This window comes from Xenopus laevis, chromosome 9_10S (genome assembly GCF_017654675.1).
Source record: "Xenopus laevis strain J_2021 chromosome 9_10S, Xenopus_laevis_v10.1, whole genome shotgun sequence".
Taxonomy (NCBI): Eukaryota; Metazoa; Chordata; class Amphibia; order Anura; family Pipidae; genus Xenopus; species Xenopus laevis.
In genome coordinates, this window is record NC_054388.1 from 12,926,955 (window position 1) to 12,999,043 (window position 72,089).

Below are 72,089 nucleotides of genomic sequence, written 5' to 3' on the forward strand. Positions count from 1 at the left end.
ACCGTTACAAACTAGGGTGCAAACCCTACTGGTTTAATTTTTTCTGGCCTCTGTGCTTCAGTGGCTGCGACCAAAAAAATGCCTATTTTCTGCATTTATATGACATAATTTTTCTGGCCTCTGTGCTTCAGTGGCTGCAACCAAAAAAATTTATATTTTCAGCATTTATATGGCATAATTTTTCTGTCAACTGTGCTTCAGTGGCTGCGACCAAACAAATGCATATTTTCTGCATTTATATGGCATAATTTTTCTGGCCTCTGTGCTTCAGTGGCTGCAACCAAAAAAATTACTATTTTCAGCATTTATATGGCATATTTTTTCTGGCAACTGTGCTTCAGTGGCTGCGACCAAAAAAATGCATATTTTCTGCATTTATATGGCATAATTTTTCTGGCCTCTGTGCTTCAGTGGCTGCAACCAAAAAAATTTATATTTTCAGCATTTATATGGCATAATTTTTCTGTCAACTGTGCTTCAGTGGCTGCGACCAAAAAAATGCATATTTTCTGCATTTATATGGCATAATTTTTCTGGCCTCTGTGCTTCAGTGGCTGCAACCAAAAAAATTTATATTTTCAGCATTTATATGGCATAATTTTTCTGGCAACTGTGCTTCAGTGGCTGCGACCAAAAAAATGACTATTTTCAGCATTTATATGGCATATTTTTTCTGGCCTCTGTGCTTCAGTGGCTGTGGCCAAAAAAACTGGGCAAACAATGCCTACAAGGTCAACGACGTTGACCTTGTAGGCATTGTTTGCCCAGTTTTTTTGGCCACAGCCACTGAAGCACAGAGGCCAGAAAAAATATGCCATATAAATGCTGAAAATAGTCATTTTTTGCCATACGTTGACTCAACGTATATGGCAAAAAATGACTATTTTCAGCATTTATGTGGCATATTTTTTCTGGCAACTGTGCTTCAGTGGCTGCAACCAAAAAAACTGGGCAAACAATGTCTACAAGGTCAACGTATGGCGAAAAATTACTATTTTCAGCATTTATATGGCATATTTTTTCTGGCAACTGTGCTTCAGTGGCTGCGTCCAAAAAAACTGGGCAAACAATGTCTACAAGGTCAACGTATGGCGAAAAATGACTATTTTCAGCATTTATATGGCATATTTTTTCTGGCAACTGTGCTTCAGTGGCTGCGTCCAAAAAAACTGGGCAAACAATGCCTACAAGGTCAACGTATGGCAGTTGTTTAAAGAGAACAGTAGATTACTAGCCAGCAAAGCTACCTAAGCTAAAATGTCCCTCAAATCCCTGCAGACTTCTGTCCCTCCAATACAGAGCAGTATCAAGCAGATTACTAGCCAGCAAACTTACTATCATCTGTCCCTGAAATCACTAACAGCTCTCCCCCTACACTATCTCTTCCAAGCACACACAGGCAGATTTTTCAGATACATTTTTGCCCTTGATCCCCCTCTGGCATGCCACTGTCCAGGTCGTTGCACCCTTTAAACAACTTTAAAATCATTTTTCTGGCCAGAAATGTCTTTTCTAGATGTTAAAGTTCGCCTTCCCATTGAAGTCTATGGGGTTCGCGAACCGTTCGCGAACCGCTCGCATTTTTGCGCAAGTTCGCGAATATGTTCGCGAACTTTTTTTCCGACGTTCGCTACATCCCTAGTAATACATGACAATGGTTATGCTGTCTTAGTTTTATAGCCTATCTCTGTACAGTCTATGATTAAACTTATGAGGATGTCCCTGCTGAATTGTGCTTAGTACATGGGACTATGTATGCTGCCATAGTTTTATGTTATCTCTCTGTATAGACTATGAGCAAACTAAGGGGACTGTTCCTGCTGAATTGTGCTTAGTACATGGGACTATGTATGCTGCCATAGTTTTATGTTATCTCTCTGTATAGACTATGAGCAAACTTAGGGGACTGTCCCTGCTGAATTGTGCTAAATACAGGGGAATACCTATGCTGCCATAGTTTTATGGGATCTCTCTGTACAGACTATGAGCAAACTTAGGGGCTGTTCCTGCTGAATTGTACTTAGTACAGGGAATACTTATGCTGCCATAGTTTTATGGGATCTCTCTGTACAGACTATGAACAAACATGGAGTGCAGATCCCCATCCAGATGATGAGTTAGAAAAGAAACAAGTTCTACTTATTACTAAGTGGTGGACTCAGTGTTTGGTATTGGTGCTGAGCTGCAATGAGCAATTGAAGGATTTGCTTCTAGGGGGGATGATTTACAGTAAAAATGTAAAGGAACAGAGAGAGAGGGAGTTGTGGATAGGGGTGAGGGAGTGTAACTGGGGAGAGGATTAAGGAGTGGGAGGACATTGTGGCACAGAGACACCGCACTGATGAGAAATTGCTGAACAGAGTCAGCACCGGGGGCTGGAAGAAGAATATATAAGTGACTATAATATTTAATGACCTGACACATTCTTATACTGCTTAAAATTTCAGGCACTTTCAGGTGTGTTATATTAAACTCTATATGGTAACGCAGTTATCGTTAATTCTCTACCCTTCTACAGTCCCTTTCCCATTGGGATTTCAAAACCGCTCCCTGGTTGCTGGGGTAATTAACCTCCTAGCAACCAGATAACAATTGCAGTTGCAAGCATGGGAGCCTCCGAACAAACAACTTAAAGAATACATAGGGAATAAAGATGAAGAGCAATTGCAACTCGTCTGTCTACACTTCTAAAAGAGACCAAAAGCATTCAGCATCCTAGTAGCCTAAGGCTAGAATAGGGAAACAACTAGAGGAAGATTGGATATGATACAATCTGTCTGCCCTCCAGTTTAGGGAATGTGGTTAACCCCTTTGTTGCTGCTTAAAGCCACTTATTATGGCAATGACTAGCAGCAACTGTGGCCTGTAATGCTGCATTATAAGTCTAAATCTATGAATCTCAGTTCAAAAAGTAGCAGAGACTTCTAATAACTGCAAATGAAGCCCCAGCTGAATCACTTTCTCAGCTTTAGTGTTTCCAGCAGGTTCGGTCCAATCCTCACGGACGGTTCAGCCTGACCCAATCTGGTCCTTTGGGCCTGTGGCCTGTGTTATGGCAGTAGACAAACACCCCTGTCCATTTGTCATTTCTTCAAATACTATTCATTATCTTCTCGTAGGGAATTTTAAATTAAATTAAAGGGGAATCAAAGTCTAAACTAGAATAAGGCTTTTGTATACTGAACATAAACGTGAGCTTACTGCACCACAAGCCTAATCAAACAAATGATTTATGCTTTCAAAGTTGGCCACAGGGGGTCACCATCTTGTAACTTTCTTAAACATCTTTGCAAGACCAAGACTGTGCACATGCTCAGTGTGGTCTGGGCTGCTTAGGGATCGTCATAAATTATCAAAACAGCACAAGTCAAATAATATCTGCCAGAAGCCGATAGAACAGAATATGCAGACTGCACTGGGTCCTGTGTTGTCATGTAATCTAATGTGGATTTTATAGTTTTTGTATTGTTTCATACAAACTTTCTCCAACTCTGCAGAAGCAGTGGCTGCAGCAAAATAATCCTCCAAATAGAATCCCAGTTTATCTGTTTAAATCTGCCTCCATGATCTTTTTCCCTGCAGCTGGAGTTGGAAACAGTAAAGGGGATGTAAACGCAAAAATAAAATCCAATACAAATCTCTACACAGTCGCCGACTGCTCTACAGGGAAACAAACAAAGCTGCTTGAGTTCTGCATGGCTGGGATGTAAGGCGGGGGCTCCCCCTTCTGTTCATAAGTATGATTGTTTCCCTGCAGAGCAGTTAGGGACCGTCTGACAATTCCTATCCACAGCAGTAAATGAAGGGATAATTTCACTGCATACAGTCAGGTTTCTTATAAAGACGGTACACATTTTTTAATTAAAGTTTATTGGAGATAAGTTTCTTTTTCATTAAAGAAAGTAAAAATGGGATTTTTTTTTTTTTTGCCTTTACATACCCTTTAAGAAGTATTAGGAGAGGTAATAGGAGGACAGCAGTGATTAGACTTGGTCAGATCTGAATATGCAAATAATGGAGGTTGGTACCTGTCCATAACTTTTTGTGGAATATTTCGGAAAACCTTGTCCACAATGTCATATGCATACAGGTGCATCTGTTAAAGGGAAGGATTGCAAACCAGCTGGATATACTGAAAGTACCCACAACTCCCAGGTATTGCTCATGCCATATCCATAAGGATAAACTGATCTAAGGCATACAGTATCTCGAAAGATGGTCTCTTCAGCTGGTCTATGGAGTCCAGGGTGATGATGATAAGAGCTCTCAGTCTCTGATCAGGCAACACAGTACAAGCTGTTCAACAGCTACAGAGTAATGTGATTTATATCTCCCTCTCTCCGCTCCCAGAGAACTAGAAAAGCCAGAGATGAATCCCTTTAGCTTTAGTGCGACACGTTTAATTGAATGTAATTCTTGCATTGCCTTGTTTTGTCTGTTGTGCTTGGGAAAACGAAGGCTGATGTTTAGCCGTTGCTATGGATCTTGGAGGCGGCAGGTATAAGGCGGACAGGCAATCTTACACGGGGCAAGATAAACTGTACAAGTTATATAAACCTTTCTCCATCTCAGTAGGATTTGATGCCTGCCGCCCCCCCAGCTCTACACAAAGGTTTAGTAGCAGATTCCCGGCAGGGTTTATAATCCTATATTCAGAGTGTAGGATTTCGGATCCGTCTGCCGCCCTTGTTTCACGCCTCTGACGTGTCTATCCAGAAACAGGCTGTGTGCTACTGATTTATTTATACCCCCCATTCAAAATAAAGTGTTAATGGTTATTGTATTTGACATGTGTACCCCCGATAATGGAATTGTGAGTTACAGACAATGGCAATGCAACTTTCCATACAAACAGAGGCCAATAGGATTTCAGGCCTCCAGGAACTCTCCAGGGTCCTGCAAACATTTCCAAATCTTAAGAGGTGTAGCCTTGGTCAATATAAACAGAGCCTGGGTCCCCAACTGTTTGTATCCATGATTTGAATTCAAATGAAGAAAAGTCCTGAGGAGCCAAAAGGTTTCCCAACTCTTTATTTAAAGGATAAGTAAACCTTTAAAATAAGTGAATGTAAAATTGATGAGAGTACTTTTCTAAGAAATTTTGCATTCATTATTTATTCTTTTTTCATTCCAAGATATTAAAGGGGAATTCAACCCTAAAGTTAAAAAAAACCCTACCCCCTACCCTACATAGACCCCATTCTCCCCCCCAGCCTAAGTGTTACCCAGGGCAAATGCCTGGGGCAAAGCACAGTTGGAGCATGCGAAGTTGGAGCAATTTTCTGTTTCGCGACAAATGTGCATGCGCACAACTCACAAAGCGGTGGTCTCATTATGAAGATTACTGAAGTGGCTGAAGATGGCGCCGTGAACTCCTATGCCTGAATATGCACAAGGGGTAAGTAAAACGTTAGGGGCATTTGCCGGGGGTAACACTTAGGCTGGGGAGAGGATTGAGGGGGATCTATGTAGGGATCTATGTAGGGTAGTGGGGTAGGATTTTTTTTTTCAACTTTAGGGTTGAATTCTTCTTTAAGGTATACATATACTGTTAATATGAATGAATTTTGTTTCAACAGCGCCACCTGCTAGTTAGTTTCCTTGACCACCAAGTAGTCAAGGAAGTTGTCAGGAGAAAGAAAGAGGCTGCTCTGATGTTCTTCTGCTTAGGAAATAATTAGAAAACTTTCTCAAATCTTTCATAAGCAGATGAACATCAGAAAAGCCTCTTTTTTTTTGTCTGACAACTTCCTTGACTACTTGGTGGTTAGAATCAGGGCAGCCATCAGGGGGGGACAGGGGGGAGAGTTGTAGGGGGCCCCGAGGGTAAGGGGGGCCTTACCACGTCACACTTTCTTGATTAGCGGGCCCCCCTGCTTTTTTGAGAGCTGCTGACTTCGGGAAGGCAGGACAGGAGCACAAGGGGAGGCATCTTCTGTCCATTACTTCCCCTTATTGGTCACTGAGTTTAAGTCCCGGTTGAGCTGCTCAGGGATTGGATAACTGAGGTTTGAACTTTTCCTCCAGCTCATACAATCACCATGCAGCTTTACCAGGACTTTAAATTCTATGACCAATAAGGGAAGAAAATGTTGTCACTGGAAGTAGATGCAGCCACCTGTGCTCCCCTCCTCCCATCTGCAGCTCACTGACAGCAGGTGGGCCACACTAATGAAGTAATTGTAACATGGCAGGGCCCCCCTAAAGGTAACCCTTTGTGGTCCCTGTTGTGTGGTGGGGCCCTGGGCACCATATTTTTTTTAAACTTCTGGGGGTGCAAGTTTTTTTTACATGGACGTTTAAGGGGGGGCCCTGGCCACCATTTTTTTCCCCATGTGGGGTCCAAGCCATCAATCTTTTTTAATGGGGGGCCCTGACCACAAACGTTTTTTTTTAATTGGGGGGCCCTGACCACAAATGTTTTTTTCAATGGGGGGCCCTGACCACCAATATTTTTTTATTAACATGTGGGAACCATAGCCACCAATGTAGTTGTTTTTTAGTGTGTGGTGGGGGGTGGGGAGGGCAGACCTGTAGGCGGGGCTTGTGGTGGGCGCAGCCCAGGGGACCCAGGAAATTTTTTTACATATGGGGCCCTGCGATTTCTGATGGCGGCCCTGGTTAGAATGGTTGGAAACTGACCAGCAGGTGGTGCTGTTGTTACAAAATCTATTCATATTAACAGTACAGATTTCCCTGAATATCTTGAAATAATTAATAAATAAATAATGAATGTAAATTTAAAAAGTGCTTAGAATAGCACGCTCATCCATTTTAGAGTTGCTTATTTAAAAGGTTTACTTATCCCTTAAATGTCAGTCATAGGTATAAAAGATTGCCAACCTCTATATTGGAGCAAAGTTCTTCTGAAATCCATCAAACCAGCTTACCCTTCCTGTTGACTTCTGTAACTCAGCAGCCTGTGTTTGGAAGCTTCATCTACTCTACGACAAAATATCATTTACCCAAAATGAAGGTCTGGATCTTTATCAGACACTAGATTTCATCTTTCATCTAAATAAACTCTGGACATTTAGCCAATCCCTGCACCAACTCATTATTTCCCCAATCTGTCAATATTCTGCAATATTCTGCACTCAAAAGGATACTGTCACGGGAAAAGTCTGCTCCAGTACTGAAATCCATTTCTCAAAAGAGCAAACAGATATCTGTATATTTCATTTTGAAATCTGACATGGGGCTAGACATATTGTCAGTTTCCCAGCTGCCCCCAGTCATGTGACTGATAAACTTCAGTCACTCTTTACTGCTGTACTGCAAGTTGGAGGGATATCACCCCTCCCTTCCCCCCCCCAGCAACCTAACAACAGAACAATGAGAAGGTAACCAGATAGCAGCTCCCTAACACAAGATAACAGCTACCTGGTAGATCTAAGAACAGCACTCAATAGTAAAATCCAAGTCCCACTGAGACACATTCAGTTACATTGAGTAGGAGAAACAACAGCCTGCCAGAAAGCAGTTCCATCCTAAAGTGCTGGCTCTTTCTGAAAGCACATGACCAGGCAACATGACCTGAGATGCACCTACACACCAATATTACAACTAAAAAAATAAATACAGTTGTTGGTTCAGGAATTAAATTTTATATTGTAGAATGAATTATTTGCAGTGTTAACAGTGTAATTTAGAAGTAAAAACTACACCATAAAAATCATGACAGAATCCCTTTAAGATCCAGACCATGATCCTGACTTTTATCCATAATAATTCTACTCAAAGTCAGCCATTTTTATTTGAATACCCATTTCTTCAGATGCCTGTTCAGGATATATAGCACCAAGTAAAGGCCTAATTAAAAGTAGGAACAAACTCTGAGTTCCTGATCTCCTGCCACGTTCCATCACCAATTAATAAACACTAATCTTCCCACATGTATAGAAAGGATAATGTTAGACATCTGTCTGTCTGAGCTCCTAGCACATAAAGTTGTGGTGGTCAGCCGCACGCGTGGATGTGGTGTACCCACAGCTATTTATTGTTTAGCCTCAGTTAACTGGTATTTAGTTAAGAAAAGTGAGTGCCTGAAAGGTTTCATTTTCTGTAATTATCCAGTACAAAATAAGGGAATGATTTATTCTGCAAAATAAGCATTATGTATCTGCATACTACATATGTCTCTATTTGGGGCAGGTGCTATATATATGAGCTGTGGGAAAGATGGGGGTATATCTGTGTCTATATATTATACAGTTACATTATGTGCATATATGATATGGGGGTTACACTGTGAAAGTGGTTGGGGGAAAGATGGGGGTATATCTGTGCCTATATATTATACAGTTACATTATGTGCATATATGATATGGGGGTTACACTGTGACAGTGGTTGGAGGAAAGATGGGGGTATATCTGTGCCTATATATTATACAGTTACATTATGTGCATATATGATATGGGGGTTACACTGTGACAGTGGTTGGAGGAAAGATGGGGGTATATCTGTGCCTATATATTATACAGTTACATTATGTGCATATATGATATGGGGGTTACACTGTGACAGTGGTTGGAGGAAAGATGGGGGTATATCTGTGCCTATATATTATACAGTTACATTATGTGCAGATATGATATGGGGGTTACACTGTGACAGTGGTTGGGGAAAGATGGGGGTATATCTGTGCCTATATATTATACAGTTACATTATGTGCATATATGATATGGGGGTTACACTGTGACAGTGGTTGGAGGAAAGATGGGGGTATATCTGTGCCTATATATTATACAGTTACATTATGTGCTTATATGATATGGGGGTTACACTGTGACAGTGGTTAGAGGAAAGATGGGGGTATATCTGTGCCTATATATTATACAGTTACATTATGTGCTTATATGATATGGGGGTTACACTGTGACAGTGGTTAGAGGAAAGATGGGGGTATATCTGTGCCTATATATTATACAGTTACATTATGTGCATATATGATATGGGGGTTACACTGTGACAGTGGTTGGGGGAAAGATGGGGGTATATCTGTGCCTATATATTATACAGTTACATTATGTGCTTATATGATATGGGGGTTACACTGTGACAGTGGTTAGAGGAAAGATGGGGGTATATCTGTGCCTATATATTATACAGTTACATTATGTGCTTATATGATATGGGGGTTACACTGTGACAGTGGTTGGAGGAAAGATGGGGGTATATCTGTGCCTATATATTATACAGTTACATTATGTGCATATATGATATGGGGGTTACACTGTGACAGTGGTTGGAGGAAAGATGGGGGTATATCTGTGCCTATATATTATACAGTTACATTATGTGCATATATGATATGGGGGTTACACTGTGACAGTGGTTAGAGGAAAGATGGGGGTATATCTGTGCCTATATATTATACAGTTACATTATGTGCATATATGATATGGGGGTTACACTGTGACAGTGGTTGGGGGAAAGATGGGGGTATATCTGTGCCTATATATTATACAGTTACAGGGAAGAAAGAGCACGTAATGCTGATTGGCAAGCAAGTCAATTGTCAGAGAAGGAGAGACATCCAGCATTCACCCCCCTGTCCCTCCCGCTGGAATCATGCGATAAGTCGCCGCGCCGTTTTTCTTCCAGCCAATCTGCTGCTTATGTGCTGTCTCGCTGCAAATTTTAAGTAAATGACATCTCCTAATCTTCCAGGCAGGCGAGGGAGAGACGGGTTTATTTGCTCTCGCTTTTTAAATAATTTTGTGTCTGAAAATGATTTCAGCGTCTAGACTGGATGAATCACCTGCCTCATTGCCTGCCGAAAATATTCAACTGTTACAGCACATTCGACTGCTGCTGCCTCGCTGGTAAACACACAGGCTCCGCTTGTATCAAACCCTCTACCTAAGCAATGGGTTTATTGTTTAATCTGGAGATCTCCATTTCAGGGTTCAGGGAGTAGGGGCACATGGAGAGCGAGATGAATTTTCTCCCCGCTGACTCGGGTTGTTTAACCCTCAAAACCCTGCTCTGTCCTTTCTCTGTAGTCAATTGACCTGCGCTTACCCAATCTGCTAGTTTATTTGAGAGGTCAGACCCTGATCATCAAGTAAAGCCGCTTCCAAGCGAGTTGCAGCTTCAGCCGCTCAACAAGAGGCTCCTCTGGGACTTCAGCAGATTTGTTAAGCCCCCTGTAATGTCTTAACAGCAACAGCTGAGATCTCATGTCTGTCTCCAATAAATGGATTGCATGGGAATATGACTTTAATACACTGTATCCTAATTCTATCAGAGAAATATACTAATGAATTTCTTTTAGTGGCTCATTCCACTACTTCCTATTGGCAGTATTGAAGTGGACCAGCACCTCCTTAGGTAGACGGACCCTCTGATTTATTATATAATGTCCTTGGAACAGCCCAAAAAGAATCATATCATGGCATATTAAAGGAGTTGTTCACCTTTAAATTAACTCTTAGTATGATGTAGAGATTGATTTCTGAGAATCTGAAATTGGTTTTCATTTTTTTTATTATTTGTGATTTTATTTTTAGTTAGCTTTTTATTCAGCAGCTCTCCAGCTTTGCCATTTCAGCAATTTGGTTGCTAGGGTTCAAATTAACTTGGCAACCATGCATTGATTTGGATAAGAGACTGGAATATGAATAGTGAAGAGCCTGAATAGAAAGATGGGTAATAAAAAGTAGCAATAACAAATGTGTAGGCTTACAGAGCATTTGTGTTTTAGATGGGGTCAGTGACCCCCGTTTGAAAGCTGGCAAAAAATTCGAAAACTATAAAAAAAGAAAATGAAGGCCAATTGAAAAGTTGCTTAGTATAAGCCATTGTACAACATACTAAAAGTTAACTGAAAAGTGAACCACACAAAGCCGTACAAAAAACAGAACAACATCTTATGCCTTTTTATTGTTTGAGAAAAGCAGCAGGTATACAGCATATAATAGTTGTTGAGTTGTACTTGGCTTTTTGTGGGGATCTTTCTAAAGCCGGCGCTGTGCTTCACTCTCTCTCTCAATAAATGAGCAGCAGTGAGTGCACTTTCAATCATGTTTATCTTCTATAGGGAAACTCATAAACATATTTGTTATGGAATATAATGGAATCACTTTTAATTGCCTTTTAAGCTAAATTTGTCTTTTGTGTCTCTCTTCCCCGACAGAGCCGCCATCTGTAGCTGTTCGGTGATAAGACTCGGCAGCTCACCCCTCCTTTATTGTCTGCCTTCTCTCTCTCTCTGTTTCTGGTTTATCAGACTCTGGACTCCCCTGTAGCTTTGAGCAGCTACACCAATCATCTCTCTCTCTCTCTCTCTCTCTCTCTCTCTCTCTATAGATATATATATATATATATATATATATATATATATATATATATATATATATATACCACCAACATATTCCCCAGTGCTTCTGTGGAGCTTACAATCTAAGAGCCCTATCACATGTACACACACTAGGGGCAGTTTTATGAGGAGCCAATTACCCTGCCTGTATATTTAGAGTATGGGAGGAACCCCAAGTACCCAGAGAAAACCCACACATCCATGGGGAGAACATACAAATAGTGCCCTGGCTGGGATCAAACCTAGGACTCCAGCTCTGCAAGGCAGCAATGCCACATACTATGCCACTTTGCTATCCCTTCTGTTCTATGAGAGAGTGAAAGAGTTGGGAAGAGTAGTGCAACGGATAATAACACTTATTTTGAACGTTACTGAGAATATTGGTGATGTCATCAGTGTGTATGACATCATTAGTGTTGGTGAGCTCACGGTACATGGATGCCAGAGAGGCGAGAAAACTGCCATACAGCTGGTTGAGATTGGGGTTAGCGACTGTGGCAGGGGATAACCAAAAACTTTTTTTTTTAGGAGAGGATCATTATGCTACTATGGTAGCATAGTAGCATAGAACTTGAATAGTGATCAGTCAGGTGTTTGCCTTTGTACAACAGTGCAGTAAATGCTACCAGCTGATTGGTTGCTATGGGTTACCAGACCTGGGGTGAATTCTGCGCCTCTCATTACCTCCTTTGCCTTCAAGTTTAAGAAAGATTTTTGTTTTGTATCCATTGATGTAACTGTTAAGATCTTTCTGGAGGCGACTTCCAAATCACAGGTGCATAATAATCAGAAATGGGGGATGTTCCCAGTGCTTCCCAGGGGTGCAATGCAGAATCTTGAGTAGAGAGGGGTCCCATTCAATTGAGGTAAGAGTAATGGATATCAGGGAAACTAGAGACCCTGTGATTGCTGTGGGGCCCTAGAGATATAGGGGCGCCAGTGAGATATGTACCTATGATTAAGGGATTTACTCCCGAAACGCGTAAGGTTCTACAGCAGTAACCCCAATAAAACCCTTTCCAGAAGTGCCATCTGCTTGTTTCGAGTCCAGTGAGATATGGACAGGCAGTTTCAGTAGGCTTAATAAAAATGTCTTATTCCTTTTGGGATAGGGGGGTTCAAACGATGCACTTGTAGTTACCTCTCTGGGGTTGTGTTATTAAACCTGACTGCAGTACTTACCTACCTTTGTGTCAATATCCCCAAACTGTCGCCTGGTTCTGACCTGAGATCCACCCTATCACAGAAGACTGGACCACTTGTCTAGCTTCTGATTTTTTTTGTTTAGCAGGCACAAGGTTACACAGAATCCCCTACTGGGCAACACAGCAGCTGCAAATAACAACATGGTAACATACCACCCCCTATTAATCCCAAATTCTTGCCTGATACCATTGCCTTACTAGGCACAATCACTGTATAGATTAAAGGGCATGTAAAGGCAAAAAATTAAAATCCCAGTTTTACTTTCTTTAATGAAAAAGAAACCTATCTCCAATATACTTTAATTAAAAAATGTGTACCGTTTTTATAAGAAACCTGACTGTATGCAGTGAAATTCTCCATTCATTTACTGCTTTTGTTTGATTAGGCTTGTGGTGCAGTAAGTTCATGTTTATGTTTAGTATACAAAATACAGCATTTCTAGCCTTATTCTATCTTTACTTCCCCTTTAAGGACTTTAAAAAAAACATGTTGGTCCCCCACATTGCTCCCAAATTGGACACAAAGACCACTAAAAATAAACTCCGTCCGAATCCCTGAGCAGAACAGTCAGTGTGTTATTTTATTGCGGGGAGAAGTTGTTGGCATAAGAGGAACAGATGAGGGCACTCACACAGTCGTATCCTCCACAGATTTATTAGTCTCCAATAAAGAATATAAATGGAACCCGAGTGTGAGATGTGATGAATATTCATGTTACAGTTAATCAGGACACATCGCACTTTGGGTTTATTTTTATACGCTCTATTTGAGACTAATACATCTTTTGAGGATGTGACTGTTTGAGTGCCCTCGTTTGCTCGGCCCACTCCTCGCTGCTTCTAGACCAAACTTGTTTCAGGGAAGCACGAACCCCGGCTGGTGGTACAGACCTATCTAACTTACAGCTTGTATTGGCCTCTGGCAGCCAAATAAAATCCGATTTTATATTGGTATATATTGGCATTTGGGTATCAGTGTGCCTGTATTTGGGGACCAAAGGAATAGTTCTTCTGCTGCCATGAAACTATAACCAGCAGTTATAAAGGGGAACTGTTATAGCAAACTACCTCGCCGGTCATTTTTCCAAATTCAGTTTTTGAGTTATTAAATAATCTACAGGTTATCTATCTATAAATCATCTATCTGTCTGTCTGTCTGTTTTTCTCATCTATCTATCTATCTATCTATCTATCTATCATCTATCTATCTATCTATTTATTCTTTATCTGTCTATCGATCATCTAGCATCACCTCTCTATCTATCTATCTATCTATCTATCTATCTATCATCTATCTATCTATCTATCTATCATCTATCTATCTATCTATCTATCTATTGATCTATCATATTGCTGCTTTGGCACTTAGATAGATAGATAGATAGATAGATAGATAGATAGATAGATAGATAGATAGATAGATAGATAGATAGATAGATAGATAGATAGATAGAGTAGATAGATAGATAGATAGATAGATAGATAGATAGATAGATAGATAGATAGATAGATAGATAGATAGATAGATAAACTTTTTCTGCCAGCCAACTGGAATGTCTAAGTGCCAAAGCAGCAATATGATAGATCGATAGATAGATAGATAGATAGATAGATAGATAGATAGATAGATAGATAGAGAGGTGATGCTAGATGATCGATAGACAGATAGACAGATAAAGAATAAATAGGTAGATAGATAGATAGATGATAGATAGATAGATAGATAAACTTTTTCTGCCAGCCAACTGGAATGTCTATCTATCATCTATCTATCTATCTATCTATCATCTATCTATCTATCTATCTATCTATCTATCTATCTATCTATCTATCTATCTATCGATCTATCATATTGCTGCTTTGGCACTTAGATAGATAGATAGATAGATAGATAGATAGATAGATAGATAGATAGATAGATAAATAAACTTTTTCTGCCAGCCAACTGGAATGTCTAAGTGCCAAAGCAGCAATATGATAGATCGATAGATAGATAGATAGATAGAGAGGTGATGCTAGATGATCGATAGACAGATAGACAGATAGACAGATAAAGAATAAATATGTAGATAGATAGATAGATGATAGATAGATAAACTTTTTCTGCCAGCCAACTGGAATGTCTATCTATCATCTATCTATCTATCTATCTATCTATCTATCTATCTATCTATCTATCTATCTATCCATCTCTCTATCTATCTATCTATCATATTGCTGCTTTGGCACTGAGACATTCCAGTTGGCTGCCTGAAAAAGTTTGTTCTGTCAGGGGCTTATGAATCCACAACCTTATAACTGTCACCTGGTAAAACTAATGGTCCCTAACTGTCAGCCTCTGACTCACAGCATGAATGACTTGCTTGCAGAAGGAAAATGTTGAGGATTAATGCCCATGGGATCCCCTCTACAAGCATTGATGTAAATGCTGAGGACAAGTAATCTGAAACAGAGGATGTGAGCTGGGGAGGCAGAGGGTCCTTCCTAGATCCCCTTTGGCTGCAGGGCGCCCACATTCGTGGGGTATTTTTCCTTGATAGTTATGCCACCAGGTAAGAAACTCACAAATACATAACTTATTAAATCTAGTCATATAGGATTGGTTGTGGAAGGTACAGAGTGCAGAGCTGTAGGGATCCCCAGCACTTTGAAGCCCCCTGTGCTCCCTCACTGAATGACTCCCTATTTTGTATTTCGCATAAGGTGCGGCTTATTTCTTTTCAATCTAAGAGCAGAAAGTGCTGAGCTTCTGGGCAAAAACAGCAGGCAAGTTGCAGAAAATAGGGTAACTATGAGTGTTTTTGCACTTTGCCCCATTCTTGATAGACGTAGGCTGAATTAAACCTCCACTATAGCTTGGTCTGTTAATTATTATTGATAATATTTTCCCTATAGGTTGGACATGGCTTTATAGGTGGAAATTCAAGATACTGACTACAGTTTGGAGATTGTGTACGTCCCTTAGCTTACATAGTATTATACAACAGTCGGATATTTACAGTTACAGTATTTAAAGTGTCTGTTTGTTTAAGCCCCAGCCCCAAAATTAATTCCATAGGGCAGAATAGGAGAGTGCTCCCGGCACAGCTCCAAGCCGCGTTCCTTCTGACTGATGTCTGCGGAGGCTTTGACTCTTCTCACCTCCTTGACAGGACTTGCCAAAAAAGGCAGGCGGCATTATGGATGGGTTCCTAATGTGCAGCGACAGCCCGGGCACCATGCTCCTCTTCAAGGTGTGATTGGGCTGCTGACTATTTTTAATAGGAATGACATATTCTGCGCTATAATGATGCCTTCACTCAGCCCGTGTCAAACTGAGTTACCTGATCGGCCCGCCGCATGCCAATGGAATATGAAAAATGTCCTCACTCAAAGTTCAGGAACATTTTTTTTTTCTGCATCTCCTCCTCCTCTTGATTGCAGTGTATCAGGAGGATTTTCTTTCAGCCTAGCATCCCAGCCAAGATAATAGCAGCGTCTTAAAGGAGAACTAAAGAAGTAGCTAGAAATGTGGTACATTATGTTTTGGGTTTATGTACCAGCCCAAGGCAACCACAGCCCTTTAGCAGTAAAGATCTGTGTCTTCAAAGATGCCCCAGTAGCTCCCCATCTTCTTTTCAGCTGATTCACAGATGCTCTGTGCTGCTGTCACTTACTGAGCTTAGGGAGCCACTCACAATATACAGTACACATAGAATAGAAATGTCACAATATAAGGCTGATTAGTAATTAATACAGATAATTACTACATGGCAGCACAGAAACCAGTGCAATTAGCATCAGAATTTAATAATCAGCAAACCTGTAGCATCAGCTTATATTACAGACCAACCTCATTTTCTGCTGGATAATTAGTGACGAGTAGGGATGTAACGAACCGCCGCCGATGTGTTCGCGAACGCCGTTCGCGAACACCGGCAAAATTTGCGAACAGTTCGCGAACTGTTCGCGAACTTCGATCATCCGAAAATCGTTCGATTCGAACGATCGAAGGATTGTAATCGTTCGATCGAACGATTTTCGTTCGAGTCGAACGATCGAAGCCATTGGATCGAATGATTTCATTCGATCCAATGCTTCGATCGTTCGATTCGAACGAAAATCCTTCGATTTTAGCGCTCGAATGGTCGAATGGTCGAACGATTTTGACGCGAACGCCTATTGGCGAACGTCGCGCGACGTTCGCGAACTTGCGGCGGACGCGAACAGCCGATGTTCGCGCGAACAAGTTCGCCGCCGAACAGTCCGCGACATCCCTAGTGACGAGCCCTAAGCTTAGTGGGGTTTAACCCAACCTGCATATCACTACCAGGTACATTTAGACCTGAGCTTTATGGGCAACTGATCACAATGTTATAGCCTAGGGGAGCCTGGACATTATTCTGCCCCTGTTTGAAAGGTAGAGAATGTTGCTCTGCATCCAACCTTCTATCTACTTAGCCTCTTTGTTAGAAGCAGGAGGGACTTTTTTTTCTGGTATCCCAGTCGGCCAGTCCAAGTCTGGGAAGAATAGAGTAAGATAAGGGGAGCCCATGCTGACTCAGGGAACTTCAAACTTAATTCAAAGTCCTGTGAAAGGGTTAAACTGTGATTAGTTTCTAAAGACACACAAGTGAACATTCTTAGCAAGCAGGAGAGATAACCCCTAGTAAAGTCAGCTCATAAAAAGGGGCTTATTAAGCTGTCTGGCCTGTGCCAACTTCTCCTCTCCTGATGAGGTGATAAAGGGGGAAATCCAGCAATGACATAAGTGAAACTGGGAGGGAGGGGAGCGTAGGGATTCACTCTGCCAAAATATTTTGCTTCACCACCCTGTCCAACTCTCCCTCCCTTAATGGCTTTTACATCTGCTCCCCATTTTGGTTGGGTGGAGTATGTGGACCTTGGCCCAAAACTGCTTTCTCGGTCTCTGGATAAATTGTGTTTTGTTTTAGGTGAAGACATCCAGGCCTCCTTTCTCTAATATGTGGGAGTTTTACCTCTGTAGCTGTATGATGTACCCACCCTTTGCTAAGTGTTCTGGACTGCATTTCCCACAAGTCCCTGTTACTTCCCTCAAATCTTTCTCTCTAGTTCAGTCCTAAAAGCAAGGCGCATGTTTTACATGGAGCTCATATATCACTCGTGTATAATAAGGGATAATGTACCCCCTGCTGTAAATGATAAGGATATTAATAGTCACGGAGGGGTTCTGTGACCATATAAAGGCACAAGGCTGCAGGCTGAGTTATACAGGAAGTCTGAATATCACTCATGTATTATAAAGGATAATGTACCCCCTACTGTAAATGATAAGGATATTAGAAGTCACTGAGGGGTTCTGTGACCATATAAAGGCACAAGGCTGCAGGCTGAGTTATACAGGGAACTCTGAGTATCACTCATGTATTATAAGGGATAATGTACCCCCCTATGCTTGTATTATCCCTTTAAGTAAATAAACTATTTTCTAAAGGGGTGCTACGTTAATAAAAGTACACATTGCATCCCATTAAATTCTCAGTCTCTGCCCTTAGAACAGATCTGTCAGGTATAAAATCACTTTAGCTCCCCGTTCTGTGCTCTGCTTTGATTCCCATTAATCCTGCGCTGTGCTCCCGTAAGTGTTGACATTGTCTATAAATCTCCCTTTATGAAATGTACCCAAAGTGCAGGCTGGAAAAGAAAGAAAAAATCATTTCACAGAAATACCCTGTTTAATAAACCTGTGGGGGAATTTGGCCCATCGAGTGCCATTCAGGAAATCGAACATTGGAAACAGATTAAAAAGAAGCGACTTTTGTGTTGGTGTCGAGGGCGGCGGAGCTGACAGTTACATAACGAGCGAGAGGAACCGGCAAGAGAAATAACTGTGTTTGTTTAATCAAAATTGAATTACGGAGGCGCTGGAAACACTCTGGCCTTTAGTGCTAACCAGCTTTTTTGGGAGGAAAGTGAGCAGTTTTTAGCAAACTGAACATCTGTTCTTTTTTATCATTTTTTTTTATTCTATAAAATTTTTATTCAATAAGCAATTCCTTTTAAATCACTGAGACTCAACATTTCTCCATCAATTTGCTTGAAGTATCTGCCGGTGCCTCTATAGGTTTCATATTCTTGTTTCTCAGCTGTACTTGCAATCATAGGGAAAGTATGTGCCCAGAACATTCCTTCTCTGTGTATTTTTATTTATATATATTAGGGATGCACCGAATCCACTATTTTGGATTCGGCCGAACCCCCGAATCCTTTGTGAAAGATTCAGCCGAATACCGAACCGAATCCGAACCCTAATTTCATTATGCAAATTAGTGGTGGGAAGGGGGAAAAAAATTTACTTCCTTGTTTTGTGACGAAAAGTCACGTGATTTCCCTCCCCATCCCTAATTTGCATATGCAAATTAGGATTTGGATTCGGTTCGGCCGGGCAGAAGGATTCGGCCGAATCCGAATCCTGCTGAAAAAGGCCGAATCTTGGCCGAATCCCGAACCGAATCCTGGATTCGGTGCATCCCTAATATATATTGGAAGGAGGTGCCATATTGTTTCCCTTAGACAGTACAGTATGAGGGTATAGCTTATTGTGTGCCCAGAACATTCCTTCTCTGTATATTTGTATTTATACATATGGGAAGGAGGTGCCATATTGTTTCCCTTAGACAGTACAGTATGAGGATATAGCTTATTGTGTGCCCAGAACATTCCTTCTCTGTATATTTGTATTTATACATATGGGAAGGAGGTACCATATTGTTTCCCTTAGACAGTACAGTATGAGGGTATAGCTTATTGTGTGCCCAGAACATTCCTTCTCTGTATATTTGTATTTATACATATGGGAAGGAGGTGCCATATTGTTTCCCTTAGACAGTACTGTATGAGGGTATAGCTTATTGTGTGCCCAGAACATTCCTTCTCTGTATATTTGTATTTATACATATGGGAAGGAGGTGCCATATTGTTTCCCTTAGACAGTACAGTATGAGGGTATAGCTTATTGTGTGCCCAGAACATTCCTTCTCTGTATATTTGTATTTATACATATGGGAAGGAGGTGCCATATTGTTTCCCTTAGACAGTACAGTATGAGGGTTTAGCTTATTGTGTGCCCAGAACATTCCTTCCAGGGGCGTAACTATAGAGGAAGCAGACACTGTGGCTGCAGGGGGGCCCAGGAGGTATAGGGGCCCCACGAGGCCCTAATTCATATACAATTTCAATAAATATTGGAGAAACAAGTCAACCTCTAAACATTTTGGGGGCCTGAAAAATAATTTGCTGTGGGGCCCAGTAATATCTAGTTACGCCACTGATTCCTTCTCTGTATATTTGTATTTATACATATGGGAAGGAGGTGCCATATTGTTTACCTTAGACAGTACAGTATGAGGGTATAGCTTATTGTGTGCCCAGAACATTCCTTCTCTGTATATTTGTATTTATACATATGGAAAGGAGGTGCCATATTGTTTCCCTTAGACAGTACAGTATGAGGGTATAGCTTATTGTGTTCCCAGAACATTCCTTCTCTGTATATTTGTATTGTACATATGGGAGGGAGGTGCCATACTAAAATAAGATGTAATAAAATAGGGATGTAAAGAGAAGATAATGGGAACTAACCCTGCAGTAATACCAAAGCATGAAATGAAGGCAGGGATTCCAGGGCAAAGGTGGGGTCCCGGTGTAAAGTTTGTCCTGTAAGTGCCCTTTCCCCAAGGCCAGTCCTCTCTTTGTCCCTTAATTCCAATATTGATATAAAGAGGGGGAAGGGTTTATTCCCCTCGAGTGATTGTGCTACACGGAAAGAGAAATAGCAGAATTTGTTTCCAGATGGGTTGTTGCTGTGTTGGGGAACTGGTGACAGCTCTTGGAATAAGGTCAGAAAACTGAGAATGTGTCAGGATTTGGGGATAGGAAAATGTTAACAAGAAAGAAAGCTGAATTAAAGGGCAAAAAATTAAAGAGATGGTTAACAACATATTCACATCAGTAATAGAGATGAAACAGATGTATATGCACATTACTGTGTGCCATGCATTATTTGTCTTACTACCCACAAACTAGATTTTATGATTTCCAAGCAAGAGCAGCAGCCATTTTTATGTAACAAACTGTAATGCTCTCATTCTCCAGTAGGTGGAACATCTATTCCTTTATATTATCACTAACTGTTACTGCAGCCTGTGTTGTATATTATGTGCATATATGATATGGGGGTTACACTGTGACAGTGGTTGGGGGAAAGATGGGGGTATATCTGTGCCTATATATTATACAGTTACATTATGTGCATATATGATATGGGGGTTACACTGTGACAGTGGTTGGAGGAAAGATGGGGGTATATCTGTGCCTATATATTATACAGTTACATTATGTGCATATATGATATGGGGGTTACACTGTGACAGTGGTTGGAGGAAAGATGGGGGTATATCTGTGCCTATATATTATACAGTTACATTATGTGCATATATGATATGGGGGTTACACTGTGACAGTGGTTGGGGGAAAGATGGGGGTATATCTGTGCCTATATATTATACAGTTACATTATGTGCATATATGATATGGGGGTTACACTGTGACAGTGGTTGGGGGAAAGATGGGGGTATATCTGTGCCTATATATTATACAGTTACATTATGTGCATATATGATATGGGGGTTACACTGTGACAGTGTTTGGGGGAAAGATGGGGGTATATCTGTGCCTATATATTATACAGTTACATTATGTGCATATATGATATGGGGGTTACACTGTGACAGTGGTTGGAGGAAAGATGGGGGTATATCTGTGCCTATATATTATACAGTTACATTATGTGCATATATGATATGGGGGTTACACTGTGACAGTGGTTGGGGGAAAGATGGGGGTATATCTGTGCCTATATATTATACAGTTACATTATGTGCATATATGATATGGGGGTTACACTGTGACAGTGGTTGGGGGAAAGATGGGGGTATATCTGTGCCTATATATTATACAGTTACATTATGTGCATATATGATATGGGGGTTACACTGTGACAGTGTTTGGGGGAAAGATGGGGGTATATCTGTGCCTATATATTATACAGTTACATTATGTGCATATATGATGCGGGGGTTACACTGTGACAGTGGTTGGGGAAAGATGGGGGTATATCTGTGCCTATATATTATACAGTTACATTATGTGCATATATGATATGGGGGTTACACTGTGACAGTGGTTGGGGGAAAGATGGGGGTATATCTGTGCCTATATATTATACAGTTACATTATGTGCATATATAAGTGTATTTATCCATGAACTGTTCCCCCTACTCATTACTTTGCTGGACCACCTCTGCTGGAAATGTTCTGTAAGAAATCCTTTCAGTGAAATAATATTGTTATATGATTCTCTCCAGTCTCCCACCCTAGAAATTTACAGCATGATTGTTTTGTCATGACCAGCGTCAATATTTCCACAGCTGGCCTTTTATTTTCACTTTAACATCTGTATGCCTTTGGTGTTCTTTACTTGACAAAACAGTTGAAATATGTTACTTTTGTACCTAATATTGTTTTGGCCATTCCTGCTGAATTGTGCTTAGTACAGGGGAATACCTATGCTGCCATAATATATTGTTTCTCTCTTTACAGACTATGAACAAACTTAGGGGACTGTTCCTGCTGAATTGTGCTTAGTACAGGGGAATACCTATGCTGCCATAGTTTGGTGTTTGTGGATGGGCCCTTCATTGAAACTAGGGATGGAAAACAGTGAAAGAGAAATAATTACACCATCTTGTTGTTAATGATTCTAAGAGACAACTACAAATGGAATATAAAGACAGCGAGGTACTGTTGCCCTTTAAACCTGAGCGCATCTCCTGTTGAGCAGGACCAGCAAGTGCAGGTGAATGGAATCCTATTAGGGGAGCGCATTAGCTGCAGGTTGTCAAGACAAACAAACAGCCAGACGGGCCCCCAGCCCCTGCACTCGGATAATCAATACCAGTTCTCTGTTACCCCAACAACAACTCCCTTCAACTCCCCGCTGAAGACGTCTCTGCTTCCCTCGCGCGCTGCAGGAGGCTACACAAACAAACTCTGCCCAACGCCGCAGCCTCGAAATCTAACGTTTGACAGTTTTTTGGAATCGGCGTCCGGATCTGAACCCTCGGCTGAAAGCTACAAAGGAAACTTTCTACAGTGGGGGTAGCGAGATTAAAGGGGAAGGCATCTCAAATATTCAATTTTCCACATATTATTATGATCAATTTTCCTATATAAATGAAAAATTTTTCCAGTGGTTTTAAAGTGGTTTTCAAATGTAAATACTACTGAAAGGAGTTCCGACCCTTTGTTATTCCTTGCACTTTTGGTTCTAAATACAAATACCAATGAGACAATGGGGCAAATTTACTAAAGGGCAAGTGACTAACGCTAGATAAAATTCGCCAGCGTGACTTCATTTTGGTACTTTGCCGATTTACTAATGGTCGTCGGCATAACTTCGCTGGTGAAGGAGATTGACTCTAGTGGTGCTTCACTCCCTAATGCCTGCCGAATTTGCACTCTAGCGAATGGACGTAACTACGCAAATATGTTGATTTTACTGAACATTACCTCTTGCGCCAGACTTGCCCTCGCCACCTCAGACCAGGCGAAGTGCAATAGAGTAGATCGGAGCTCCTCCAAGAATAGTTGAAAATGTCCCAAAAAACGCTGGCGACTTTTCATTTTTCAGGGTGATAGGCTGCAAAAGAGCGTACATTTTTTCTGGCGTACCCGGCTTCCCCCCTACATTTCCTTACATATGGCACCTAAACTATACACTGGGCTCATGTGTAGGGAAATATAACAACTTTATCTTATTAAGGTTTCCTGGGCTTGTGTAGTGTAATGTATTTGCTGCAACATATACGTCCATTCAACTTTAACTTCCTGTCGTATGCAAATGAGGCAACGTTAGCGCAACTTCGCTTTGCTTGCCGAATTAACGCTAGTGCAACATTTCCAGCATTCGGCTCTGTGGATGCAACTTGGGATTTTAGTGAATTAGTGTTGTCCTGGCAAATCTACACCTGGCGAAGTGTTGCGATGTGAGCGAAGCCGTCGCTGGCGAATTTTCGGAGGTTGGTGAGATGGGAACAGCTTGACTGTACAGAGATCTGACCAACTGAACCCCTGTGGGATGAATTGGAACCCCAGCTGTGGGCCTGATCCCCAACATCACTGCCCAACCTCTCTATTGCTCTTGTGGCTGAATGGAGGCAACTCCCAGCAACAATATTCCAACATCTAGTGGGAACCTTCCCAGAAGAGCAGGGGCTGTTATAGCAGCAAAGGAAGGTGTAACTTCATATTAATCTTACTTGGCTTAAGTATGCGATGTTGGGGGGCAGGTTCCATTCTCCGAAGTCACTTGTCTTCCTCTTTATCTTCTAATTTCCCTATTAATCCATTACCATTCCCTGTACCCCTGTGCTGGGGGTTGTTGCCATAGAGTGAATACTTCGGCTTTTAATGTTATTTATTCAGTAACGACCGCGGCATAAACTTTATTGGGCTGAAATGTATTTGTGCAAATGTCAGCTCCCCAGTAAAACAGCGTAATCAATGGTTTTAATCTCTCGCTGTTTCTCCTGCGCATGGAAATGCTGTCCTCAGGCTAAAATGTTATAACGGTGTGAGGAGTTTACTGCAGTGGAACAGATCAGGGTGCCCTTTTCCAGTATGACAGAAGGGGTGTGTGAGGGACGATATAATTGGTGGGAGGGTTAAAAAAGGTGTTTGGGGCAGGTAACGCCTGTTGGCGATGAGTGATATGGGCACTCTAGTTCCTCATGCCCCATTTCCCTGCCAACATGGACTCATCTAACCTCTCATCTCGCTCTGTGTCAGCCCAGACGGGCAGTCTTATTTCCCAGCATGCATTGTCTGCCGTTCTAACTGCCACATCTTCATAAAGCTGGAGCTTAAAGCTAAAATGGGATACTGTCATTGGAATTTTTTTAATCAGTTAATCGTGCTGCTCTAGCAGAATTCTGCAATGAAATCCATTTCTGAAAAGAGCAAACAGATTGTTTTATATTTAATTTTGAAATCTGACATGAGGCTAGACATATTGTGAGTTTCCCAGCTGCCCCCAGTCACGTGACTTGTGCTCTGATAAACTTCAGTCACTCTTTACTGCTTTACTGCAAGTTGGAGTGATATCACCCCCCTCCCTTTCCCCCCAGCAGCCTAACAACAGAACAATGGGAAGGTAACCAGATAGCATCTCCCTAACACAAGATAACAGCCCCCTGGTAGATCAGCACAGCACTCAATAGTAAAATCCAGGTCCCACTGAGACACATTCAGTTACATTGAGTACGAGAAACAACAGCCTGCCAGAAAGCAGTTCCATCCTAAAGTGCTGGCTCTTTCTGAAAGCACATGACCAGGCAAAATGACCTGAGATGCACCTACACACCAATATTACAACAACAAAAAAATACACTTGTTGGTTCAGGAATGAAAGGTTATATTGTAGAGGGAATTATTTGCAGCGTAAACAGTGTCATTTAGTAATAAAAACTACATAATCGTGACGGAATCCATTTAAAGTGACTGTGTGAGGCGCAATATTTAGCTTATTACCCACAATTACATATAACCATACAGCATGGTCATTTTCAGCCTTACGTGGCTGAACCTTGTTCCCTGTAGGGACATAGTATTTCCTATCTCTGACTTGGAGTTCTGATTGTTTTGGCACTAGCCTACCCAGGCCTGGCTTGTAATGGTGCTACCAACTGTCTTGGCACAAATCAGTGGAACAATAAACTCCCTTCACTGGCCTCATCCTTCGGCCGAAGCAAATCCGAATAATAGGGCATGGCACTGGGAGATGAGTCACTTTAATACGTGTTTATAAAAGCTGTCCTTACAGTCTGACACCCAGCACTTATTAATTTCCAAAGAGCTTTCCAGATGGTTCAAAAGCCAAAATAAATCATTTCACAACAGCACACACGTATGTAACGCGGGATCCACGCAATTAAACAGTGAAGGTTTATTTCAAAGTACACAACTCATGTACACAGGCTATGATGTGCACACAGACATACAGCAAATTATAATATATTAAGGGAGTGAAAGTTATAACAGTGCCAGTCTGTGTAAAGCAAGGCAAGTAACTGCAAATAAACTGAATAGGAAACTCCATTCATTCTCATCCATGTGTTTTTTCCCCCATCAGTTCCCCATGTCAAATCTCTAACACAAACCGACAATAGGATTTGGGTTAATGAAAGAAGAAAATTGGGGAAACATTTGCTCCTAGGCTGCTGATTTACTGCTGTCAATAGATAATGTCTCTTTCAATATAAACAGTATGAGGGCTCCCACTTGTAGGAATGTACACATGTGGATTAAAGGAGACTTTCCTCATGGCAATTAATTGTTCCAGTGTTTATTGCTGTGTGTTGTCACAGCTGTCATCGTTGCAGGGAGTTGTACTTCACAATTGAAAAACGGCTTGTTAAGGAACACTTATATAAAGTTCTTCTGTCTCCATCTTGTCCTACTGTCTCCATGTTGTTCCACTGTTTGCATTTTGCCTTGCTTTCTGGATCTTGCCTTACATCTTCATTTGCCTTCTGTATCTTGCCCTACCATCTACATCTTGCCCTACTGTCTCCTTCTTGCCCTACTGTCTCCATCTTGCCCTACTGTCTTCATCTTGCCCTACTGTCTCCATCTTGCCCTACTGTCTCCATCTTGCCCTACTGTATCCATCTTGCCCTACTGTCTCCTTCTTGTCCTACTGTCTCCATCTTGCCCTACTGTCTCCATCTTGCCCTACTGTCTTCATCTTGTCCTACTGTCTCCATCTTGTCCTACTGTCTCCATCTTGCCCTACTTTCTCCATCTTGCCCTACTGTCTCCATCTTGCCCTACTGTATCCATCTTGCCCTACTGTCTCCTTCTTGTCCTACTGTCTCCATCTTGCCCCTACTGTCTCCATCTTGCCCTACTGTCTGTATCTTGACCATATTTCGTTACCGTCTGCATCTTGCCTTACTTTCCGTATCTTACCCTACCATCTACTTTTTCTGTCTTGCTCTATCGTCTCCAACGTTCCTTACGGTCTCCATCTTGCTTTACTTTCTGTATCTTGTCCTACCATATCCATCATTACTTACCATCTGCACCTTGCCTTACCTTCTCTGTCTTGCCCTATTGTCCCCATGTTTCCTTACTGTCTCCATCTTTCCTTACCATCTTTATCTTGCCTTAAGGTGGCCATACATACACCTTGAGGTGGGCAAAACCGAGTTGAACTGATCGTTGGCCCTATCACCCCATGATCGAATCACAACAAATAGAATACGGCGGTCAGACCGAGGACTGCATCAACTAACAGACATGGTCCTCTATCCAACAGCATTTCTAACCTGCCTGAAAACATTTGACCGACTTTCCACTAAGATGTTGACTTAATCTGTTGGCAGCTTATATTGGCCCGTGTATGGGGACCTTTACTTTCTCTTTACTGTCTCCATCTTTTCTTTCAGTCTCCATCTTGCCCATCTATAGTGCTTTACCCCCACTAATAACAGTTCTTCCACTCCATGGGGGTTATGCTTTTGCTCTTTTTTTTTGCTCATTTTGATTATGAAATTATTTCCTGCTATCACCATCTACTGGTCACCTGCTCAGGTTTTGTATCAGTTTGGCTTTTGGTACAGAATATTGAGGCATTTCCCAGCATCCTCCCCTTGGAATTTTTGGAAGTGCTTTTCTTTCTGTTTCTCTCCCGTGCCGCAAGACTCTTTGTCAGCATTTGGAAGAGAAATATCAGAGCCTGCGAGCGCCAATCCGGGCAGCTGGATTTTATTAGCCCCAAGCTTCTGCTGGTTGGATTGGCTCAGACACCGTTTGTCCTTCCAGAGAAACTTCAAGCAAATCTTCAGCAGCAACTCCACCCCCAATGGCTCCATCTTATTTCTAATGAATTCCATGAACTTCCCATCCTGTTTAACAAGTATAAAAAAAATTCAGCCATAAAAAGACTTTGCAGGGAAGGAAATGTTCGTGGTTAGAAAGTGAGTTTTATGTAGATTTGTATTTATTTAGCAGCAAAAAGTTTATGTTGCCTTTTACAAGGCAGGAAATGTATTATTAGGGAAACATGCCAAGGTGTTAGAGCCCACACATCCAACACACACTTGCCCCATGCCCTCTCATAGTAATCAGTGTGCTGCTCTGTGAGATAATAGTCAGATCCTTGTATTCTTGCCCAGAATTCCTCTTAGTATTGGAAAGACTGTGGGATTGGGATATCGTTTATTACCCAGCATTCGAAGCTTCCCCTAGAAGGTAGGATTTCTGTGCCCATATAAAGGCTGAGTTATACAGGGAATTCTGAGTATCACTCATGTATTATAAGGAATAATGTACCCCTACTGTAAATGATAAGGATATTAGAAGTCACTGAGGGGTTGTTCTGTGACCATATAAAGGCACAAGGCTGCAGGCTGAGTTATACAGGGAACTCTGAGTATCACTCATGTATTATAAGGGATAATGTACCCCCTACTGTAAATGATAAGGATATGAGAAGTCACTGAGGGGTTCTGTGACCATATAAAGGCACAAGGCTGCAGGTGGAGTTATACAGGGAACTCTGAGTATCACTTATGTATTATAAGGGATAATGTACCCCCTACCATAAATGATAAGGATATTAGAAGTCACTGAGGGGTTCTGTAACCATATAAAGGTACAAGGCTGCAGGCTGAGTTATACAGGGAACTCTGAGTATCACTCATGTATTATAAGGGATAATGTACCCCCAACAGTTAATGATATAGTAAATAAAATAACCCCCATTGTAAAATAATTAGGATATTATAAGTCACTGAGGAGTTCCATGACCATATAAAAGCACGAGGCCGAAGGCCAAGTTGTAGGAGTCATGTGACAAAAATGACATCACTACTCACCGTTCATAACTGATGGCATCACTAGTCACCATTTATAAGGATATAATTTACAGATTATTCATGGCTTCTGTGTATTATAAGGATATTAAATGTCACTGAGGGGTTGTTCTGTGACCATATAAAGGCACAAGGCTGCAGGCTGAGTTATACAGGACAGGTTATTTACATCAGAGATTACCATTTATGATTCTGCAGGCATGTATGTCTCACTATAATATATATATATATATATATATATATATATATATATATATATATATATACTGTAGCTTCTCACTCATTTACTCCTGCGTCCATTTGAGGATCTGGCTTGGATCCGAAGCCATCTGTCTGACTTAATATCTGCCAAAGAGGATACAATTAGAATTTTTTTCTATTTCCTTCATGTCCCAGTGGCTATATAATTACCCTCTGCCGGAAATCATTTTTCCTCTTATAAGTTTCCCCTTAACCCTGTCATGCTAAAGCAACATTGTAAGCACATTTTGGGGGAAATTCTGTGTTATATAACAATAAAATAGTTAAATAGCCGAATCATTGTTTTTAAAGGACTCTTTAACCATTGTTTTTTTTTCCACAAAATATCAGAGGATGGAAAACCAAATGCATGTGATTTTTTCCTGCCCTTACACAGAAGCATACATATTTATTGTAAGCTGCAACAGAAGAGAAAAAACGAAGGGTTGTAATGTGAGTTTCTTTTTGGCATGCACAGCTTCCTAAATCATGTCTTATTAGGTGACTGACTTCCCCTCTCCCAGGATTGAAGGGAACCCGGGAGACATTCAGGAATCGGGCAGGTTCCCTTTCACTCAGAGTCAGAAGCCAAGTCAACTGTCAGAATAGAATTATCCCAAGAAAAACATTTTCTCTCAATTTATATATCATCCACAACATGGATTTACCCTCTAGGTTTCAGGAATAGCATACCTCCCAACTGTCCCTTTTTAGGAGGGACAGTCCCTCTTTTGACAACTCAACCCGCAGTCCCTCATTTGTACTGGATTTGTCCCTCTTTTCTCTGCACTGAACAGCCAGAAAAAGAAACAAAGTTTCTCACTTAATTGGCTTTTAGCAGAGAGCCCAGAACAGCTAACAGGTGCAAATAAGATACTTTGTAACAATTTTGAGACACAAAAACACAGTTTAGATAAGGAGAAATATTTTCAAACTTTCATAACCTGCCAAATTTTGTAAAATAAACATGGTAATTAGGGGGTGTGGCCACAGAAAGGGGTGTGGTCAAAAAATTGCTGCGCTACATGCGGAAAAAAATTTTTTGTCCCTCTTTTTACTTCCAAAATGTTGGGAGGTATGTAGTTGAATCTGAATTGGATTTGAATTCTGTGTTTCTAGGTTTTTTTGTAATCTGAAACCGGGGAATCGTGTTGTCTTCCACCCAAAAAATCCTGGATGTTAACTTACACTAAGTTAACTTACACTAAGACAGAATGTTCTGTTATACAGATAGCTAGAATCTCAGCCTTAAAGCAGGACAGGACTGCTGCTTACAATGGGGATCAGATAGGATCTGTGCAGCCACTGGGACAGAATGCTCTGTTATACAGATAGCTAGAATCTCAGCCATAAAGCAGAGCTGGACTGCTGCTTACAATGGGGATCAGAAACGATCTTTGCAGCCACTGGGACAGAATGCTCTGTTATACAGATAGCTAGAATCTCAGCCATAAAGCAGGACAGGACTGCTGCTTACAATGGGGATCAGAAAGGATCTTTGCAGCCACTGGGACAGAATGCTCTGTTATACAGATAGCTAGAATCTCAGCCATAAAGCAGGACAGGACTGCTGCTTACAATGGGGATCAGATAGGATCTTTGCAGCCACTGGGACAGAATGCTCTGTTATACAGATAGCTAGAATCTCAGCTGCCATAAAGCAGGGCAGGGCTGCTGCTTACAATGGGGATCAGAAAGGATCTTTGCAGCCACTAGGACAGAATCCTCTGTTATACAGATAGCTCGAATTTCAGCCATAAAGCAGGGCAGGACTGCTGCTTACAAAGGGGATCAGACATGATATTTGCAGTCACTGGGATAAAAAAAATACTCTGTTTTATGGATAGATCAGCCATAAAGCTTGGTAGGACGGTTGCTCATAAAAGATATTAGACAGATACAGAGTAGTTTCTCCTTTGACTCATGAAACCCCGTTCTGAGTGCAGTGCAGAATGTAGAGATAACTTTGCCTTTATTAAGGGGCGCATGAAGCAAGTTGTACAGTGGCTGCAAATTACCCGCCAAACCAATTTTTGTAAGGTTTATCCCCGTCACCCTGTTATTATGGCTGGCATTATCTCATCGGCAAACAGAGCAGCTGCAAGAGGTATCGGAGGCAATTTTAATTCAGGGGTCAGAGGAGATCAGAAGAATCATCTCTATACACAGTTGATTCCCAGACAGATGAAATGAGCTGGGTGACTGCAATCAATTACTGACGGGCAACGTGCGCACATCTTGAAAGTCATTATAGGAAAGGGCACTAATCAGCTCTGTGACTGACAGGATCAGTAGAGGGGCCACCGACAGCCCTGCCCCCCCCAAATGCCTCCTCTTTCCCCAGGCACGGCTGCAATGGGAACAATTTTGCCAGATTCCTGCTTATTCTGTGTAGATAATCGAAGCACAAAACGCAGCGGTCTGAACCTGCATGAAGGTTTAAAGGAGAAGTTGATGTTAACATTTTTTATTTTTTTTTTTTAGCTGGATGTATGGACATTGAGCTGATTTATGCATTCAGTTTTCCTTTCCAACTTCAACAAACAGACCTGCCTGTAAAGTTCCCCTTTTAAATCGAATATCCGAATATAAGAAATATCAGGCGGCCTTTATAACTCAAACCCGTTATCCAGAAAGCTCCAAATTACAGAAAGGCCGTCTCCCATAGACTCCATTTTATTTTTTAAATAATCCAAATATTTAATGATTTCCTTTTTCTCTGTAATAATTAAACAGCAGCTTGTACTTGATCCCAACTAAGATATAATTAATCCTTATTGGAAACAAAACCAGCCTGTTGGGTTTATTTAATGTTTACATGATTTTCTAGTAGACTTAAAGGAACAGTAACATGACATTTTTCTATCTCCTATAGAAGGCAGGGAGAAGAAATTGAGCGCCGCCGCAAGATGTCGTCTTTTGAGAAGAGGAGCACAAGCGGAGTATCGGTAAGATATTTCTTAATAAAGTCTTTGCGAATGTAAAGTTAAATGTGTGCTGGTGGTTTTTCTTTCGTTAAGGGCAAACTAATTTTTTATTAAAGAAATTTCATGTTACTGTTCCTTTAAGGCATGAAGATCCAAATTACGGAAAGCTCCATTATAATGAAATAATAATTTTTTAAAATTATTTCCCCATTCTCTGTAATAATACAATTATAATGAAATATAATGAAATTATTATAATGAAATAATCCAGATTTTTTAAAATTATTTCTCTGTAATAATAAAACAGTAGCTTGTACTTGATCCCAACTAAGATATAATTAATCCTTATTGGAAACAAAACCAGCCTGTTGGGTTTATTTAATGTTTACATGATTTTCTAGTAGACTTAAGGCATGAAGATCCAAATTATGGAAACATCCGTTATCCGGAGTTTTGGATAACTGCTAAAATACAAAAATCAAAGTAGAAATGTAGACCAATTGCAAATTGTCCAATCATACTAAAAGTTAATAGGCTGGTCCGCCGTGTTATAAACGCAGAACAGTATGGCTGCTCTGAAGCTCTCTCTGCACTTTTGGGAAAGTTTAGTGCCTGTATCCTTAAAACACACCATGCGTTTCTATGGCAACCGAGGTGTATTCATTGGACAGACTGCAGAACGGCAGAGCGTGAGGGGGTCGTAGCCATGACAATTAGAGAGTGGACATACACCCCACTGTTTCCCAGGGATATGTAATTAGAGGTAAGTGATTATACAAAGGAGCAGGTCATTTTTGCAAAACAGCCGTCCAATCGCTTGCGTTCCTTCTTACTGCGGCTTCACAATAAGCAAACACGGCCAGTTCCCACTTCAATACAATCATGCAGCTCAACATACACAATCAGCTCCAAATCCATGGAGCTCAGACTCCTAAAATTTGTATTTATTAAAGAAGGGAAGAGCATAGTTAACCCTTCATATGCCAGCAAATCCCCCAACAAGGCAATGTAACTTCAATTTAATTCCTTGTATAATAATCCCACTCCGTGATTTAAAGGAGAACTAAACACTAAAAATGAATGTGGCTAAAAATGCCATATTTTATATACTGGACTTACTGCACCAGCCTAAAGTTTCAGCTTGTCAATAGCAGCAATGATCCGGGACTTCAAACTTGTCACAGGGGGTCACCATCTTGGAAAGTGTCTGTGACACTCACATGCTCAGTGGGCTCTGAGCAGCTGTTGACAAGCTAAGCTTAGGGGTCGTCACTAATTATCCAGCAGAAAATGAGGTTCCCCTGTAATATAAACTGATGCTACAGGGCTGATTATTAAATACTGATGCTAATTGCACTGGTTTCTGTGCTGCCATGTAGTAATTATCTGTATTAATTACTAATCAGCCTTATATTGTGACATTTCTATTCTATGTGTACTGTATATTGTGAGTGGGTCCCTAAGCTCAGTAAGTGACAGCAGCACAGAGCATGTGCAGTGAATCAGCAGAAAAGAAGATGGGGAGCTACTGAGGCATCTTTGGAGACACAGATCTGTACTGCTAAAGGGCTGTGGTTGCCTTGGGCTGGTACAGAAGCACAAAAACATAATGTACAACATGTCTAGCTACTCCTTTAGTTAGGCTTTAGTTCTCCTTTAAGACACCACCATTCAGCAACAAGTGCTCAGCTGAATTAGAGAGCGCTATGTGCAAATGGAATGTTTGCTTTATTAGTTCACTGATGGATCATGGGACCTGCCCAAGTTTTTACCCTCTGTCCCTGGAACGCCCTGTAATTCATTAATCATTTCCTTGGCTCTTTTTTTCCCTTACATTTTCTTCTTGTTTATTCTTCTCCATTTGCTTTAGAGCTGGAAATCCAAAATAATCCTTTTTCCTGGTGAGTGTCATGTAATGTGTGTTTTACTGTCCTGTACTGACTGCGCGGGCCAGGCCCCTTATATCTTGTTGGCCCCCTTAGCTCATAACAAGGTTACACATATATATAAGCATTGGGGTAACAGTCACCCTGCTATAGTTCCAGGGGTACCCAGGGCACAAATAAGCACTCACCCTAAATCTCCCCCTAACTGACCTTCAGGCTGGGCCCCCTTAGCTCATAACAAGGTTACACATATATATAAGCATTGGGGTAACAGTCACCCTGCTATAGTTCCAGGGGTACCCAGGGCACAAATAAGCACTCACCCTAAATCTCCCCCTAACTGGCCTTCAGACTGGAGCCCCTTAGCTCATAACAAGGTTACAGATATATAGAAACATTGGGGTGACAATCACCCTGCTATAGTTCCAGGGGTACCCAGGGTACAAATAAGCACTCACTCCAAATCTTCCCCTAACTGACCTTCAGGCTAGGCCCCCTTAGTTCATAACAAGGTTACAGATATATAGAAACATTGGGGTTACTGTCACCCTGCTATAGTTCCAGGGGTACCCAGGGCACAAATAAGCACTCACCCCAAATCTTCCCCTAACTGACCTTCAGGCTGGGCCCCCTTAGCTCATAACAAGGTTACAGATATATAGAAACATTGGGTAACAGTCACCCTGCTATAGTTCCAGGGGTACCCAGGGCACAAATAAGCACTCACCCCAAATCTCCCCCTAACTGGCCTTCAGGCTGGGCCCCCTTAGCTCATAACAAGGTTACAGATATATAGAAACATTGGGTAACAGTCACCCTGCTATAGTTCCAGGGGTACCCAGGGCACAAATAAGCACTCACCCCAAATCTCCCCCTAACTGGCCTTCAGCCTGGGGCCCCTTTAGCTCATAACAAGGTTACAGATATATAGAAACATTGGGGTAACAGGGGTACCCAGGGCAGTAAATAACCACTCAAACCAAATATTTTGCAAATCACACCCAAGGTAAGTAGGGCAAGTGGTAACTACTGTTAGGGGAGACTTATCTGCATATGGTGGGGAGAACTGTTATATATTTATGATGGGAGCCCTGAAATTAAAGATCTGTTTTTTCTGTGATACTGCATTTCTCTCTTCCCCAGTAGGTGTCTTGTAATTTCATTATCAATTTAAGGGGTTCAGCCGTGTGAGCCCACTGTATGAGACGGAAGCGTTCAGTGCCTCTCACTAAGATTTGTCCCTTCCAGTGTCTCTGGGTGATTTAAACAATCCCTGCAAATGTGGGAGTAAATCTGATTAGTTTATTGCTACAAGGCAAGTACTCCCAGAACTCACATCTAACTGGTGACATTGTGTTCCCAAACACTACTTTACTGTGTAGGCAGCAGCACAACCCCCCCCCCCCCCATTTAAATAAACAGGATAGAAACATGGAGCATGAAATTAAAACCATTAAAGCAGAAATTAATATTAAAATGTAATTTTATATAATGAAGTGGTGCAGAGTTAGTGCAGTTTCCCCTGTGCTTCACAGTTACACTGTCTTTATAAGTCTGAATATTCTTATCCAGCCTTTGACCCTGTAAGCTGCCATTAGAGTGTTCTGGTCCCACCCACTGCTTGAGTTAGACTCCCTGCTCCTCCCTTTGTAAACTTCCATCACTGTTCTAGTCCCACCCACTGTTTTTATTTCATACTCCCTTCCCCTCTGTTCTAGTCCCACCCACTGGTTGAATTAGACACCCTGCCCCTCCCCATACCTCCCAAAATTCTGGAAAAGGAATAGGGAAGAAAAAAAAATTCCAGCGTGAAGCGCAACAAACATTCTTTGACCATGCCCCTTTTTGCAGCCACACCCCCTAATTACCATGCCCATTTTACAAAATTTGGCAGGTTATGAAAGTTTAAACACATTTCTGTAGTTTTTATGTTTTATTACAGTTTTACTAATGAAGGTGAATTGCCCTTTAAGCTGTGAGTCTAACTTCTCCCATGGGACAAAACTGCTACAAATGTATCTTAAGTATCTATTCTGGGCTCTCTGCTAAGAGCCAATTAAAGGGATACTGTCATGGGAAAACATGTATTTTTCAAAACGCTGCTCCAGCAGAATTCTGCACTGAAATCCGTTTCTCAAAAGAGCAAACACATTTTTTTATATTCAATTTTGACATCTGACATGGGGCTAGACATATTGTCAGTTTCCCAGCTACCCCCAGTCATGTGACTTGTGCTTGCACTTTAGGATGGAACTACTTTTGCGCAGTCTGTTATTTCTCCTACTTAAAGTAACTGAATCAGTCTCAGTGGGACTTGGCTTTTACTACAGAGTGCACTGCTGTTCTTAGATTTCCAGGGAGCTGTAATCTATTGTTAAGGAGCTGCTATCTCGTTACCTTCCCATTGTTTTGTTGTTAGCTTGCTGGGGGGGGGGGAGGGAGGGGGTATCACTCCAACTTGTGGTACAGCAGTAAAGAGTGACTGAAGTTTATCAGAGCAAAAGTCCCATTACTGGGGGCAGCTGGGAAACTGACAATATGTCTAGCCCCATGTCAGATTTCAAAACTGAATATAACAAAATCTGTTTGCTCTTTTGAGAAATGGATTTCAGTGCAGAAGTCTGCTGGAGCAGCACTATTAACTGATGCATTTTGAAAAAAAAAAACATGTTTTCCCATGAGAGTGGGGGGAGGCACTACAGGAAAGGGGGAGTGACTCCTGCTGATCAGCACAAGCTATTGAGCCTAAAAGTAATAAGCAATATGGCAGTTTTTTTCCAAAACTCATTATTATAGCAGATGTGTGATACTTTTCCTTTAACAGACGGAAGCAGGAAGCCCCTGTGCAGCCGAAAGGGTTAAAGGGGACCTGTCACGCTAAGAAATAATTCCAAATTCGTATCTATTCTGTTTGCTAAGTAAAATAAACATTCCTCACACTGTATAAATTATTTAAATATTGGTTGCAGTTAGCCTTTTAATTCACCACCACAGCAAGCAGGCAGCAGCCATTTTGTGGACACTGTTATTTGGACAAATATTGTAACGCCTCAAAATCTTGTTTATGCGCCAGAATGGGGGACCTGATGCCAATACCTTTGCATTGGTTACACAATTATAGACTGTGAACAGGGAGTGGGGAGGCAACATGTAGGAAATGCAGAATGGAAAGTGAAAGTAATTGCTTGCCCCGCCTCTATGCCTTAGACAGGCAATATATGATTGACAGCTGAAAACTTTAAATGCATTTATTGCAAGTATGGATGATTTAATGAAAAAAAGAATTGGGTTTTGTGTTTAATTTGGAAAGGACTTGTATTATACAGCTTTTTATGTCTGGGTGACAGGTCCACTTTAAATGCCTTTAAATGGTCCCAAAATCCTGTAATGAAGCCAATGCATCTGATCTGCGGCTGCATAAAATGCGCATGATATAACTTCCAGGCAAACGCACTGCTACATTTCTCCTGTCTCCTCCGCAGCGTCTTTATTTTTATGTTTTCCCCCAGTTTTATTATTCTGATTTTGGGAGGAATCGCCGTTCCCTGGATTCCGTTACAATAGGTCATTTCAGAGTCCCTGCGAGTTTGCAGTAGCCAGCGCCATTCATCTGCAGGATCTAATTATTCATTTTGCATGTACACGAGCGGCTGTGATTTCTCAGACAGTTTGAAGAGGCTTTGCCGGATAATTTAATCAGATAATTGGCAGAATGCAGTAAAAAAAAAAAAAAAAAAAGGAGGGGGGGGGTGAAAGCTTATTATCATATGGAGACTAAACATCCAATATTACTTCTGGCAGCAGAAGACAGAGATGCTGCCGAATTTAATGGCACAATAATATGGGGGTGGGGGCAGACAGATTTTCTATATAGTTTAAGGAGAATTTGTGCCATTTCCGCAGTTATTTTTTATTACCCATAATAATTATTGATACAAACCCGCGGCGGTGTGAATGTTTTCTTATGTTTCCGGATAGAATGTTTTTTTCAGTTTACGTCTATGATTTCTGTTTTCTGCCAACACACAGACATTTAATAGGAGGCACCGGTCTCCAACTGTGTCTATGAGGAACGACTTGAAGGCAAAGTTAACCCACCCAACTGGTCCTGTGACGAATAAAGAGGGAAATAAACTATTTCATAAAGACTTGGGGAGGTTACATCACCCTATAACAACACCAGTGGATTTTCTACACAAACATAATGGAGGTGTTCTATGTGGAATTGGCACTTTTTCCTGATTATAATACATTAAAAATTGTGTTTCAACTGCAATGTGTTCTGGGGTATTATACATGGAATTGGCCTTGTATGTATCCTGCTGTGTGTTATGGGATATTGAGTGTAAGTGGCATACATTAAATTATTATACATTAAATGGATCCTGTCATCGGAAAACATGCTTTTTTTCAAAACACATCAGTTAATAGTGCTGCTCCAGCAGAATTCTGCACTGAAATCCATTTCTCAAAAGAGCAAACAGATTTTTTTTTATATTCAATTTTGAAATCTGACATGGAGCTAGACATTTTATCTGTTTCCCAGCTGCCCCAAGTCATGTGACTTGTGCCTGCACTTTAGGAGAGAAATGCTTTCTGGCAGGCTGCTGTTTTTCCTTCTCAATGTAACTGAAGGAGTCTCAGTGGGACATGGATTTTTACTATTAAGTGTTGTTCTTAGATCTACCAGGCAGCTGTTATCTTGTGTTAGGGAGCTGCTATCTGGTTACCTTCCCATTGTTCTGTTGTTAGGCTGCTGGGGGGGGGGAAAGGGAGGGGGTGATATCACTCCAACTTGCAGTACAGCAGTAAAGAGTGATTGAAGTTTATCAGAGCACAAGTCACATGACTTCGGGTTCCTATATAGTCAATTTTTTTTTGAAAAAAAAAAGAATACCTCTTCCACTCCTACCAGATAAATTCCCGTTTTTTCAAAGGCCCGATTTTGACAGCTAAACCCGCAGTCCCAGATTGTTACTGAAATGTCCCGACTTTCTCTTTGATCTCCTGCCCTGAACAGCCAGAAGAAGATACAGCATTTCTGAAAATTAACTTGCTTTTGGCAGAGAGCCCAGAATACATGGCAGGTGCACCTAGATACTTTTGTAACAATTTAAGATAAGCAAGGAAACAATTTAAGATAAGCAAGTGTCTTGGGGAAATTGTGACTCGCAGCTTAAAGGGCAATTCACTTTTATTAGCAAAACTGTAATAACACAAAACTGTGCCCAAAAGTTCATGACCTGCCGAATTTTATAAAATGAACATGGTAATTAGGGGTGTATCCACAAAATGGACGTGGTCAAAAAATGTTCGCCTCTCTTCCTGTTTCCAAAATGTTGGGAGGTATGAGGTTGTGATGTCACTTCCGCTGATGTCATTGCTCATACACGATGGGAGCAAAGAGGTCCAGTGCCCAGGGCATCACCAGACCAGAATACAGCCCTGCTAGTGGCATTATCCAGTTAGCTGGTTGCTCCAGTTAGCCAGTTGCCTGATTTTAGCACACCAACACAAAATGCAGTGTGTTTCCTTAAAAGAGAGCCATGTACGTAAAACCAAGTTTCGGCACCAAGTATCTCTTTTCCTTTACGTGTTCATTGGCAGTGTCGGACTGAGATGCCAGAGGCCCACCAGAAAGCCGTAGACCTTGGGCCCACCAGAAAACCTAAAACCATGAGCCCATCGGAAAACCTTAGACGGTAGACCTTTCCAAACTATTATTCATCCTCTACTCACTCAACCTCTTTATTCTCCTAGTCTTTTATATATACTTACAATATTCTCCCATAAAGAAATAGGGAATGACAAAATAAACCCTACCAAATCACACGCATTGCCACTTCATATGTCCAAGCCAGAACTTAAATTATTACAACTTAACTTTGACTATAGGTGGGAGACAGACTCATTGGAGTATCTCGGAGTATACCTTACTCCTTCCTATGACACCCTGTACAAGGCTAATTACCCAAAACTACTTGATAATCTAAAGAGAGATCTGGACAAATGGCATTCATATCACCTCTCCTGGTTTGGTAGGATAGCGGCCATTAAAATGACGCTATTACCTAGGATACTATACCGCTTTAGAACATTACCAATACACTTCCCCGAATCAGTAGCTTCCTCACTTCAAAAAGGTGTATCGAACTCATATGGGAGGGCAAGAAGCCCAGAATGAAGGCCGCTATCATGACAAAAATCATTGGGAGGCTTGGGAGTACCCCATCTCTACAGATATTACCTTGCAAGTAGGTTGGAAGCAATGGTACATATTCATGCACCAACTGAGGAACCCTGGCAATCCATCGAAAATCACTATTCAGCCCCACTACAACTCGCCCATTTATTTTGGATCCCTAAAACAGCTAGGGTCTCCCTCCCACACCTCCTCCCCCCGTCACAGCAAGCATTAGATCTTTGGGACTCTATAGCGTTCAGGATGAAACTAAGCAACACTACCACACAATACAGAACTATTTTTAACAATAAAGACTTCCCCCCGGGTAGCACTCCCATAGAGTTTCGAATATGGATATCTGCGAATCTGACAACCTTATTAGATTTCGTCACTGGTGGGACTGTTAAATCTTTTCAACAACTTAGGGAAGAATATAGTATTCCCCATGCGCAATTCTATCGCTATTTGCAGATTCGGCACTACGTGATTACTGCTCGCAAATCCCAAACGTCTTCCACCCTTACATATTTTGAAAAGCTGTGTCGCAACCACTCATACCCAACACACCTTATCTCACTTCTGTATATGAGCCTCGCGACTGACAACACAGATACACGTCAGCCTTACATGCAAAAGTGGGAAGAGGATTTAGACCTTGCAATTTCTGAAAAGTCCTGGTCAGAAATCTGGGACACAGCCAAACGAACTTCAATATGCGCAGCCTCTAGTGAGAGGGCTTATAAAATAATATTTCGTTGGTACTACACCCCTACACGCATTGTTACACTAAGCGGTAACCCGGATCACTCACAATGCTTTAGAGGCTGTGGAGAGAGGGGTTCCTTCCTGCACACCTGGTGGACCTGTGCAGTAGCTCAGGTATTTTGGAAGATGGTGGCAACTTTGCTCTCTGAAGTTCTACATTGCGTTATACAGCCCTCCCCACACACTTTTCTCTTGGGAATGAAGATTAGGGCCATACGCTTGAAACAAACACGTATATTAGCCACTCATATCCTGACAGCAGCAAGATCATTATTGGCAGCCTAATTGGAAGAGGCCTACACTTCCGAGCTTACAAATTCTAATATCAAAGGTGAATTGGATTAGGGTGATGGAATCCATACGGAACAGACTTCAGGATAGAAGCTATGAGGGGGAACTGGAGTGGTACCCGTGGGCTCAACATCTGGAGACTTTGCAACTTCGAGGTATCGTGCAATAATCTGACTTTCCTACCTTCCCAGATCTAGTCAGACCTGTCTATCTTTCTACTTTCCTTTTTCTTTTTCTTTATACTAAACTCCTTTCATTTCCATGAGGATTCATTTTCTCGTTATTGCAATATTCATTTTCATGATATGGTACATATATGTTGATTGAGCTAATTGAACAGGTATATTCTGTTCTGAAGCAGCTGCTACTGTCACTTGAATACTCTCTTGCATCATTGCTGTACCTGTTATCTTTATTTGGAAATGAAGGTCAATAAAAATTTCAAATTAAAAAAAAAAAAGAAATAGGGAATGACCATGAAATAGGCCAAATGTTTTGAAACAAGAGGGCCCACTAACACATGGGCCCACCGGGAGATTTCCTGGTAACCCGGTGGGCCAGTCCGACTCTGTTCATTGGTGCCTTCGTTGAGTCTCAGGCACTTGAGTGAAGTGTGCCCTCTTGCATTTTGCACCTCCGCTGACCCAAAATTTTGTGGCTGATTGCAGCGGATCCAATCAAACTGGAATTCTGGAACACAATTGCACCCATTTTTCAGCTCTGTGCACTCCTTTTGATATTTGAGCCCTTTTGGATATGTAAACCTATATTCCAATGGAAGTATGGTGCCCAGAGACTGACTTTGCCCAAATGTTTTGTGTGACTGTGCCGTCTCTTGGAGGGGGTGGAATAACAGTCAGGCTGAGTAATGAGTTTAATTGTATAAACACAATGCCAGTGCAGGCTTCCTCCAACCCCACTAATGAAAATTAAATAGACAGTTTCAATAATTACTCACAAATAATGATGTTTAGAATCATGGCATCTACAGAAACCCTCCAATAATTATCAGAGCATGAATGATGAGCCGCACAATCCATTCTGGTATTTATTGAATTTTCTGGGCATTAGCACGAGGCGCCTGCAGATGCAAAACTTTATTAGCCCTTGCTGAAACATCATCCACCCAGAAAGATTATTTCAGCTGACAAGTGAAGGAGCAAAGCTGTGGGAAGACCCAGTAGGATGCTAAGGTGAGTAGGGAGAGGTGTTGTCAAGCTCCCCATAAGGTCCAAGAACTGGAGGCGATTCAGTAAGCACACCTACATATTAGAGGTCCAAGTCTGGTGGGATCCCTGCAGCTTTTAGAAACAGGTTTTCTTTTATAGATGTTTTTTTTCATCTCAGTGCTTTCCACCATATCTACAGCTGGCCATGTTGGTCCATGGGGGGTTTGTATATTTTCTCCCAAACACACAGATGAGGCAGGAAAATACCACGCTGCTTCCCATGCAGGTGCCCCGTCTCTAGTTCCCAGTTCACCCGAAGGGAAGGAATTTGTTGGCTGCTTATAAAGGGACAAAGATTTCTAGTATACGCCCAAGGAGGAATCATGTGTGGCTGGATATTTATTATACTATTCAGCATTGTCCAGAACAAATTCCATTCTTGGGCGAGAGTGTGGCCTTTCCCTTGGGTGACCAATAGCGGATACTCATTTGGTAAACAGTTTAATTTAAATGAATTACGGAGGCGATTATTTAGAATAACGCTTTCATGTCTTGTGTAGCCAAGGCTAAATCACGCAGATGTTCTTGCAACTGGCAACCAAGTTAAAAAGAGACCAATGGAGTGGCTTAATCTTTTTGGTGTTCATAGAAATAACACAAGGCTGCTCTTGATTTCGTTTGGCACTTTTCTTTTATTTCCAAGCTAGGAAAAAACTGCACTGCTGTCTATCCAAAAAACGTCAGATGACTCTTCTGTCACTCTCTACTTTTTAAGTTGAGAAACATTGCAAGACATTCATTTTCTCAGGATATTCATTTTCAGCCAACTGTAGCTAGTCGGCCAAAATGACCAGCAGCCTCTATTTACAGTTGTGTTCAGAATAATAGCAGTCCAACATCACTAACCTGATCACTGTTTTTGGTAGAAATTGTATTTCTACATGGCAAATATTTTACTAGTAGGTGTAATAGAAAACCAACAGACCCAACAGTCATGACATGATGGTTCTGTTTCATAGAATCATTCATTGAGTCTTGTTCCAAATAATAGCAGTGTTCCAAATAATAATAGCAGTGTTCAAAATAATAATAGCTTGTTCAAAATAAGAATAGCTTTTTCCAAATAATAATAGCAGTGTGGAGTTCAATTAGTGAGCTTATTCATTCTGCGAAAAAACAGCTGTCAATTCCGGCCCTTATTTGTGGAAGGAGCAAATGTTCTTCTGCTGGTTATAGTGTATTTCTCTCTGAAATCTCACTCAAATGGCTCCTTCCAGACATTGTTCCGAAGAACAGAGTACTTTGATTAAAAAGTTGATTGGAGAGGGGAAAACATATAAATAAGTGCAGAAAATGATCGGCTGCTCAGATAAAATGATCTCAGTGTTTTCCAAATCCGGAAAGACATGGAAGAAAAAGGAAAATGACCATTTGAATGGATAGAAGAGCAGAAATGGCAAAGACCAATGATCAGCTCCAGGAAGATGAAAGGAGTAAAGTTACCTGTGATAGGTAGGAGCCTATGTGAAGCCAAGCTATTGGCAAGAAGCCCCTGCAAAGTCCCAGTGTTGAAAAAAAATAGACGCTTACAGTTTTTCAAGAACATATTGATTGGCCTAAAGAGAAATGGCACAACATTTTGTGGACTGCTGAAAGCAAGATTGTTCTTTTTGGGTCTAGGGGCCACAGACAGTTTGTCAGACGACCCCCAAACACTGAATTCAAGTCACAGTACAGAGTGAAGCCGGTGGCACAAGCATCATGATATGGGGATGTTTCTCAGACTATGGTGTTGGGCCTATTTATCACATACCAAGGATCTTGGATCAGCTTCAATACATCAAATACTTGAAGAGGTCATGTTGCCTTATGCCGAAGAGGAAATGCCCTTGAAATGGGGGTTTCAACAAGACAACGACCCCAAACACACCAGTAAATGAGCAACGTCTTGGTTCCGGACCAACAAGATTGACGTTATGGAGTGACCAGCCCAATCCCCGGACCTTAATCCAATAGAAAACTTGTGGGGTGACATCAAAAATGGTGTTTGTGAAGCAAAAGCAAGAAATGCAGAAGAATTGTGGAATGTAACAGGTGCCAGAAGTTGGGGGACTCCTTGTAACACAGATGTGCAGCAGTTCTCAGAAACACTGATTATACAACTCAATATTAGTTCAGTCTAGGATGCACCAAATCCAGGATTCGTTTTGGGATTCAGCCAGAATTCTGCCTTTTTCAGCAGGATTCGGCCGAATCCTTATGCCCAGCTGAACCAAATCCGAATCCTAATTTGCAATTCCTTGATATGTGCCTTTTTGTCACAAAACAAGGAAATAATTTTTCTCCCCTTCTCACACCTAATTTGCACGTATCGGTATTCGGCCAAACCTTAGCAAAGGATTCGGGGGTTCGGCCGAATCCAAAATAGTGGATTCGGTGCATCCCTAGTTCAGTCATTCATAGGAAAGCAAAATCTTTAAACATTTGTCAGTTTATACAGTGAATGTTTAAGTCTGTAAAGAAGAATGCAGGGACTGCCTAATATTCCCTTTTTTTCACTTTCTGTAAAGGAATAACACAAATTTGACACATTTTTCTTCATGTTTTGATTTGGATAGAATGTGCAGTGTTCCCAATGCGTGTATGGAAATAAAAGCTATTATAAGGATTTTGATTATTCTGAACACAAGTATAGGCGCCTGTCCCTTTCATGACAGAGATGTGCGGGTTTGGCGCGGGTCTATAAATAGAGCTGCTGAGCCGGGTAGGGTTTGGGTTGAGAGGGATCTCATTAGCGTTGGGTGCGGGTCATATCTATGTCGCACATCAATAAACTGAGCCTAATTAATGTTGACATGCCAGTGCAACTATGTCAATTATGATGAATTGACTGTAAGTGCGTCAGGCTCAACTGGTGACTGCAATGACGCTATTATTATGGGAAACAGCACTGCATTGTGGGTAAATGTGGGCAGTCCAAGACTGCAGTGAAATGATGATGCACCAGATGTAGCCATTTTTCTCATGGAAGAAAAGTAAAAAAGTTTTGATTGGTGTTGGTTTGGGGGCCCAGATACGACAGGTCCATGCCATCCCTCAACTCGCCTACTCACAAACCCAGTATAGCAGGACCCACTTCAACAAACTAACAAACCCAGTATAGCAGGACCCACTACAACCAACTCACTAACCCAGTTTAGCAGGACCCACTACAACCAACTAACAAACCCAGTATAGCAGGACCCACTACAACCAACATACAAACCCAGTATAGCAGGACCCACTACAACCAACTCACTAACCCAGTTTAGCAGGACCCACTACAACCAACTCACTAACCCAGTATAGCAGGACCCACTTCAACAAACTAACAAACCCAGTATAGCAGGACCCACTTCAACAAACTAACAAACCCAGTATAGCAGGACCCACTTCAACAAACTAACAAACCCAGTATAGCAGGACCCACTTCAACAAACTAACAAACCCAGTATAGCAGGACCCACTTCAACAAACTAACAAACCCAGTATAGCAGGACCCACTTCAACAAACTAACAAACCCAGTATAGCAGGACCCACTTCAACAACAAACCCAGTATAGCAGGATCCACTACAACCAACACACTAACCCAGTATAGCAGGATCCACTACAACCAACACACTAACCCAGTATAGCAGGATCCACTACAACCAACACACTAACCCAGTATAGCAGGATCCACTACAACCAACACACTAACCCAGTATAGCAGGACCCACTACAACCAACTAACAAACCCAGTATAGCAGGACCCACTACAACCAACATACAAACCCAGTATAGCAGGACCCACTACAACCAACATACAAACCCAGTATAGCAGGACCCACTACAACCAACATACAAACCCAGTATAGCAGGACCCACTACAACCAACTAACAAACCCAGTATAGCAGGACCCACTACAACCAACATACAAACCCAGTATAGCAGGACCCACTACAACCAACATACAAACCCAGTATAGCAGGACCCACTACAACCAACTAACAAACCCAGTATAGCAGGACCCACTACAACCAACATACAAACCCAGTATAGCAGGACCCACTTCAACCAACTAACAAACCCAGTATAGCAGGACCCACTACAACCAACTCAGTAACCCAGTATAGCAGGACCCACTACAACCAACTCAGTAACCCTGTCTTGATTGCAGCTGCTTTATGATTTGTACCATATGATAAAGTCTATAGTGATGATAATATATAATAATATATGTGATGATTGCGGTGAGAGATACATGAAAGGGATCGGTATTTGTTGCGGCTGTCATACAACTGCCAGACAATATCAGTTTTTTTTGCCGATTGGTTTCCATTTGCAGTGACCTTAACAATAACGCGGAGAAGCTCCTAATTGGATTATTTGGCAATTTGCCTTAGACCACTTCTCAAACGAAGAAAATAACCGCTCTATTGCGCTCTGTTGGCAGACATGGAAGATACTGCAGCAGGTAAAGCACCTTTCCCTAATAGAAATCTGCTGAGAAGCTACGAAAAATAAAAGAGTAGCCAACAAATAACTGGAATAACTTGTCAGAGACGATAAAAAAGTTTTTTTGGTTTTTTTTCCGCTCCTTTAAAATGTTATGACCCACTCAGCCATGTATAATTCATAGGTCCCAGCGTGTGGCATGATTGAATGCTTCAGACGGAATGCAAAAACACTGAGGGACCGTCGGGTTTCATGATGCCACGAAACAATCAGCGAGGATTATAAAGAAAAAAAAGAGAGAAACAGAGAGACTGTTCTATCAAATACCCGAGATCCGACTCTCTATCCCTCTCTCTCTACCCCCCCCCCATGATTTTATCTCTTTAACTAAGTGAATACATTTCTCTTTTCAAGGATGAGAATGAGAGCAGAATAATTCTTTCTTTTATTTATAATCAGCCCTTTTTTGTACTGAAGTTTATTAGTTCATAAGAGTCAAATATATAAAACATGAATGCTTAATGCTTTAAACTAAAAATACTAATTCTAGTTATCTAAATAACAGAGCACAGTGGCACAGATCCTACCTGATCCCCATTGTAAGCAGCAGTCCTGTCCTGCTTTATGGCTGAGATTCTAGCTATCTGTATAACAGAGCATTCTGTCCCAGTGGCTGCACAGATCCTATCTGATCCCCATTGTAAGCAGCAGTCCTGCCCTGCTTTATGGCTGAGATTCTAGCTATCTAGACAAATATTCTTATTATATTATTAGCCTATGATTAAGTATCTGAGTGATATGAAACGCGTAAGGCTGTACCCTTGTGTACTAGAATAAAACAACTTATGATTTGGCAAGTCTGCCTGGAAGATTGGTCTTTGCGAGTGCCTGCTCTTTTTCTTTATACGGTGGTCCGCTCCCTAAGCTGAGGGTTCAGTGCGGTGCACCTGGACTCCTCCTTAGACCCTCCCCGCACCTCTGGGGGCCCCACACCACAGGGCAGCACAGATAATATTTCCTACAGCACATGATGCTGCCTGGCCAGCCCATCCCCAAATCCATAGGTCCAGCCCACCCCCAACTCTGATAATCCAGCCTATACCCCAACTCCATAGGTCTAGCCTGCCCCCAACTCTCGTAGGCCCAGCTTTCCTCCAACCTTGATAGGCCCTGCCTGCCCCCAATCCAACCAAGCCTGCTCCCAAGCTGAATCGGCCCAGCCTGCCCCAAACTAATTGGCCCAGTCCACTCTCCTATTTCCTCCCTCTCTCTCTTACCCTGTGTGCCCCTAATATGTGCCCCTATTTCATCCCTCTCACTCTCTTACCTTGTCTGCCCCTTTTCTTTCTATTTTGTGCCTGTATGCCCTTATTTTCCTAAATACTTGGTGTGTCAGTAGCCAGCAACACTTTGTCTAGGGGCCCAACCAACATGGTCCCAATTGGGCCCCACATTTGATAGGATCAGCCCTGGCTGTGACAGATTTGTTTGCTGGTTGCTGAACCTTGAATTCCTCATGAAAACAAATGTGACTGGTTTAATAACGACAAACAACCCGGTGGGTTAAACTCAATTTGTGTGTGTTGGGTTAAATGTTGGTTAAGTACTGGTAGTTACTGTAGTCAAATACGCTGCTTTCGTTTTCGTGGATTTTGAGAGATTTTTCCACACAAGCCCAAAAGGCCCTGAAATATCTATAAAGTAACACCTGCAGGGTAAGAATTAAATACAGTACTAGCCAGGCACAGCATAGGATTCCCAAATTTACCTAACTCATTTGTTTCCTAAATACGAGTCTGTTCAGATCAGCTCAGCCCATTACTGACACTTGCCTGCAGCTATATCTTCTCTGTGCTCTCAGGGGGGCTCGGGTCTGGACTTTCGGTGGCACACTGCCTCTAGGTGCAGTTAACCTTTGACTGGTCACACGGCTATGTCCTGATACCTGTCACAGCTTAACACAGCCTACAGGGATATTATCTACTGTGTTGGCTTGTGGGCCAGGTATTTTCCTACTTATAATGTCCCCTATATACTCTTCTCTGGCAGGTTTCTTCAACCACAGTTTGGGCAGTTGGGAAATTTCCAGCCCCTGTTTATGGATTGGGGGTATTTGAAAAAGTGCATTTGGGCAAGGACTGCCCATTACTACTGTTCTCTCCCTCTATTGCCTGCATTTGGCCCCTCTATGGTCCAATGGTTTGCTTAGGGACCATACAGTCTAATTATCCTTACTGAACGTGCCAAAAGAGTTAAAAGATGATGGCTGTTAGCGATGGGTGAATCTGACCCGTTTCACTTTGCCGAAAATTTACCAAAATTCATTGATCTATGGGCGACTTTGACTTGTGACAATTTTGTAGCCTATGGGCATCACTTTCGGGACAAAACTTGGCGAAAAATTTCACTCATCACTACTGTTCACCCTGCAAAAAAAATAGAAAGGTAAGTGATTAGAGTCACTAACAGAATGACACCTCTACAATAAATTCCAGAATAAGAATGTGTCAGTAACATGAAAAGTTCATAAGGATAGGTAGATATATACAGGTATATACAATGTATTTATAATAGCAGTGAGTGCAATGAGAAGGGGAGAGGAATAAGTGTAATGTTATGTCTGACAGAAGCCCCACAGGGGTGAGAGGAGAAAACAGGTCCATAAAGGTGTTGCTTCCTCACTGTCATATGAAAGGCTCGAAATTCATATATTCTCTGTATATTTGTATTTATACATATGGGAAGGAGGTGCCATATTGTTTCCCTTAGACAGTATAGTATGAGGGTATAGCTTATTGTGTGCCCAGAACATTCCTTCTCTGTATATTTGTATTTATACAAATGGGAAGGAGATGCCATATTGATTCTCTTAGACAGTACAGTATGAGGGTATAGCTTATTGTGTGCCCAGAACATTCCTTCTCTGTATATTTGTATTTATACATATGGGAAAGATGTGCCATATTGTTTCCCTTAGACAGTACAGTATGAGGGTATAGCTTATTGTGTGCCCAGAACATTCCTTCTCTGTATATTTGTATTTATACAAATGGGAAGGAGATGCCATATTGATTCTCTTAGACAGTACAGTATGAGGGTATAGCTTATTGTGTGCCCAGAACATTCCTTCTCTGTATATTTGTATTTATACATATGGGAAAGATGTGCCATATTGTTTCCCTTAGACAGTACAGTATGAGGGTATAGCTTATTGTGTGCCCAGAACATTCCTTCTCTGTATATTTGTATTTATACAAATGGGAAGGAGATGCCATATTGATTCTCTTAGACAGTACAGTATGAGGGTATAGCTTATTGTGTGCCGAGAACATTCCTTCTCTGTATATTTGTATTTATACATATGGGAAGGAGGTGCCATATAGTTTCCCTTAGACAGTACAGTATGAGGGTATAGCTTATTGTGTGCCCAGAACATTCCTTCTCTGTATATTTGTATTTATACATATGGGAAGGAGGTGCCATATAGTTTCCCTTACACAGTACAGTATGAGGGTATAGCTTATTGTGTGCCCAGAACATTCCTTCTCTGTATATTTGTATTTATACATATGGGAAGGAGGTGCCATATAGTTTCCCTTAGACAGTACAGTATGAGGGTATAGCTTATTGTGTGCCCAGAACAGTGTTGGACTGGGACGCCAGGGGCCCACCAAAGAATCTTAGACCAGGGGCCCACTAAAAAACTTTAGACCAGGGGCCCACTCTCAGTTTTATTTTCTTCCTCTCCTCACTCATCCTCCTAGTCTCTTTTCTTTACATATTATAATCTATTATTTCATCTATTTCGCCTCTTTGTTCTCATAGAAATAAGCAATATCCATGAAATAAGCCAAATATTTAGCAACATGAGGGCCCACTGACACCTGGGCCCACCGGGAGTTTTCCTGGTATCCCGGTGGGCCAGTCCAACACTGGCCCAGAACATTCCTTCTCTGTATATTTGTATTTATACATATGGGAAGGAGGTGTCATATTGTTTGCCTTAGACAGTACAGTATGAGGGTAAAGCTTATTGTGTGCCCGGAACATTCCTTCTCTGTATATTTGTATTTATACATATGGGAAGGAGCTGCCATATTGTTTCCCTTAGACAGTACAGTATGAGGGTATAGCTTATTGTGTGCCCAGAACATTCCTTCTCTGTATAATTGTATTTATACATATGGGAAGGAGGTGCCATATTGTTTCCCTTAGACAGTACAGTATGAGGGTATAGCTTATTGTGTGCCCAGAACATTCCTTCTCTGTATATTTGTATTTATACATATGGGAAAGAGGTGCCATATTGTTTCCCTTAGACAGTACAGTATGAGGGTATAGCTTATTGTGTGCCCAGAACATTCCTTCTCTGTATATTTGTATTTATACATATGGGAAGGAGGTGCCATATTGTTTCCCTTAGACAGTACAGTATGAGGGTATAGCTTATTGTGTGCCCAGAACATTCCTTCTCTGTATATTTGTATTTATACATATGGGAAAGAGGTGCCATATTGTTTCCCTTAGACAGTACAGTATGAGGGTATAGCTTATTGTGTGCCCAGAACATTCCTTCTCTGTAAATTTGTATTTATACATATGGGAAGGAGGTGCCATATTGTTTCCCTTAGACAGTACAGTATGAGGGTATAGCTTATTGTGTGCCCAGAACTTTACTTTCTTAGTATTTACAGTGCACATATGTGAGGAAGCTGTCATATTGGTGCATCTGTAATCATGTTCTTGTATGCAATATATGGCCGATTGCAATACATTTTTGTACTATAGGACATTGCTTGGAGATTATGTACTTTGTGTCCTTCAGTTCTGAGCAATTAAAGTATCTGTTGAACTTGCTTGCTTTGCCCCTCTCTGTGTGCAGCCATGTTTCTATCCCCACGGTGACTCCTCCCCCTTCTGCTTCCTCTCATATTTACACAGCTGTCCCTGGGCTGGTGGACATGAAATACCTGATCCAGTGGGACATGCTGAGCTACAAACACAAGAGTTTATTGTGCTCGTGTGTCCATGAACCCAGTAAGGTCTAATGTATCTCAATTCTCAATATAACGTTGAATCCCTTAAAGGGACAATGACATATCTAAAGGAATGTGGATATAGATGGGTTACTTGAAGCCACCAGGGAGCTGCCAACACTTACTTACATAACTGGCACCACTGGGCTTTGCCCAAAAATCAGTACAATCCCATGGGGGGTCTTCAGAATGTGGGGGGTGAGGGGCAAAATGAATTCTCATATTACTGTCACATCAACTCAATTCATTGTAGAATGAGTTTCATTTCGTTTTTTCGAAAAATGCTATCATTATGCAGGAAATTGGCAAAGGCACCTTGACAGCGAATGATAAAATAGCAGCAAAAACATTTACTTAGTAAATGACATTTTAATGCGGAAAGTCAAATTTGCATACTAATTACATTTCCCTTTAAAACACTTGGACTCTTGACCTTCTTGCCAAGTGTTAGCGACAAAAGATGAAAACTCTCCCTTTATCATGATGTTCATGCCCGAGACCAATAACGCGCGAGGCATTCCGGCGCTGAAAGGGTGCGTCTAGACCTGATCTATTTATACAGTAACACTAGGTATGGCGTATGCACAGGAACGACAATGAGGCCGATGGGATAAAAGAATGGAAATGTTAACGGCAGGTGTTTAGTGTACGCCAATATCTGCCGCCTGGTACTTATTAATCAAATCAGCCTCTAATATAAAAAGTCTATTTTATTTGTAATACAAAGTTCTATGGAGAAATATCAGAGGGGACAGACACGACCCCTGTGTGATATAAGCATAAAGCAAAAGAATACAAAACGGGCAATAATAAAGGAATATTATATTCGTGGTGCGTCCGTAGCTCTTATTCCAAGTACAGAGAATATGGTGGTGCCGGTGAGCTGGGGGAGCGTTAAAAATAAAACCGAGTTTAATAAGGATTTATTTTCTGCAAAAAAAGAGCTAGTGTTTTATAAAGGTCTTGACATTTATTTATAATGGGGGAAAAGTCGTTTTTACCCTATATATAATTTTTAAAGGGCACCTGTTGGGTAAAAATATTATCCTCCACCAAATGAGAAGGGCTAATAGAGCCTGTTCCTACTTTTTTAAATTGTCCCCCGCCAGCGATAGTCCACCCACACAGGGAGGGAGCTTCCGGTATGAGCGGCCATGTTGGATCATAATGACTGACATTGCCACTCGCATCAGGAGCTCCCTCCTGGTTTTTAGGGTCCTAGCCCTTACAGGGGCAATTTAAAAAAAAAAGAAAAAAATGACTGCTACCCCCAACCGGAGTGCGCGCTCTATTAGCCCTTTGGTTGGGGGGGATTTTTGCCCTTTAAGTGAGACCCTCTATTAGCAAACTGAGCATAATCCTCAGCAGGAGGGCCCAGCAAGGTATTGTCCTATATAAAACAGGGTATAGATTCTCAGGAGGCGAGAGTATTTTAGGGTAGGGTATTTTTAGGATAGGGTCTTACCAGTGTTTTAAAAACACTGGTAAGACCCTTTCTAGGATACGTAGGGAACTTTGGGTCTCTAAGCTGAAAAAGGGTACTATTGGAAAAGTACAGAGAAGAACAACTAAGCTGAACTAAGAGAATGGAAGGAAGGCTGGCCAAGCTGGGATTGGTTACCCTTGAAAAGAAGCAGGTAATGGGGGATATGATATATATATATATATATGGGACAGTGATGAAATAGAGAAAGTACAGAGAAGAAAGACTAAGCTGGGGGACCAAGGAGGTATAGGGGTCACATGAAGGCCTAATTAATGAGTAATTTCAACATATATTGGCAAAACAGAACAACCTCTGGATATGTTGGGGTCCTACATTTTATTTGCTGTGGAGGACCATTAAAATCTAGTTACTAGTGATGGACGAATTTCTCCCGAAACGGCGAAAAATTCGCTGAAAAATCATGAAATCGGAAAGTTTCACAAATAAAAAAACGTGAAATTCGTACATTTTCACCAAAAAATCTGAAATTGACGCCCGCGTCCAAGCTGACAATGCCGTTAAAGTCAACGGGCATCCGAATAGTGTTGATGCTGGGTGATTTTGACGCGAACAAGTTTTCTGATGCGCGTCAAAAAAAATTTTGACGCCGGCAGCGAATTTGTGCCAGGCGAATTTATACGCCCATCACTACTAGTTACGCCATTGATGGAAGGGATCAGTTATGGGGAAAGGCTGGCCAAGTTGGGATTGGTTACCGAGGAGAAGAGGCAATTAAGGGCAGATATGATGACTATATATACATATACATACCGCCCAACATTTTGGAAATAGAAAGAGAGACAAAAAGATTTGCCATGTTACACGGGGCAATTTTTGACCTCGCCCATTTTGTGGACACACCCTAATTACCATATTCATTTGAAGAAAGTTTCAACACATATCTGTGATTTTTTTTTTCAGTTATTACAGTTTTGCTAATGAAGGTGAATTGTCCTTTAAGCTGCAAGTGACAGTTTCCCCAAGAGACCTGATTATCTTAAATTGTTACAATTGTTTATTTGCTTATCTTAAATTGTTACAAAAGTATCTAAGTGCACCTGCCACATATTCTGGGCTCTCTGGCAAAAGCCAATTAAGTTAGAAACTTTGTATATTTTTATGGCTGTTCAGTGCAGGAGATACAAGTCAAAGTCGGGACTTTTCAATAAGAATCCGGGACTACGGGCAGAGCTGTCAATTGGGGACTGTCCCGCGTAAAATGGGACTGCAAAATCTTTTTATCCCTCTTTCTATTTCCAAAATGTTGGGAGGTATTTGTATGGTGCATGAAATGTCACACACGTACATGGTTTCTGTGATTGGCTGTCTGCCTGGTACTTTAGAACCAGTGGGCAGGGCTCATCCCACAAGCAGGAAACAGAAGAGAGGGGAGAGCTGGACATACTAGTAAGCATTACAGGCAGCTAATCTTCAATTTTGCTAAAGCTTGGCTTTATTGTTCCTTTGAATCTGGTTTTAATGATGGCGGCTATAAAGGAACGGCACTTGTCATGGTGGTGGGGTATAAAGCTCCGCGTGATTTCTTTTCTTTTCCGGCACAATGTATATGACATACTCAGTGTATTTAAATTTGCTGTACATTTTACCAGTTCTGACAGCGCTCTTTAATAATTGATATGTACCAACCAGCGGCTTATTATCATGCTTGTTTATTTATAAGCAATGAAAATATTACGCTGCGCACTTGAAGGGAGGATTAAAGCATCTTGCATAATAGCATTTGTCAAACACGTTTATTACTAATTAAAACAATGCAATAATGTTTGGGCTCAGGGTAACTTATTCCCTGATGAACAGAAGCTCCACTCCTCCCGCCCTCACACTGATTAATAATTGCCATTCAGGTTGATAATATAATCCACTGGATCTCTCGTTAGTAGAGAATAAGCCCCCAATGTAATTAACAACTGGGTTCAGCGGTAATGATGCAAAATCTTTATCAGTGAGTTATAACCCAGGCTACATTTTCTAAATATCTGTAAATGAAGTACAGGTATGGGATCCGTTATCTGGAAAATAATTGGCAAAATAATTCAAATGTTTAAAAATTATTTCCTTTGCTCTGTAATAATAAAACAGTAGGTTGTACTTGATCCCAACTAAGATATAATTAATCTTTATCGGAAGCAAAACCAGCCTATTGGGTTTATTTAATGTTTACATGATTTTCTAGTAGACTTAAAGTATGAAGATCCAAATTTTAGAAAGGCCCGTTATACGGGAAACCCCAGGTCCCAAGTATCTGGATAACAGGTCCCATACCTTTATATAAATTAGGGATAAAATTCTAAAAAGTAACCTTTCTACTCTCAAGAACCAAAACTTTGATCTGATCTTCTGAAAGGCTGTATAAGTATTTGAACCTGGAGTAGTGATGGGCGAATTTGTTCCATTTCGATTTGCTGAAAAATTTGTGAATTTCCCGCGAAATTCACGAAACTACGAAAAATTTGCAAAACTCAAATTTTGATGCCAGCTTCAATTGAAGTCAATGGGTGTATAATAATGTTGACGCGCAACAGTTTTAACACGAGCGACTTTTCGGTCCAAAATTTTTTGCCGCGGCCCAAATTTTCACAGATGAATTTTTCCACTAATTTATTCCGCAGCATCGAAAACTGGAAATTCATCTGTAGCCAAAGGGTAGAGAATAAGCCTGGTCAGGATTCAGGCAAGGGTTTAGAGGCAGGCGGCTCCAGATCGTAGTCAGAGTTCAGGCAAAGGGCCAAGAATTTAGGAATCAATACTATATATACTATATACTATAGTACTATAGAATTCAGAGCACCAGGAATGATAACCTATAATCTGGCATTGAACCTGTGGCCTTGGTTCCCTGAATTTAGAGTCTCCATCTTAGATATGGAGCAGATCGCTCAATGACAGAACACTCCTGACAGCCAGTGCCCAGGACCGCCATCAGAAATCGCAGGGCCCCATACGACAAAATTTCCTGGGCCCCCTAGGCTGCGCCCACCGCAAGCCCCACCTACAGGTCCGCCCTCCCCACCCCACAGGTCCGCCCCCCCACCACACAGTAAAAAAACAAAAAAAATATTGGTAGCTACAGTTCCCATATGTTAATAAAAAATAAAAAGATATTGGTGGTCAGGGCCCCCCATAAAAAAACATTTGTGGCCAGGGCCCCCCATTAAAAAATATTGGTGGCTAGGACACCACATGAGAAAAAAAAATCGGTGGCCAAAATTGGTGGCCAGCCCCCCCCCCCATTATAAGAAAATTGGTGGCCAGGGCCCCTTAAACGTCCATGCCTTCCTGAAGTCAGCAGCTCTCAGAAAGATGGGGGGCCAGGCAAATCAAGTAAGTGTGGCGTGGCCGGGCCCCCCTAACCCTCGGGCACCCTACAACTCTCCCCCCTGTGACCCCCTGATGGCTGCCCTGCCAGTGCCTGTCCCTATCCTGGGATCTGCCAAAAAGTGGGTGCCAGGCCTCCAGCCCCTGGTGTGGTGAGTGTACGTTGCAAGAAGATTGAGTCAAATACACAAAAATAAGTAAAATGGCGACAGGAACATAAGCGGCCAAGTTATTCCTGGAAACTTGTATAAATTCAGTGCATGGTCTCAGCTAACATTCTGACAAGATTTACAAACAAACAAATATAATGAATTGCCCTATAATTTGTCTCTGTGCAGCCAGGCAAGGGCTTTCCAAATGGATTCGTGGGTATTTTAATCTGAATCACATGCGGCAGAATGTTTAGCTCTCTGAGGAATCTTCCGTTTCCAACCACAGTCCTATTCGTTGATGGGTTTGTTTGTATTATGTGGTGGGACAGTTATTTTCCGCTTTGGGTTTCTTCTGAGGCTTCTAAGAACGATGGGTAAATGCGTTGGCTTTGTGGGGTTGCAGTAGTCATGGAGATCGATGGAAGTTGGATTTTAGGAGTTTGCGGTGGGATTTGAAACCCTAGAGTAAATCTTTGTATCCCTCAACCTTGAATATGACTAGAACCCTAGAGCCAATCATGTTATTTGAATATTCACATGCCCGGATAGAATTTCATTCTTTTAACCACTGAGCAGATATATATACATATATATGCAAGTCGTCAGATCTGTGTTTATAATCACAGTCAATACAAATGAAATATGCAGCCAACATCCATTCTCACAAGGCCTAGTTAATATACATTGATTCCTCTTCTTTCCTGTTTTACTCCATACCTTTCTCTTATAGACCAGCTCAAGAGTATATTTAAACTATCTTTAAGCATTGTGTATTTAACTGGATCTCAACTGTGCCTAAGAATTGCCAAACAAGTAGTGATCGTCGAATTTATTCGCCAGGCGCGAATTCGCAGAGAAATTCCAATGCCGGTGACAATTATAGGTGCCCATTGACTTGGAATTGACGCAGGCGTCAAAAATATTTTGACGCCGGCGTCAAAATTCACGAATATTTCGGCGAAGCGTAACGTGAGAAATTCGCCCATCACTACAAACAAGGTCAGTCCACCAGGACCACCAAGTCTATAGAAGTATTTATTACACATGTTGTCCAGCAACACCTGCATGAGAATTCTTGGACTTTATCCATCTTTTGTTGAACTTATTTTCCTTCTGCCATCCAGTCCTTTACTTCATAGAACTTATTAATATTTAGGAATAGTTATTATAGTTGCTGTGCCCTTTTTCAGGATAGCATGTTCTCACCTGGTCGCTCTGCACCACTAATAATTTCTTTTACCTCTACCAACATGGTTGGTTCTTCAACATTTCTCTTCTATCTTTCTTCCTTGGAACATAATACGCCAACATCTCATGTGCTTCAATCAAATTTCCCAGTGTTGGTTTCTACCAAACCCCTTTCTTTTCCTCTAATTGTGATTTCTAGTACCTCAAACTCTTATACCTCTAAACCTCCCTCAACATGAATACATTTTAAAAATTGTACAGGAACCCAAAAAACCAACATTTATCTGTCCCATCATAATTTACACATCATTCTTGACTCATATCTCTTTCCACCTGACCAAAGATGACCAAGAATTCTTCTTGCACATCTTCTTATAATCTTATTCAGCTACAGACATACCTTGTACAGGTATGGGACCTGTTATCCAGAATGCTCAGGACCCGGCTTTCCGGATGACGGATCTTTGGATCTTCATACCTTAAGTCTACTAGAAAATTATGTAAACATAGGCATAGCCAATAGGCTGGTTTTGCTTCCAATAAGGATTAATTATATCTTAGTTGGGATCAAGTACAAGATACTGTTTTATTATTACAAAGAAAAAGGAAATCATTTTTAAAAATCTGGAGTCTATGGAGACAGCCTTTCCGTATTTCGTAGCTTTCTGGATAACTGATTTCGGATTACAGATCCCATACCTTGATCAAATTAAGTCAACTTTTGGAGAGAGGGTACATTGACAAAAGGGGATGGGTTCCCCCTTGCCTAAAAGTTGACTCCATGTCACAAGTCAAGTCTTCAACTGAATAAAATTGGTATAGCACCAGAAATTAGTGTGTCCAGTCAAGACTTGGACAATGACAATGATCCCACCTGGATTGTAACAGTAGTCTAAAGATCCTAACCAGGAACTTTACAACCATACCAATTACCCTTACTGTTTCCTCTCCTTCTTCGATTGTAAGCTCATGTGAACCTGGCTGTTGCCCTATTGCCTCCTCTAACAATATGTAGTTGTAACATTTACTCTGATGTCTGTATATGTAGGTTTTATCACTTGTATTTGTCGGAGCTGCTAGGATGGTGATGTACAAATGCCACCATAATATGATATGACATTTATAAAGCCAGTGAAGACTAGGAGCCATTCTAAAAGTTTGTGCCCTCTATTATTTTTTATTGTACGTGGGCACCCTCTGTTATTCTGCACCATAAGTTGGAGCTTTAAATATAACCTAAAATAAGAATTGTTCTTAAGAGTCGAAGGAACAAAAAAAAAACACCTTTCAGAAATGCATTCTGCAAGAAATCAAACTTTCTTTCGCTTTACAGGGAGATTAAAAAGGGAAACTTTAATGCCTCGCAATCTTTTCCACTGCAATGTCAGCTGGGGACGCGCGAGCAATTTGGTGAGAGAAATATGATAGCTGTTTCTCGTCTTCATTTTTTTTCTCGTCTTTTTTTCCCTCCTCTCCCCCTTATTAAAAGAATAACACATCTGCTCTGCTTTCCACGTGCGTCTCTTCTCTAAAACCTGCCCATAAAAAAAGAAGCTTCAGTAAATTCCCGTCTCTAATGCAGCGTTGTTCTAAGCAAAATAAATGACATTAAGTTGGTTTATTATATAAAGAGAGCCTAGTCTGAGAGTCTGTCTTCAGCAGATTTTCTCACACACGCACAAAATGAGATGGAAAAAGCAGAATTCCATTAGAGTGAAGGGGCCGTGAGAAAGGATGAAGGAAGGGCACATGGTGCTGAGTTCAATAGATGAACAACTATTTTTCTAGGACTCTGGTTCCATAACTGGAAGGCTGCCATCTCTTGATCCTAGTCCCTAGTCCAGTGACAAGGGGCCAAAATAGGGTACCAGGGGCCCACTGGAGAACCTGAGCCCATGGGCCCACCCCTACCCATGCTGCTGCTGCACACCTTGGCCAGGGGTCAGACCCCTCCACTGCCACACACTTCTCAAATTCTCAAAAGGTCTTGCTGCCACACACTAATGCTTCTGCCATCCCCAACCACCCCTCTTGCTGACAAGCCCAAGTGGTATCTGGTGGGTAGGGTTTTGAACCGGACAGTCAGGTTTTGCACCCACTATCCGGTTCTAGGCCAATCATGAGCTGCCGCGCCACTGATCCATCCCTTTGCACCACTAGCCCACCCCTCTGCGTCACTCTCCCACCCCTCTTCATCACTGTCCCACCCCTCTGCATCACTGTCCCTCCTCTCTGAGTCACTAGCCCTGCCTTCTGCGTCACTGGCCCTCCCTTCTGTGTCACTGGCCCTCCCCTCCTCGTCAATGTCCCTCCCCTTTACGGCATTGGCCCTCCCCTCCACGTGACTGGTCCGCCCCCTTTATGTCATCAACCTCGCCTCTGACATCACTGGTGCCACCCCCTGTCCGGATTCAAAAGATGAAAAAGGTGGCACTCCTAATGGTGGGCCAATTATTTATTGAGTCAGCTGTATTCTCAAATTCTCAAAAAGTATTGCTGCCACACACCACTGCTTCTGCCATTCACAACTACCCCTCTTGCCGACGAGCCCAAGTGGTCTCTGGTGGGTAGGGTTTTGAACCGGACAGTCAGGTTTTTGCACCCGCTGTCCAGTTGGAAAATGTCTGCCTTGTTCTTTTTTGACCCTAAAGGCCCACCCTGGTCATCTGCTAGCACCCTCAACTCACCACCACAAACCCCCAGCTGCTGCTACCCCCAATCACCCTCCCCCAACGAGCCCTGGGTCTATGGTGATCCAGTCCAGTCCTGGGGGCTCCACCTGTAAGACCACTAAAAGGGAGTTTTAGGGATGAGTGTGTATAGATTGTTTTGAAATCCCAGCAGTTTAGGATGGGTGACTATTACAGCTGGGGTTGCCAACCTTTTTCCCCCCTCAATACCGGCCTTCAGGTTGGGGGCAGCTCATGAATCATTAGAGAGCAAGATTATGATGTATCAGGGTGGGGAAGCCAGTGGGTTGGGCAGAAAACTGTGGATAGGGCCAGAAAGTATCCGAGGAAAAGGGCAGCCTCGATGGGAAAATGGGCAGCCTGGGTGGATAAAAGGCGGATCTAGAAGGGGTTTTACCTGCAACTACATTGTCTGTGTATTTCTGTGCTGGCCCTAGCTGGTGATTTGCCGGCTGGCCACTCAAATACCGGGCATGTAGCTACTGTAATTACAGCCATATTGCATATATCCATAACCATAATATGGCTTAAGGGTAGCCTGCCTAATACAAGAACGGGGGTTGTCTGGCTGGGCCACAATAGTTCATGGGGATATAGTGAAATCCAGGGTCAAATACATTCTAATAAAAGGTGTTGATTGAGTTTGCCCAGGAACAGTAACCCATAGCAACCAATAATATATTTGCTTGTAAACAGGTGACCAGTAAATGCTGCTTCTGATTGGTTGCTATGGGTTATTGCACCTTGCCAATAACATAACCCCAAAATTGTGGATAAATTCTGTGCTGCAAAATGTAACTAAGTCAGATATGCGGCTGAGGATGATGGGGTTTGCTCCGAGTGACACATGACAGCTCCATGAACATCCAACACTTTTTAATATGTGCCAATTCACAGCGAAGAAGAGCACTTACAGCAGAGAGGTAAGTAGTTCCCAGCTGAGCATTGTGGGTTCTCATGGCAGACAGCTGCACAATGGAATAGATGAGACAGTGCTCTGCCTTTTAAGTGACTCAATTATAGTTCAATTTGTGATTGTCATTTCCAAAAGTTCTTTTCATTCCCTGACGAACTTGCACAAAAAAGATTTTTTGTCACCTGAACTTTCAGTACTTTCTGCTGCTGTCAATCACTCGGAAGCGGCTGACAGATAGGACTAAATATGGATATTATGCAGCCTGTCTCTAAACCTGCGCGGGACAAGATGGGTTTTTGGGAGGGGGGGGAGGAGAAAAGTTTCATATACTGTAATTCTTCGCAGAATAAAATAAAGTTAAAAAGAATGTTCTAAATTTAAAGGCACCCTGTCTGTAGTGTAAACCCTGTCCAGTAACTTATCAGGGTATAGTCATTGCATAATAAAGAAATGGACCAGCGCAAGCGCAAGGCAATGGAGAATTTAGAAACAGTGTATATAGTGCAATAAGTTCCAATTAGGTTTAAATAGCACCCTGTGTTTATACACAACCCTATACTGAGCGTTCACTCGGGAAGGGTTCCTCTCCCATGGACAGTGCACCACTGTTTAATTCTAGCAGCCTTCACTAGTGATTGGCGAATTTGTCCCGTTTCGCTTTGCCCCGAATTTCACAAATTTCGCAGGACTGGCGAAAAATTAGCGAAACTGATGCCAGTGACAATTGGGCGCTGGTGCCGTAACCGTCGCCAGCGGCGAAAAACTTTTTAGCCGAATTATTGCCAGCGAATTTTCTCTGTAAATTCGTGAATTTTAGGGATGCACCGAATCCACTATTTTGGATTCGGCCGAACCCCTGAATCCTTCATGAAAGATTCAGCCGAATACCGAACCGAATCAGAATCCTAATTTGCATATGCAGGGATGAGAAAGGAAAAACAGCTTAGACGTCCTTGTTTTGTTACAAAAAGTCACGCGATTTCCCTCCCCACCCCTACTTTGCATATGCAAATTAGGATTCGGTTCAGCCAGGAAGAAGGTTTCGGCTGAATCCTGTTGAAAAAGGCTGAATCCTGGCCAAATCCCGAATCCTGGATTCGGTGCATCCTTAGTGAATTTATTCACTGGCGGTGAAACGGGCAAATTTGCCGCTAATTTGCTCCTGGCGAATAAATTCGCCTATCACTAGCCATCTGGCTGAAGTGCCTCTTTAAAAGATCCTAGGTAGGGATATCTCATGTAATATTCCGCAGATGGGGGTTATCCTCACTAGGGATGTAGCGAACGTCGGAAAAAAAGTTCGCGAACATATTCGCGAACTTGCGCAAAAATGCGAGCGGTTCGCGAACGGTTCGCGAACCCCATAGACTTCAATGGGAAGGCGAACTTTAACATCTAGAAAAGACATTTCTGGCCAGAAAAATGATTTTAAAGTTGTTTAAAGGGTGCAACGACCTGGACAGTGGCATGCCAGAGGGGGATCAAGGGCAAAAATGTATCTGAAAAATCTGCCTGTGTGTGCTTGGAAGAGATAGTGTAGGGGGAGAGCTGTTAGTGATTTCAGGGACAGATGATAGTAAGTTTGCTGGCTAGTAATCTGCTTGATACTGCTCTGTATTGGAGGGACAGAAGTCTGCAGGGATTTGAGGGACATTTTAGCTTAGGTAGCTTTGCTGGCTAGTAATCTACTGTTCTCTTTAAACAACTGCCATACGTTGACCTTGTAGGCATTGTTTGCCCAGTTTTTTTGGACGCAGCCACTGAAGCACAGTTGCCATAAAAAATATGCCATATAAATGCTGAAAATAGTAATTTTTCGCCATACGTTGACCTTGTAGACATTGTTTGCCCAGTTTTTTTGGTTGCAGCCACTGAAGCACAGTTGCCAGAAAAAATATGCCATATAAATGCTGAAAATAGTCATTTTTTGCCATACGTTGACCTTGTAGGCATTGTTTGCCCAGTTTTTTGGTCGCAGCCACTGAAGCACAGTTGCCAGAAAAAATATGCCATATAAATGCTGAAAATAGTCATTTTTTGCCATATACGTTGAGTCAACGTATGGCAAAAAATGACTATTTTCAGCATTTATATGGCATATTTTTCTGGCCTCTGTGCTTCAGTGGCTGCGGCCAAAAAAACTGGGCAAACAATGCCTACAAGGTCAACGTATACACTACTACAGCGGTGGATACGGATTACGTAAAATATATGAATGCTGCTTGAAAAAAAGTAACTCAAGTGGTTTTTCTAGAGACGATAATATTATCAATATTTAGACAAAATGTGAACAAGGTCACACAGCTAGATGGCGGGTTGAAGAAAACAGTGTGCAAATAATGCCTACAAGGTCAACGTATACACTACTACAGCGGTGGATACGGATTACGTAAAATATATTATGGCTGCTTGAAAAAAGTCACTCCGGTGTTTTTTCTGGAGACGGTAATATTATGGATATTTAGACAGAATGTGAACAAGGTCACACAGCTAGATGGCGGGTTGAAGAAAACAGTGTGCAAATAATGCCTACAGGGCAAATAATGCCTAAAAGGTCAACTTATACACTACTACAGCGGTAGTAAAATAAAAAAAGTAAAATAAAAAAAAAATGAATATTAAAAAAAAAAATTAAAGTTGGTGCTGCTGAACTACTAGGAGCAGCAGATTAGCACACCAGTCCCACTCCCCAACACTGCTAGACTAATAGCACTGGGCTCTTATAGTAGTAGTAGTAGTAGTAGTAAAACAACAAAAAAATAAATAAAAGCAGTCCTTACAAGGACTACTGTTATTGCAGCAGTCAGCAGATGAGATCAGAAGCAGGACAGCTGCCCACTGCAGCTACATACAGAGCACTGCAGTAGAAGGTAGATTACTAGCCAGCAAAGCTACCTAAGCTTAAATGTCCCTCAAACCCCTGCAGACTTCTGTCCCTCCAATAACAGAGCAGTATCAAAACGATTACTAGCCAGCAAACTTTCAACTGTCCCTGAAATCACTAACAGGCAGCAGCTCTCTCCCTACACTATCTCTTCAGCACACACAGGCAGAGTGAAAAAACGCTGCAGGGCTTCGGTTTTTATAGGGAAGGGGAGTGGTCCAGGGGAGAGCTTCCTGATTGGCTGCCATGTACCTGCTGGTCTGGGGTGAGAGGGCAAAAAAAAGCGCCAACAATGGCGAACCCAAAATGGCGAATGTCGCGCGACGTTCGCGAACTTCCGGCGAGCGCGAACACCCGATGTTCGCGCGAACAAGTTCGCCGGCGAACAGTTCGCGACATCTCTAATCCTCACAATGCACCTTTAGATTCCAATCAGGGAAAACAGAAATCCCATAGCATAATACCGTTTATCAAAAAATATCTTTAAAAAAGTTTTGCACCAAACGGCTTTATAGATATGTGATTACTACACTTTATGTACGATTTGTATTGACATGCATGAATATGGAAAAATTAAAAACCAATAAATACTGTATTTAAAAAAAAAAAAAGTTGTAAATCACATTTGGGGGCTGATTCACTAAGGGTCGAATATCGAGGGTTAATTAACCCTCGATATTCGACTAGGAATTAAAATCCTTCGACTTCGAACATCGAAGTCGAAGGATTTAGCGCAAATACTGCGATCTTACAATCGAAGGATTATTCCTTCGGTCGAACGATTAAATCCTTCGAATCGAACGATTCGAAGGATTTAAATCCAACGATCGAAGGAATATCCTTCGATCAAAGAAACTTGGGAAAGCCTATGGGGACCTTCCCCATAGGCTAACATTGACTTCGGTAGCTTTTAGATGCCGAAGTAGGGGGTCGAAGTTTTTTTTAAAGAGACAGTACTTCGACTATCGAATGGTCGAATAGTCGAACGATTTTTAGTTCGAAGGTCAAAGTAGCCCATTCGATGGTCGAAGTAGCACAAAAAATACTTCGAAATTCGAAGTTTTTTTACTTTGAATCCTTCACTCGAATTTAGTGAATCGGCCCCTAAGTTTTATGAAGTCAGTCACATATAAAGATAAGTCTTTAGTTCCCAATAATTTCCAAAGAGGAGTGTTTGCCGGCAAGTTGTTTTTTTTTACTTTTCGTGGTGTTCTCCCGCAGCTCACCGTGACGTCACTTCTGCCTGACGCGTTTTGCCACTCTCATTGGCTTCCTCAGAGGCATGTGGTCTGTTTTCCCTATTCCCCTTAAAAAGGCCGATTGCTCCCCGTTGCCATGCCAAACCTCCACGGGCTGGTGGCTTGCAAAAAAATTACGCGCGTCAAAAAATTTGGACGCCAATAGACTTTACTGCGTTTCAGCAAAATTTTGGCAAAGCGAAACGAGTCAAATTCGCCCATCCCTGCCACCATCACTAATTGTCAAAGGGATGGCAGCTAGGGGAGAAATAAATCACCCTACAGATTTTTTCCTTTTAAAGTGAGCCTGCACAGCTTGGTCGATAGGTTCACAAAACTGATGTGGCTATGATAATTTGCTGTAAAATAAAAAATATGTTTTATGAAAACCATAGGCCTCCTGCATCTAAACCAAATCCTCCTCTGCCTCCGTCTCTGCATCACCAGGCATAAAACCGTATGTGCTTTTCCTGGATCTGCTGCTACGGGTATGGGACCTGTTATCCAGAATGCTCGGGACATGGGGTTTTCCAGATAACCGATCTTTCCATAATTTAGATCTCCACAGTGTCGGACTGGGCCGGCGGGACACCGGGAAAAACCCCGGTGGGCCCCGGGCTCTTGTGGGCCCCGCCGGCCCAGATCCGCTACTTAGTGGGGCGGCGCGACCCCACTTTGTTTGGGGTCGCGGTAGAATAGAATGGCTGCGCATGCGCACAAAGGTAGCGCCGCGCGCATGCGCACAAACGCGGCACCGCGCGCATGCGCAGTAACCCCCTGCAGCACTCCGGAGCGGCAGCGGCGGCTGGAGGGGGGCCCTGGGGCAGTAGCCCCGGTGGGCCCCATGCCTCCCAGTCCGACCCTGGATCTCCATACCTTAAGTCTACTAGAAAATCATGGAAACATTAAATAAACCCAATAGGCTGGTTTTGCTTCCAATAAGAATTGATTATATCTTAGTTGGGATTAAGTACAAGCTACTGTTTTATTGTTACAGAGAAAAAGGAAATCATTTTTAAAAATATTTGGATAAAATTAAGTCTATGGGAGACGGCAATTCCGTAATTCAGGGCATTCTGGATAACGGGTTTCTGGATAACGGATCCCATACCTGTATTAGATATGCTGCATGTTGGCATGGATCCGGGCTCAATATCTCCTTATTTATAGATATAAACTTTATAATATAACATGTGATGTAGAAATGGAAGATTTAAAGACAAAGCCAAAGTGCATGTTGAAGCAGAAATCGTTTTTTTTCCCTGTTAAATTAATTTTTTTTTTTAAAACTGTCAGCCGAGTTCTGTCGATCAATCCAATCTGCTCAGCCCAGAGGAAATCATTCTCCCCGTTCCTTTAATACGGTCTCTCTTCTCCCGTCGCACGAGCATATCCTCCGAGGAAGAGAAAAACCGCATGTTTCACGGACGCTAAGAAAATAGAGGCTGTTTGATTTACGTCCCTTAAACACTGACACCTTGAATGAATTTCACTTTACAGCGCCCGCCTGTTTACAAGAACCACATGCAGATAGTTCTGAAACCAATAAGTGTCCTGGCACCGAGAAATAAATTAGATTTATCTATCATGAACATAAAAGTCTAAATAAAAAAAATGCATAAAATTATATCATTTAGAGGCGAGCAGCTAATTAAATGTGGTTCTGTTTGTATTTTCAGCTGCAGGATTCTGGTCTCTAGAGTTTGCAATTAAAGGGGAAGTAAAGTCTAAAATAGAATAAGGCTAGAAATGCTGTATTTTGTATTTAAACATAAACATGAACTTACTGCACCACAAGCTGAATCAAACAAATGATTTATGCTTTCAAAGTTGGCCACAGGGGGTCACCATCTTGTAACTTTGTTATGCATCTTTGCAAGACCAAGACTGTGCACATGCTCAGTGTGATCTGGGCTGCTTAGGGATCGTCATAAATTATCAAAACAGCACAAGTCAAATAATATCTGCCAGAAGCCGATACAACAAGACTGATTAATAATCAGAATATGCAGACTGCACTGGGTCCTGTGTTGTCATGTAATCTAATGTGGATTTTATAGTTTTTATATTGTTTCATATAAACTTTCTCCAACTCTGCAGAACCAGTGGCTGCAGCAAAATAATCCTCCAAATAGAATCCCAGTTTATCTGTTTAAATCTGGCTCTATGATCTTTGTCCCTGCAGCTGGAGTTGGTAACAGTAAAGGGGATGTAAAGCCAAAATAAAATCCAATATAAATCTTTACACAGTCCCCGACTGCTCTACAGGGAAACAAATAAAGCTGCTTGAGTTCTGCATGACTGAGAAGTAAGGCATGGGCTCCCCCTGCTGTTCATAAGTATGATTGTTTCCCTGCAGAGCAGTTAGGGACCGTCTGACAATTCCTATTCACAGCAGTAAATGAAGGGAGAATTTCACTGCATACAGTCAGGTTTCTTATAAAAACAGTACACATTTTTTTAATTAAAGTATATTGGAGATAGGTTTCTTTTTCATTAAAGAAAGTAAAAATGGGATTTTATTTATTTGCTTTTACATGCCCTTTAAATGACAGGGGATGAGAGCAGAATACAAAGGAACTCGGTTTAATGATGCCTGGCAGGTAATGCCACCTGTAAGGCAAGAGAAACTATTAAAGGGGTTGTTCACCTTTAAATTAACTTTTCGTATGACATAGAGAGAGATATTCTGAGACAATTTTCAATTGGTTTTCATTTTTTTTTTAATTATTTGAGTTATTTAGCTTTTTATTCAGCAGCTCTCCGGTTTGCAATTTCAGCAATCTGGTTGCTAGGGTCAGAAGAAGAAGGCAAATAGATTAAAAACGATTAAAAAAAACTGTGAAAACTTGCTTAGAATTACCCGTTCTATAACTTAAAGGTGAAGCACCCCTTTAATAATACTTATGGAACAATCTGTCCATAACAATCATTGGAATTCTTCAGCGCTAATATTGATTTGATGTGAGATAAAATTAATGAAGTCAGGGCCACCATCAGGGGGGCACAGGGGTGACTGTATTACCGGGCCTGGGGGATTTCGGGTTTTCAGCAGAGAACAACAAAGAAGCCACAACGGAAAAAAACAAAGAAGCTGCGATGTGAAAAAAACTAAGAAGAGCACTTGCCAGGGGAGAACATTAAAGTGTACGTCCCACTGAACATCAATGTTCTTTTTTTAACCTCCTGGCCACCAATGAACCCAGCAGGTATCCCCTGGCCCTGACCACAAATTATATGGGGACCAATTGCAGGGGTACCAGTGTCTTTTTTAACTTATAGGGGGCCCTGGCACCAATGTTTTTTTTGAATGTTGTGTTGAATTGCTGTGATTGAACTACAATTCCCAGCATTCACAGGCACCCATTTAATGTTAAAACAACTAAGAGCCACATAAAAGTTGCCTGTTACACAAAGGTATAAGGGGAAATGAGATGCCATGCTGCAGAGGCTTTGCTGGGCCATTAAATTGATTGTGCTTAAAGTACTGTGCATGAATAGCATCAGGGGTGCCATAAAGTGAAATTTGTTGTTTGAAGCCCTGAGAGAAGCCATCAAGCATAGCCAGACGCATTATGCCACCCTGAATGGGCAGGTAGTGTGAGATGAGCTGTATAATGGCACAGTATACACTGACTATAGTGTGGTACAAAGCTGGCATTGTTGCACTGTGCCTGGAGAATAATAATATTATTTCCCTCTTTATCTGTCTAATGGGAATGTTAAGAGAGTTTATGTTTTTCCCTTGGCTCAGCTTGTAGTTTCAGCCTTGTCTAAGCTGCCATTGGCTTATGCTGGCTGTCCCCAACCTTTATTATCATCTCGTAGATCTCTTATGCTATCAGGGGGCATTATCTAGTTGTTTATGGGCTGCTGTTATTTGCTGCATGGCCTGGCAAAATAGCAACAACTAATTTTCAGCTGATGCAGGAATGGGGGGCCCAGGATGGTAGACACTTTAGATTTGGCAATATTCAGTATAACTACTGCACCCTCAAAAAAATGGATGCACCGTATCTCAGATTTGGCCGAATCAATGTGCCTGGCGGAACCGAATCCGAATTTGCATACATTTTGCATAAATTTTTGTTTTCTTGAAAAAGGGACTAGCTCCCGAATCATGTCGTGAGTGAGAATACACCAATAAAGGGCGATTGCAGACTAAGTACTGCTGATTCCTGGTCTGTTTCTAATCTCTACATCTTCATATGCAAATTCAGATTTGGTTCAGTATACTGCCAAATCTTTCACGAAGGATTCAGGGATTCATCCGAATCCCAAAAAAAAGTGTATTCCGTGTATTCCTAATTAAAAAGGTAAAGTGTATGTGCAGGGCACAGCAATGGGCACAAAGTTTTCCCCAGTTTAGCATGACATTTACCAAGCATTAGCGGCTACCCTTGCTGCTGTCAAGGTGGGTCCTCCTCCCTTGTTCCAGTTTTTGTTATGGCATATAGTGATGGAAGGGTGCAGCAAGTCGGGGTGCAAGGGAGCCCTGGCTCTAACTCCTGCCTTAAAGCAACAGTAACATCAAAAAATAAAAGTGTTTTAAAGAAATACAAATATAATGCAGTGTCGCCCTGCACTGGTAAAACTGCGGTGTTTGCTTCAGAAACACTACTATTGTTTATATAAATAAGCTGCTGTGTAGCAATGGGGGCAACTATTCAAAAAGTCTCAGGTTACACAGCAGATAAACTCTGTTACACATAATGATGTTTTCTGTTATCCACTATTTAATCTGTGCCATATAGACTTTTTTCAATTTCCACCATTGCTACACAGCAGCTTGTTTATATGAACTATAGTAGTGTTTCTGAAACAAAACACATCAGTTTTACCAGTGCAGAGCAACAGTACATGATATTTTCGTTACTTTAAAACCCTTTCAATTTTTGGTGTTACTGTTCCTTTAAGAAGAAAGTACAGGCCTTTGGATGCATTCAAGAATGTACCTATAGACCCATTATGCCATAGTCATGTATTATCAGATGCAAACATTTGTGCAGACTGGCAGACTCAATTGCCACTGCATGATGGGAAAACAAAGTAGTTTGGGGCAAATTCACTAAACAACAAAGCGCCTAACGCTAGCATGTATACGCCAGCGTAGCTCATTTTCGTTAATTCGCAGATTCACTAACGGACACTGGTGTAAATTCGCTAGTGTTACTTCGCACCCTTCTGCCTGGCGAATTTGCACAACAGACGTAACTACGCAAATTCACTGACGCGCAAATTATTCTGAACGCTACCTTTTACGCCAGACTTCCTTCGCCACCTCAGACCAGGCGAAGTGCAATAGAGTAGATAGGGATTGCTTCAAAAAAAGTTAAACATTTTCCTAAGTCCCAAAAAACGCTGGCGTTTTTTCATTTTTTATGGGTGATAGGCTGAAAAAGATCGAAATGTTTTTGGGGGCTACCCTCCTTCCCCCCTACATTTCCTAACTCATGGCAACTTAACTATACAGTTGTGTAGGGCAAAATAAAAAAATGTATTTGCTGTTTTGAAGGTTTCCCAGGCTTGTGTAGTGCTGCTACATATTCCTCCATTGTAACTTCAATTTGGCGCCGTATGCAAATTAACCATCCCTAGTGTAACTTTGCTTTGCTTGGCGAATTAACGCTAGCGCAACTTCGCAACCTTATGCTTCCCCTGAGCGCAACTTCGGATTTTAGTGAATTTGTGTAGCGCTGGCGAAAATTTGCCTGGCGAAGTGCGGCAAAGCGCGGTGAAACGGACGCTGGCGCAATAATGAATCTTAGTGAATGTCCCACTTTGTGAGCAAAAAAAACTATAGTGACTTGGGGCAGTTTTTGCCCGTGATCACAAATGGGCCCTAACGTCTTATGGATCTTTTACATTTGTATGAACTAAGGGGAAACTAAACCGCTGCCCAAAAGGGAGTTTTTTCTGCAAAACTTTTCTGATAAGAATAAATGAGCTAAACAGCTGAATTCTGCGAAGTGAGAATCTCGGGGGAATTTATAAAAATCCTAAAGAGAAGTGGTTGCTGGGAAAGTACAGTATGTATATGCAGCCTTCATGCCACGGTTTATACACACATTGGCTGCTCCTGCCAAATATTTATGTCTGGATTTCGGCAGAACGGACATGTTTATGTCTGGGCTCAGACATGTTGGTCACTGTGGTTATACGGGTTCATGCACGACTCTGAATAATAAATCACATGAGATGTGGAATATAAAGGGGATTAAAAAGTATCCAAGGAGTGAATTCTAATATATATATATATATATATATATATATACATATCCGTATCAGTCTCCCTTGCTAAGAGAAAGCACTTGGGTTGCATTAGTGACCCCACAATATTTAATTATTTCCCACTAATGGGAAAAATAGATTTTACTGTGTTATGGATGCCCCTTAAATCATGAGTCTAAATTCATCCGCCAACAACATTGCAACCAGGGTGGAGTCAAAGGGATACCAACTGTATAATAGCCTTCTTTATTCCCCCTCTGTAAAACAGAAGAGCATGAATCTGGGGGTCCTGAGAAGTATCAGTTGCAGAGCGCTACCCCCTACAATACATTTGCCATTTATACCACCCTCACTTGGTGCATATCCAATGAGAGGGTAGTGACCCATAATGCATTTGCCACTTACAATCGTATATAGAGCGGAATTCTTGGTAGGATTTAGGGGTACTATTTCTGCCCATTAAAGCCTCTATCGAGGTTCAGGATAATTTATACATAAATATAAA

The 72,089-nt window shown here is 41.6% G+C and overlaps 1 long non-coding RNA gene across 1 annotated transcript; it reads left to right on the plus strand.

The window, feature by feature from the left end:
- Window positions 1-14,729: 14,729 nt before the first annotated feature.
- On the plus strand, window positions 14,730-22,803 carry LOC121399169. The gene is made up of 2 exons (XR_005964788.1): window positions 14,730-15,082; window positions 22,152-22,803. It is a non-coding gene; the product is annotated as an uncharacterized LOC121399169 (long non-coding RNA).
- Window positions 22,804-72,089: the final 49,286 nt, after the last annotated feature.